The 63826-nt window shown below is 28.6% G+C and overlaps 1 protein-coding gene across 2 annotated transcripts; it reads left to right on the forward strand.

Annotated features, from left to right (window-relative positions):
* The first annotated feature begins 13393 nt into the window (after nt 1-13393).
* On the forward strand, nt 13394-56417 carry LOC107436706 (uncharacterized). 2 transcript variants are annotated; one of them, XM_016048505.4, is made up of 23 exons: nt 13394-16799; nt 16866-17801; nt 28676-28740; nt 32438-32552; nt 33520-33722; nt 34499-34574; nt 36628-36681; nt 36783-36861; nt 38831-38951; nt 40606-40652; nt 40740-40903; nt 42158-42223; nt 42336-42397; nt 42947-43020; nt 44301-44411; nt 45105-45219; nt 46700-46807; nt 47536-47656; nt 49327-49369; nt 51749-51836; nt 52214-52281; nt 54834-55005; nt 56216-56417. In XM_016048505.4, the coding sequence occupies exons 1-22, from the start codon at nt 14507-14509 to the stop codon at nt 55000-55002; spliced, it is 5178 nt and encodes a 1725-aa protein (XP_015903991.2). In that variant the 5' UTR covers nt 13394-14506; the 3' UTR covers nt 55003-55005; nt 56216-56417. The 2 variants fall into 2 exon arrangements, with proteins under 2 accessions (XP_015903991.2, XP_015903992.1); XM_016048506.4 differs by lacking the exon at nt 16866-17801.
* Nucleotides 56418-63826: the final 7409 nt, after the last annotated feature.

A 63826-nucleotide genomic window follows, 5' to 3' on the forward strand; every position in this document is an offset into this window, starting at 1 on the left:
GAAAATAATTAACACATATAATTAGACTTTTGTTTTTATCAAATGATCCATCAATTGAATGTCCTTTTTGTCCAATCGCACTCTATTTTAAAATATTCGTTCTTGTGTTACGTTTAGTTCACTGTCGCTTTTTGTGCAATTCTATATTTTTGCCTATATTTTATCTGTTTATTTATAATTTTGACGGCATGTCATTCAATTCGAACACTATGTAGTTTCGGTCGCATTTTTTAGCGTTAATAGTTTTTTTTTATTAATAAAATTTTAAATCCTGATTTTCAACACAGTTTTTCTTAAGTAAAAAAATTCCATATCCAAGAATGTACATTCAAAAATTTTAAGTTTCGAAAAAAAATTCTAAATCGAATATTAAAAAAAAAAGGATCCGGTGCTTTTATATGTCTCCGACCTGAAAACTTACTTTAATTAACGATGCGCTCATTTAATTTAATTCGGATTACATTAAGAGTTTAATTTGAGGGAAACATCACTGATAAAGCATTTAGATCCATGCTTATTTTCAGATTCAAATAAGACGAAACTAGTTAATAAATATAAATACAATAAAAAAAATAAAAATAAAAATTTGCTGTCGTTTTGTAACAATTAAATAGAATTACTTATGAAATAATAATTGTATGTAACTGCATATACAATAGTGATCCTGTTGTATAATCTTGTTCTTAAAAAGTCTAACACACTATGACTAACAGTTATTGATGTTTGTAGGTTAATCCCGGCAGTAAAGCCTTCCATCAGGGTCTAAAAGAAGGAGATTACTTGAGAATGATTAATGGCGTCTTTACTGACCACCTCTCACAAATGGATGTACAAAACATCATCAAAGAAACAGGAACTCACCTCACATTAGAAGTGGAACGGTATTTTCAGTCTTTTTTTTATTCTTTTCTCAATGAGATTTAGCGCGAATTGACGCGAATAAAACTATTTTTAGTGTTCTAACATCACTTGGAGAATTGGTAACTCATGTTATTGGGTTTTTAATTCGCTTCACTTCAAATTTCAGGTCACCCAACAATTTTACAAAAATAAATGTCAAACAAAAGGACTATATTATTTTTAAAAAATTCTAATGTTTTGATACATATAGAAGACTAAATTCAGCAAGAAATGCCGACAATATCCAAACAATCAATATTCTTTTTAAAGTAAAATACTGAGTAAATAGAATCGCTAAATAATTTATTCTTATTAATAAATCTTTTAAATTATAGCTTATGCGGGCCATACTCTAAACTCAAACCATACTCTAAAGAAACCAAAACTAGCATTCAGTTTAATTGCTGCTAAAAGTCAAACATCAAATTTCACTTCAAGTTCGATAAGGTAGATATTTTTACTATGCTTAAGTTCGAAATTGAATATTTTAATAAAATCTTATCAAAGGATGTAATAAATAGGTGTTCTTATCATTTTTTGGGGGGTTTCAAATTATGGATTACAACAATGAACAGTGCGCAAAAAAATAAACGGACCACCCTGAATAACTTTTGATCTTCACGTTCTAGGACTCAATCTTAAAAGTTCAAAGGGATGACCTCAAATATGTTAATTAATTAGTGCATACTATATTTCAAAATACGAGATCAGACACAAAAACGTACTTTCTCTGCATAAACATACCTTTTTTTTTCTCCATGGATTCGGATTTCTGACCCCCAAATTATGGGGGGTAGCCGCAATTTCGGAAATAGGGTCCCCTTAGTTTGATAAGAAAAGCGGTCCAAAGTTTGGACCCCTTTATGTTAATTTTATTTTTTGCTTATTTTGCCACACTCGGAAAATTTTTAATCGAATTTAAAAAAAATTTGCGTGCAATTATAAAACTAATTTAATCAAAGATAATTCCATGCAAAAACAACTTTTAGCGTTTACTATTTCATATTAGTTTATTTTATTATTAGTTTACTATTTAATATTAGTTTATTTCAAGTGTTTGCTATTTCATATTAGTTTATTTTATAGTCGAATAAAGTTTGAATTGCAAGGTATGCAGTTTTTTACATAATCTTAAAGAATGTATTTTAACATGGCAAATTACAAAATTTGTGTAAAATTAGACGAATCAAAAATTGAATTTTAAAAATACGACTTCTTCGAAATTCGATTTCTCAGAAACTATTCGACCGATTTCGCTCATTTTATGTATTTTGACATTTTTAATTGAATTCTTAAAAATGATGTGAAAAATTTTATACCTTACTATTAAAAATTTTTCGACCATTATTATTAAATAAAATAATAAAAAAATAATAATTTAGATTGAGTCCTAGAACGTGAAAATTCGATCATTAGGATCAAAAGTTATTAAGGGTGGTCCGTTTTTTATTTTGCACTTATTGTACATATTGTCAAAATATATAAAAATTTTTAAAAAAATCAATGTCTTAGAAATTCTACAATGCTGTCCCTATTTAAACCAATTTTATTTTCACTTTTGTTCGTATTCTAGCATAATCATAATTTATTTTCTATAAAAATTTTATTGTAATTTTATTTTCAGAAATCCGAAGCATATTGACTATAGAAACTTGAACGATGTTAAAAAGCGATTGGTGTTTAATGACTCTTCTGTCATAGGTGAGTTTTTATTTATTTACTAGTTGAATATTCGTTCTTCATACGGGATCTATAAATCAATACTAAACAACACGAAAAAGAAAGAATCTATAAATCAATACTAAACAACTCTACAAAATTATGAAGAAAACTGTAAAGCAAATACCGACAAAATAATAAAACTGAAATAATTTCAGTGTTTTTTTTTTATTTATTTATTATTATTTGTAACCTTTCTCAATGGCTTCACGTTATCATATGAAGCAAAACACGTATTTAGTCGTTCATCCAATTAAAATAAAGATTATTTGTATTCCGTATCATCTGTCATAATGCTGTTGCTCTAGGCAACTATTCATATTTAAAATTTACCACTATCAAACTACTTCCTCCTGTACTTATATCTTCGAGGGGCCGCAAAAACCTATTTCCTCAGCATTTGTCAAAAAAATTTACAGTTTGATGTAGCTGTATAAGAAGCACCAAATTTACTAATAAAATACTTTGTATCAATATAAAAGTATATTTGGTATATTTTAAAAACTAAGCATCATTAGAGTCAGTAATGGTAAGGCGACTTCTTACGGTTCCCCATAACAAATAAGTACATTTTCTCCATTAATTCCGCGTTTTAGTATAAGTTATTTTTTATTTCAATTAGTACCTATTTCGAAAGTTAATTAAACATCATCGACATCAATAATAGGTGCAGTTTTTTTACACGCCCTTCAACGAATAAGTATCATTTCTCCATTAAATTTCCTTTTTGTGCATAGCTTTTTCTTTTACTTCAATTACTAAGTATTACCAAAGTTAATTACCATTTGCGTTTTTTCTCAACGAATTAGTACCATTTCTTCATTAATTTTGATTTTCAGTTCAAATCTTTTTTTTAAATTCGTATTGCAATTGATTTGAAATTATTTATTTTTATAGTAACACATTTTAAAAGCAAAACTATAAGCAAAATAAACTCATGGTTTCAGGTAACCTTATCAATACTAATTTGATCACATAGTTCACCTATGCCACAACGTTCATATTGAACATTCAGATTACCTGTCATATCGAATAAAAGATCATAAAGTATGACACAAAGCGCAATAAACGACTTTTTTTATTAGAGCTATAAGCTAGCAAACGTCATGGATGTTATATTTTAAAATATATGACAAGACTGAATCGTTTATAATTTACTTTACAAACAATAGCTATCGCTAACCTAATGAGAAAATTCCGTCTTAAATGTCTCTGAATTAAAAATATAATTGAAATATCGAGCTTCGTAATTTGTTTACAATTGTATTTTTATAATATCGTATTTTTGGAGCCTACGATATAACTGCGATCCGATGTACCTACGAATTCTTTATATTATTATATGTATAGATTAATAAATGATTAAATGAATAATTAATTTTTGAATTGTTTTTCATCGAAAGGAGGAAAATATTTTCACACTTTAATATCAGCCTTTCTCTATTTATTTATATATTTTTTTATATATTTATTTAAATATAATTTTGATAAAACGGTCTATAGTTTGACATGAAACTGTTTGAAAACTGCATGTAATTAGCAAATTCTGAAGAAAATCAGACTTTAATTTGTCGATTATGTCACAAGCAACAGATTTAATCAATGATTGGATCTCATATACGTATGTCTCATAATAATATTTTTTTTAGTTCAGTTCAGAACACAAATTATTAAATAATTAATTGTACAGAAAGTTTCTATAAACAAGCAAAAACCCTAAATTAGAACACACATTTCAATGACTCTTATTTGTTTATTTAAGAAATGGACTGTATAAATACAAGTTTAGATTTTGTAACAATTATGTACATTCATAATTATAATATCAACTCACTATATACTCTCTATTATTATCAAAACAGTATCTATTAATAATTTCTGACAAGTAATACTAATATGTTAACCTTGGTTAAAGGAATTAAAACTATGAGAAAGATAGTTCCTATTTTTTTATAATTTGAATTCATTTTTAAAATAAAATTTTAAAAAAAGATGTGTGAAATTTTTTTAGCAATAGTGAAATACATAAATAAGATTCATGGAATATTTTTAAACTCTCATTCTGCTATGCATTCAAATCTTCCAATTTCTTTTATAGATAAATTTAAATTTGTAACTCATAAACAGGATCTTTTAACCGAATCAAATTGAAGCCATAAAAACATTTTAGCGATCAAACAGTTTAAGGATATTATTAGATGACTTAGTAATATTTTCTCCAAAACCGTCCATTAATGGTAATATTTTTTGCACCATTAATTTGTAATATTTTGTTTATACATTATAATTCAATACCAGTCCATTTTTTTAGTTATGTATTGTCAGAAAAAAATTACAATTGCTCAATATATACGCCCTGTTAGTATTTGTAATTAATAATTATGTTTTATCTGATTGTTTATTAAATGCATCATAATTGTCAGTTGTGTGATCAAGTGTAACGAATAAACAAAAATGAGCCCTCTTGTGGTTATATTTTGTGGGTGTTGAAACCGGTTTTTCTTTTATTATCCTTGAATATTATGTCAAAGATTTATGCTATGTTTTATCTTCCCACTTTAGAACGATAACAACAAAGACATTAAATTATAGACATTCTGAAAAACATATTTGACGTAAAATTTAATTAAATGTTTTTTATTAATATATGTCAAATTCTATCAGATTATTTAATTAAAGGATTTTTTTAAAAAATCAAAAAATTGATTTAAATTAAAATTTTTTTATTTAAATCAGATTTTTAAATTTATTTATTATTATTTTTCATTTGCGAATCAGAAAAAAATGTCTAAATAATGCTTAACATTATTTAAAAACAATATTATAACTAAAATAATTAAAATGGTGAAAATTATTTTATTTATAATTATTACTCAAACTAATGACTAAAAAACTAAAATCATAGTTATTTTTGTTCAAGCTCAGCACTGAATACTCATGTAAATTTGTAAAAAGCAGAGTTTTCAGGAAGGTATCAAATGAAAAATAAGTTAATTTAGATCAAAAAACATAAAATGTGAATTATTCTTTCCAGTAGTAATAAGCTTCAAAAGTACTAGTTTTTAAATTAAAACTGTATCGAGCTGAAATTTCAAGTAGTGAGCTGCGTTAAGAAAGTAGTGTAGTAAGTAGTACGATACAAAAAAAGGAGTAGTTTGTAGAGATAGGGTAAACTAACTAGTGAAGGAACACTTAAGCTTCGCTTGCCTTTTAAAAAATCATATTAATTTCAAAATTCGTAATTTTAGTTAAATGACAGTGTCAACATATTTGTTACTAATTGCAAATTAAGTAAAAAAAGTGTTGAGAACTTACATAATATTGTTTTAAAGTTTTGGAGGTTCAAATAACGAGTAGTAAGAAGACCTAGTGAAGGAACAGTTCTTACCAGTGAAGGAACACTCAGTAAAGGAACACTTAATTTTGGTTATTTTTTGATGCTCTTTATGAATTTATAAGCCATACAAATATTTAAAAAATAAGCCTATTCTTGAAATTACAACATATAAATACTCGGAAAATGTTAACTTTTTTTTGTAATCATGAATTGAAAATTAAAGTGTCAACATATTAACACATACTGTTCATTCACTAGGAAATCTATGCCCAGTAAAGGAACATGCCTGTTCCCTCACTGGCTAAAAGTTGTTTTTCATATTTTTAACATACTTTTGATGCGGAACATCACTAAAGGTACAAGAAAATTAAAGTTTATCCTTTATTTTCATTAACTTAGAAAAAAACCCAGGAAAGGAACGCTTGTTCTTTCACTGATTTTTCATCGTTTGTTTATCCAGTGAATAAACACCCCCTTATCTCAGTACTTTATTATGCTTTAAAAAAAATGCTTCAAAAAAATAAAACGTAACTTCAATAACTATATTTTGAATTCTCTTTTTCACAGTGTGAAAAATAAAACTATTACATGCAATTAATTCCACTTCAAACATATAAATACAAACACTCACCTTATAATTTTTTCAAAGAAACAAGGTGTTGCAGAGATAATAACAAATTCAAAAATTTTTTCAGAGAAGTCTATTTGACCAGGTAATCCAAAACATTGCTAGATGACTTCTATTAATGATGACTAAGCTACTGTTGCCAATCAATATAAAGAAAAACTTTCAAATTCTTATTTTTAATCAATATATATGAAAATATGAAATGTTCCTTCACTGGGTAATGTTCCTTCACTGGTTGGTTTACCCTACCTAGAAACTACTTTTAACGATAGTTTAGTAAAGAAACAAGGCTCTAACGAAACTAATGTTTCGAATTTGATGGGTACAAATTTTCGTTATTCTGTCAATGGATGCAATGAAAATGGCCCCGTAGCTGTAGCTGAGCTTTAACAGAAATTGCGTATTTAAAATCACGTATCATGTATTTAAATTAGCCATTACATATTAAACTAGCCATTACATATTTAAACTAACCATTACGAAAAATATGTAATTAATCACTTTGGTGACACTTTCGCATGCGAATGTGTATACTCGTGAAGCATACATGTTATTTCAAAGGAAAGGAGCGTATTTTCGAGGTGCTTAATTTCTTAGAGTAAATATAAAAGCATTAAACAATTTTAAGAAATGGCAAGTATTTAATAATTTCACATTTCTTAAATATTCTCTTTCGAGAAAAGCATAAGAAGTTGAAGGTTAAATGAATAAATTCAAAAATAAAATATATTTTGGAATAACTAACTTTCTCATGTGTAAACATAAATAAATATTTATTAATTATTCCCTTACATTTAATGTAAATTCGTCTTTTTAAAGTAGTGAAGTGGTTACAACAATTCTAAAGTAGTTTGTAGTCACTACATTTAAAAAAAAGTAGTTGTAGTTAACTACATTTGTAGCTGTAGTTGCAGTAAACTACAAAAATAATGTAGTTTCTCCTACCACTGGTCTAAACAATGGGATCCTTTCATCCAGATTTCTCCACCCACCCCCTTATATTGAGGGTCAAATATCCAAATCCTTGGAAAAAAATTTTATTTATTCAGAGAAAGTACACTTTTGTGTCTGCTTCCGTAACGTAAAATATCGTCATTACATCACATTTATAGTTAATGCCCTTAAACCATTCGGATTGAGATTCGGTTTGTGAAAATACGATCATTTGACAAAAAGTTATTTAGGTTGTTCACTTTTTTTCCGCTCTTAACATAAATTACATTAAAAGTCAGAAATTAAAGTTTTACTAACTATCTTAATAAAATAAAATTGGCACGTGTATACAATCCGGATATACGCGTGTATACAATAAAATGATATTGTACTACTAAACTATTGAGAGAGAAAAAATACGTTGTTCTACACTGGTGTCATTGCGCACCTTTAAGCATGTAAATGCCCTTATCTTGCCATCTGCATAATGAGTGGGATTAAAAAATTAATTATAATATTTCAATCCTACACAAATGTCTGTACCGCATGTTATAAAGTGAATTATTAGTCGGGGTCTATCAGTTCCGCCCTTCTGAAAAATCCTACTCAAGTCCCATAACAAAGATTTCCTTCTGTCACATACGTAAGGGGAAAAGAACAAGATCTCAATGAGACCTTCATATGCTGCTAGACAATGGATAGGCTAATAAAACAATTAATCAATAGTTAAGTTTGATAACTTCTTATTGACGGTACAAAATTAGTTACTTCTCTTCAAAATAAAGGACGAAAATAAGTGTTCTTAAATGCATTTTTTTTTATTTAAAAAAAAATCTTAATTCAATATGTATTTTGAGCACATAAATTTTCGAACTCAGAAGGAAAAAAATATAAGAAGAATTTTTACGGCCATCTAAATCTTTGTTATTTTGGGGAGAGGAAATCTAGAATTCAACCCCATGTCAAATAGTAAATAAAAAGCGTATGTGAATCATTTAATACTTACCGTTACTAAGGTGACTATTTATTTATTTATTTTTAACTTATGTATTTAATTCGATATTACGTTTTCAAACTTTTTCACTGTTTTGTTTTATTTGTTTAGGTAGCTCTTGGTTTTTTTTTTATTATTATTATTAACTTGTTTACTTTTATTTTTAAAAGCATATTATTGACCTTTTAAAAAAATAATAATATTTTCGTATCAAAATTTTTGTTCGTGCGTTTGTTACTCGCGTTGAAGTGATTTTGAAATATACGGTATATTTTATTCATTCAAATTAAAAAAGAAAATTCAAAATTATAATGTATATCAATTTATATTTTTCTACTTCATGATTGTCTCATAATGGGGTTTGATTAAATTAAGCGATGAAGTGCTTCATAGTAAGCAAATGCAATCATCATAAAAGTCCTTTACTTTCAAAAGATCATCATTGACAATAATTGAATATCTTACAGTTTTTTAACGTGAGCCCAGGAAAAATTTATTTTATTCCTTATTTTAAATAATACAAGTTTAAGCAATTTGAAAATTCCTTTCAAACTTAATATTTAATTTATCTTTCAATTAACTTGCCTTTACAAAATGTTTTTAAAATAAGGTTTAATAGTCAAACTATATTAAACAACCAATATTATTATCAAATCTTTAATTAAAATTTCGGTCCATCATTAAAATATAACTTTTGAATAACTAATTTCATTTTAAATGTTACAATATTATAAAAGTGTTTAATAAATACTAATTTAACAAATTAATATTACGTGAATTTTTAAACTTTCAATATTACTTTCATTATATGAGAAAATATACCAAAAAAAACATTTTGTTTTGTTAAATTTTTTTTCGCTTTCAGCACACTTTCGAATAAAATAAACACCAATTTCTTCTTATTACATCTTCGTAAGCGTTTGTAATCTGACATGTTAAGTAATAAAGACAGAACAAGATGTTTTCTCACTTGTTTAATTTTTCTTAGGCGCATTTTAAAAGAAAACTAATGTTTATCAGAAACCGTGTAATAACAAAAGCCCACTTAATATATATTGTCTCTAAACCTGCATTAAATTTGGTGGGTTGAAAAAAAATAAAGGCTGGGCTTGTGCCAGTCTACTTATGGAGGTTAAGACGAAAATTTATGACTGCTTCTCTGTACTTCTTCAGACAGTGTTTACGAACGGAAATAACTCGAAACGTCAGAAAAGTTATGCGTCAACGGAGTTTGGAAATTTTCAAAATACTTGCTTTTTTTTAAATTCAAATACTATTAGTTCCCCCCTCCCTTTATTTTTGTTTTTAAAGAGAACCCAGATTTTAGACGACTTAAACGTTTGATAAATTTTTTTTTCGAATCATTTTGCAAACAATAATAATTCCGCATCGACTGCTGCTGCCGACCTCCATAGACTTCAGAATGTTATCGAAAGTACATGATTTTCCACAAGCGATTTTAATTTTCCTCAGTGTCATTTTCTTGGTGCAGAAATGTCACTTGTGTTGGCTTCATGAAACCGGGTCGATGAATAAAATTCAGCGTCAATAAAAATGACCCCTACTGATATAATTATGTGAATGATAGAATTAATTTAAATAAATAAACAATTACGTTTTTTGTGTAAGTTTGCATTTAGTTTTATATCATAAAAATTAATTTACTTTAAAAAAATGAGAGGTTTGTTTGAAATGCTTAGTTTTTTCTTAAATAACATTTTTTTTCTAATTTAACTTTTAACTCTAAAACTAAATCATTGATGGAATCGTCTTTAATGCACTCTGACTGTAATATGAGGTTGTCAATCTCTTTCAGAGATCTTCAAAAAGAACTCTCTAAATTTGTTTTGTTAATATTTTTATTTTGATATTTTTTCGAGTCTCCTTATTTGATCTTTTCCGCATCTGATGCGGATATTGGCCCGGTTGCTAGGAAAGGTTTTGTTGATCTCTCCGAAAGGTTTTCTTCAACACAGAGTCTATGGAAAAAATTCCGTGACACCCAAAAATGGTCGTAAAAAGAGGTGTTCGCTATACAGAGGTGGTCGTTCCTGTAGGTTTCACTGTACTTCGTCGGAGAACAAAACATTATCGAACTACGATATGAGTTTTAAATTGCTATTCAGAATAATAATAATAAAGTGAAAATAATAAACAGCACTATAGCAGATACAAATTAGATATTTTGTTAACTCTCTGAAACATACTCCGAGAACTTATAGAATAACTTTGTACTTTTAAAAAAAATGACCGACGCATTGACAAATGCTGAACTTCTTATTTAATGAATGATGTTTTGACTATTTTTTTTTTTTAACTGTTTGTTCCATTGACGTTTGTTGATTTTTTTTAAATGAATGATGCATTAAATAATATTGTGAATGTTTTAAATTGCTAACTAATTTTTTACCTTTTTTTATTACAAAATTAATCACTTTTTACAGATGCATTAACTAATTTGAAATTTTCGTATAATTACTATTTGTAACTGAACTTGCCAAATTTAAAACTTAAAGAAAATTTCAAAAATTTTAAAATTGAGAAGAAAAAGTTTAAATTCATCTAAAAGTACTTACACAAATGAATAGTTTCTATATTTCAACTTTGTCGACATACAACTTATCATGATAATGGGTTTCAAGTTAAAATTTGTAACTATTTTATAATTCAATTAATCAGGAGACAAGGAAACGCCAGTCTCGCATCGGGGGAAATTTAGCTTCTTTCCTTTTTTAGTTAAAATCATTTTATTTTATTTTACAACTGGCGTTGAGCAGCCAACCCATTTTTGGGTTTACAACTACCAATGTTCAACTCCGTAGCCTCTTAATTTTGAATCCAACCCAAACGACAAAGTAATTCCTGGATCAAGCATTAGAAGCAGCCTTTGCGGAGGATTTTTCGATGGAGCTAAGACGCATTTACGTTTCACGAAGTGGAAAACCAAGAAAAACCTCCCATGGTTATTTCAATCGCAAAGGGATTCTAACCCATAAGCCGTTTATCTCTAAGGATATTTTACGTCGGCACTATGGTCGGAGCAACACGGGAGCAGAATTCGTATCGACCAGTTATCGTTGGGATTCGATTGGAAGGGGTCAATACAATAACCACAATGGCTCAGTTATACTAGTTAACAGTTATGTTAACTGGACTAAAAACCACAAAATTCTCACCTAGATACCCCATCAGATTCTATCCTATGATTTGTTGAGTATTATTTGGAAAATTATTTTCCGACCAAGGTTTTTTGGGGGAAATTTTTATAGATTTAATAAAGAATAATTTAAAATCGTAATTTTTACCATACATTATTAGAAACAGTTTTTACGCATATTTTTTAAGTTCTGAAAGACACATGGAAGAGTGAAATTCGAAGAATAAAAACTAGACTACTTTATACTAAACCATCAGTTTTGTAATGCTGATTTTTTGTTTTTTAATTACATTTAGGCAAGTCAATTCATCGTTTTTTCATCACTTTATGTTTTAAAAGTGGAGAAAATTTTTTTTGTTTCATTTTTGCATGTTTTTTTTAACTGTTTTAACTAAAGCAAAGCATATTAACTGAGTGTTTTCAATAGACTTTATTCTTTTATTGCCACTTATTTCTTGTACGGTAAGGCAGATAACAAGTAACCTAGAATACTGCGATTCTCTACGTTAAAGTTAAATTTAAGAACTAAGAACATTTTTTTTTCTGTTTCTCTTTTGATTTTTTTTAACTAACTCTTCTTTATCATCAATGTTTTTATTATGACAGCATTTTTTAAAGAGCGTTTCTAATGAACGTTATTCTTTTTTGGTAATTTTTTTTCTGAAAATACGGCTATGTGACAAAAGTTAAGTTTATATTTTTAGCGTTAAATCTTTCATTTAAAAATTAAGGACGATTTTTGTTTTGGTTTCTATCTAGCTTTACCTTTTTCAAAAGCTATTAGACGTTTTTATTATAACGCTGCAATTAAAATGGTTTCTATTTGATTTTAATCTTTGCTTTTTTCTTGAAAATACGGTAACTGAAAAACTGAAATGTTTAGCTTTAAGATTTTCTTTCAAAATTTAATATCAATTTTTATTTTTTCTGTTTTGCTCTTGTATATAACGTTTGTTTTTTATAGGCGTTTTTATGATAGCGTTACATTTTTAACAATGTTTTTGATAGACATATTCTCTTTTAATGTCTCTTTTTAATGTAATATTTTTTCCGGAAAATATTATTTTTAGCATTAAAGTTTTGTTCTAAGAATTAGAGGTTGTATTTTCGATACTCTTAAAAAAATTCAAAGATATGTAAAACTTAATTCAGATGAAAACCACACATAAAATTTTATTTCTATTTTCATGACTCTATCATTTTACGGCCGCTCACAATATCTTAAAATAGCTAAGCAGTGGTTTCTAAACGCATCCAACTAAACTTTTAATTATTACTTCAAAGAAAAAACGTTAATTTATAATTTTTATTATTTAACAGGAGTCAATATCGGAATTTTAAAAAAATTGCTCGATTCTGACATGGGTTGGTTAAATTTCGTTATTTCCTTAGGTTAAAAGAAGCGAATATGTTTTTGATCTTGTGATAATTATGTAAACAAAAATATTACACAAAAGACTTTTATGATGATTAGTTCTATTATAACTTATCCCTGACTTAATGAATTACATTTGAAAGTTTCTAAGCTTGTAGTTGATTTATTGAAATATTTATTTGATTGAGCTGTTGATTTGGTTGAATAATGATAAGTAATTAATCTTTTGATCCATAATTTCCAAAACCAAATTTTCGTTAAAATGAAAGTTTAATTAAATTGTTCTGCGTATCAATATTTGTCATAATTTCATGCTTAATCACTTAACAATCTTGTAATTTGATGATATCTGTTCGGCTTTTCTTATCGAATGGTTCTGCAACTGTGCAAACATATTTATTGAAAGTTCAGAGTTAAGCTACCGACTTTGAATCCCATTTCTTTTACTGACAATGCGTATAGAATATAGGAGACAAAGGTTTCTTCTAATTTTAGAAATTCTTAATTTACAACTGGAATTTGTTTAATATCACCCACCGCAGCGATGGCTATCATCATCCCCTGTGTCCCAAATTCAAAGATATGGCTGAAAAATTTGTCTGTGAAGTAAAATGGCTAGTGCGCAATGCTAATCACATTTGCTAAAATAATTCACGAAATTTTGAACGTCCTTGACCCCTTGGGTCGATAATCGACTTTTTCAAAAATGCTTCCCTTTATTATTTACATTAACTAAATTTGCATTTTAATCTAATTTTCAAATACGAATATCTCTAAAATAGTGCTATATGTATTTATAATAACAAAAATGCAAAACGCGCTTTAAAAATAAAAAATAAATGAAATAATAACATTTTTAAACGATCATTCACTTTTTGCTACCCTCGTCGATTAAACCTTTTTTGCAATGTCTACATCAGCAGAACGCCCGACCCAAAGCAGAAAATAAACTTGATAAATAAAAACCGAATCGGAAAATAACTACAGAAGAAGAGAAGAGCCGCATTGAAAATGTAGATTCCCATTTGGCTCTTTCTGCTGTCATTACCGCAAGAAATCACGTGGCCCGTGATCCCGAAATACCGCTCTTACACATCTCGAACAAAGATTTTGGAGGATGGGGAGCAAAGGGACAACCGAAAGGATCAGATCTTTGAGACGGGTAACATCCGAAGGATGTATATCAGACTTTCCTTCACCGAAACATGTTTTTTTCAAATTTCTCTGGAGCGCCCGCTTTAGAAAAAATATTTGCATTGAATACATTATTATATTAATTACATTCATTCATGAATGATTATTTCTTTTAACTTTAAAGCTTTTTCTACGAAAATTACTTTGCAATTTAATTGTTGGAACCTTTTAAATGGATTTCGTTGAATGTTTGTGCTCAGTGAAAAGTCTCTGTAGGAAAGTTCAAATGAATAGATATTATTGTCAAATGGAAATAAAATAATTGATTGATGAAAAAAGCGATGGCTTCCAGTCGATCTCGTTTTTATGTGGATACACCCTTTGATAATGAACTCCCGTCTCAAAGGCATAGCATGTATGTGAGTCATTCTGAAGTGGACGCATCCATCAAAAAACAAGATTTGTCATCAGCGTCATCTTCAGCCACGCTTCCAAGTGCCGCTGGGTCAGTAGACCGGCTCACCGGGTTGGGTAATGAAAAGAAAACACCTCGTTTCTTCACTTTGAAACCAAAGACCTCTTTTTCTCTGCGACCTTTCTTTTCTTCATCATCTATACCTTCGCTCTCGCCTTCCAAACGTCGAAAAAAAGAATCTAAAATCGCCCAAAGGCAAGATTCGTACGTGCAGACAGATGACAACCAGCGGTTTTATGACGAGGTCGGGGTTCAGACCCAAAACGCCTCCACGGTCGATGTACCGGTCCAGACCTGTTCTAATGAGTGGGATGATGCTTGCAATTACAAAAAACCGCTTGTTACGAGGCCCACGTTTTCTCTTTCACCTTATGGTAGTTATTCCTCCAGATGGTCTCCATCTTCTGTTGCTTCGAAACCTCCTGGACTTGTATCAGATGAAAACAAAAGTTCTAAAAATTCCTTCGTCGCTCCGTTGGATTCTTCTAAGCTCTTAAAATATGCCACGCCTTTTGCCACAGCTGATTCTTCTCCTAAACCGACGTCAGCAAAATTACTGAAGGAAGAAAAGAGTTTGACTGATGGAAGTTGTTTACAGCATTCAGCTTCTCAGTTGCCCTTATCTGTAAACGAAACTTCCGCTCTTGTGCATTCAGCTGATCCTAAAAGTGTTCCTTCAAATTCTGTTGATACAATTGATGAATCGCAAAAGTCCGGCTCAGATTTAAAAAATTCCATTGAATCAAATCCTAAAATATCGCACAACCGCGAAAAAGATGCCGTTAAGATATTAAAATCGAATAGTGAAACTAAAGATAATATAATTCGATCTTCTAATAGTCCAACCTCTGTTTTGAAGATTGACAGAACTGATTCGCCTAAACCAAGTAAAGCTAAGACTGTGCATTTTGACCTCAACGATTCAAAGTTTGATTCACCTGTTCCAAAAACTTATTCACCTATTCCCAAAACTTATTCATCTGCTACAACAACTGAATTATCCATACCTAGAAATATCGATAAAGAATTTGAAGCATTGCTCCGAAATTTGGATATTTTACCAGAAGAACCTGATAATGTTGATTTAAAAGTTTCGCCAGATAGTGTCCCTCAAACGCCTCCAAAAGTTAATTACGTTTCACCGGATCTTAAAACCGCTCTCGATGCTCTTAAACAAGACTTTCTTGCACCTATTCCAGAAAATGATGTAAACTCAGATGACAATCCAGAACGAATTACAGACGAATATTCTACGAACGTAAACGATGCACCTTCAAGCGTTAATAAAAACCTCAACGAAGAACATTTAAAGATAAATATTGAAGCTGAGACAGCAGATGGAGGATCTCAAAATAAACAAACACCTACACTCGTACAAGATGAAAGTGGAAATAAACTTTTGGATTTAGGGGAAAAGAGTTACATCCCAACGTCATCGGCCTCAGCAAAATTAGATGTCGAAATTACTGCTGAATCTGAAAACGTTTATGATAAAGAAAACACGGGCGAGCCAGTAAAAACTGTTCAACTGCCAACTTTACCTTCCTTTTTTGAAAACTCTTCTGAGACCACAGAAAGTGAAATCATTGATCCTAGGTTATCTGTTGTGTCTTCCAGTTTTGAAGATCCCAACGAAAGTATGTTGTCTAGATCCAGTTCGCGCAGCAGTATGAGGAGCAATCCTAGATCTGACTTTGAGTCTTGTCTCGAGAGAGCAAGTAAATTCGATTCTTGCGAAAACTTGGATCAATTGGAAGAAGAAATAATTCGAAGTTTATATAGTGAGGACGTCATGGATGATCTTGGAAATACGCAACCGCAGTTTGATAACTCTGGTGTTACTGCTGCACCGAATATACGGAGAGTAATTCTAGATAGATTACTTAGTGGTGAGAGCGTTGATGAAATTATGCCCTCCAGTCCTAACACAGTAGGGGGTTTAGAGGAACACTTTGATTTTAATGATGCTCGGAAAAAGGTAAAGCAAAGCAAAAAATATACTGCCACCCTATCGAAATTTGAAGAACCTGAAATTGAAAATTATACCGAACTGCCTACCCCTCGTCATCAAAATTATATTAATGCTACTCTTAACATGAATAATACTAACAACTATTCTTCTACAGATACTGTTCTGGATCCACGTGGTAAGTCACCTATCATACTCACTCCTATTAATAACAATTATCTTAAAGAATCTTTTCTTTTTCCAGATATTAAATCTCAAAGCTCTGATGCAACTCCAAAAGTTGCAAAGCCTTCTAATGAAATAACCAATACTAACAACGGAAGTAACTCTCCTCTTTCAACTAACACTCATAACTTAAGCTCTGATGATTCATCTAAAATTCAAAACTGTGACTTTACAAACTGTATACGTCCTTCAAAACTACTAAATAGTCCGTTTCTGGCTGAAATTAGCGCAAAATCATCAGCTCCCCGATATTCTCCGGATCCTGCATCCCAAGTCATTCCATCTCAAAAATCTCCAGATGTAACTTCGAAAGATAAACAAGTTGGAAATTGCGACTTTGCTCACTGTTTGAAGCCATCTCAAGTCCAAAATAGTGTCTTCACAGCAGAACTTTCAGAAATAACAGCCAATAAGTTTTGCTCTGATTCATCCCGTACTTCAATTGATGCCACCCCGAATGGAAACACCATTTTTATGAAGGAAGATCCTGCAGCAAATTCTAAGAATGAAGTTCAGCACCGTACGGAACTCACCATAGTCTTGCAGCCACCCTCACTGGACAAACTAGCAGATACTGCGGAAGCAACAGAAAATCTGTCTTCAGCTAGAGAAGACTTCCCAGCACATAACAAACAACCTGAAGATATATGTCCCCCACCTCCACCTCCCCCACCACCTTTTTCGCCATCATCAAAAGTAAATAAATCTGGATGGAAAATCAGTGATGGTTCATGTTCATTGGAATCTCAAATTCAAGATCGGCAAGCCCATCTATCAAAGCCCATTGCTCATTCAATAGAAATAAGACCGTCCCCTAAAACGCCCGTCGTGTTAGAACTTGAAAAAAAGTTTGAAAAGCAATCAACTTCAACGATGATTCCCAAAAGTTCTGGTGTTGCAATGCGTTCTATGAGTGAACCTGTTATCGAGTTACCTGATCTTAAATCAACGGAGGGTAAGTTTTTTTTAAAAAAAATACATATATATATATTTTTCAGAACAAATTCAAATACTTAAATAAAATTTCAGTCATAGATAACGTTAGAAGTGTTAAAAACTGAATGAATTTGGTAATTCAAGCTAAGTTATCATTTTTTAAATTCTTTCTTTGTTGTGATAAACCTTTCCTCAGAATAATTTTTATCGTTGTATGATTAAGATTTCCTTTCTTCAACATATGTTTCTAGTTTCACTAGAACTAGATATTTCTGCTAAAACTATCTTGTAAATTTTTAATTCTTAATTAAAAATTTACAAAAGCAATGTTTAATGGTCTATATATCACCAAAAATCCAATTTCAGCCTTTTAAAATTTGTTTCATTTTTAAGAAATGTGTAGTTGTTCTTTTCACAATTTTTATTCAGTAAGTTTTACAAATAGTAAAATATAAATCGTTGACAGAAATTGTTTCTTATAAATCCATTTTGTATCAAATCTTTGTAGCTTTAAACAGAAACTAGAGGGAGGAAATTATAATGATTATTTTTGAAGGACGACACTTAGAAAATATCTCTTGAATAAGAACTGTTTTACTCAAGAAATAAATGTAGATTATAGAAATCGTGATTATTAGAAAATCTGTTTCAATGTTAAATTATTAGTACCAACTAATTTTGTCACAATCAACCTCTATTATGAGTGTTACATTTTAGTGCGCTAAAATATTAGCTATGGAATTTAGAAATGATGAAAATGTGTATTAAAAAATGTACAGGGTATACGATAGAATAATATTTAACAATTAGCTCAAGTATTATTATTTGTAACTATTAACAGCTTGATTACTTCACCTTCGTTTTTTTTCCTTAAAAGTCAATATTTTCCCCAAAGGCAAAGAATATTTTGATTATAAAATACATAATAATAGTTTTATGTAAGAACATTTTGTTAATATGTTAATCGTAATGTAACGGATGTTTACCTGGATTTGAAATTTTAAAAAAAACTGCACTTGAAAAAAATTAGCCTGGATAACATGAAATGTAAAGTGTATGACTCAATTAGAAAAAATAAATGAGAATAAATTTCACTCGCTAACGTTATTTAATATCATAAATAATATTTAATATCATTATAACAATTCAAATAACAAACTATTTGTCTTGTATTTAGTTTTTTTCTAATTATTAAAAATTTCAATATTAATATTTTTATCTGTGTACATCTGATATTTTACTTTCTTTTTGTTACTTCCGACATCAACTCTTGCGCTAGCCTAAAAAATAAAAATGTCGTGAGAGATATAAATAAATTTTCCTAAAACAATGGCTAAATAAATAATCATTATTTAAAACAGAAACTGAGAGGGAGAGAAAAGCGAAAAAAGCACTTAAAATTGCTGTAACTTTCGAACTAACTGGGGTTTTTTTTTCTTCAAAAACTTGCGTAAAGCTCGCAAATAAAAATGGCCCTTTTAACATGTCTAATTTCATCTCTGCAGTTGTATTTCAGCCGCTGTAAGTGGCCCACGTCGTAATTGTTACGAACTTAACAATTATTGATTTTCGAACTAATTATGGAATATTAAATTTAATTATTCTGTCGTACTTACTCTAAATCTTTCAACATATTTAAGTCTTTTCAGATTTCTAAGTCTTATAATTTTTACTCAGCAATGTAATGTAACGTTAATAAACAATGTTATAACAATCAATGTCATAACTCAGCAATGTTATAACTAAATGTAACGTTAAGTTGAGCACCAAAACATCGGATACCGGCAACGGCTATTATGATTTTTCAATAAAGAGAGACAAATTATTTTCAAGTGTTATTTTCCTTTAAATTTTATCAATCTTTACATAATGTTATCAAATATTCGGTTCTTTTAAAATTTTAACTGGAAAACAGTATTTCATAATTTCCCGAAAATAAATTGTTTGTTTTAATATTTATTAAGCAATTCCGTATTCAACTTATATTTTAATAATTTCAAATGTGAAAGTAATTTTATTTATCCTTTAAAAATAAGCAAGGCTATCGAATTTTTTTTTTAAATTTTGTTTTAGAATGCTTATTAGAGATTTCCCTTATCATTGTCCCTTTTTTCCGTTAATCGTTTAATTATAAGTGCACTATTTTTCAGTGTCATATGAAAAAGTTTTTTTATGATTATAAATAACATTTACTAAGTGATGTCAAGTGTATTCCGTATTGTTTATACTTGTGATATTAAAACCCAAATTATAAAATAATAAATTTTTGTTTAAGTAATTGTAATTATTAATTATTTCCTAATTAACTTCAAGTGGCAGGAAAACGTCGAATTTCTTCCGAAATCTATTGACATTCTTAAGTGATAGTTGCAAGAAATTTGTTCCAAATAACAAATCCTGAATTCGAACGAACAAACTGCTTGTTATTATTTTTTTTCAATTTAATAAACATTTTTCACAATTTATGAAAAGTAATTAATCTTTAAATGATAAGCTAAAGAGAAAAAATTTAACTGGGATAGTATAACTCATCACATGCCTTAACTAGGGTTGGCATGGTTTAAGCCCGTATTTAAATCGCGTTTTAAATCACTCGACATTTTTTTTTAAAAATCATTGATTTAAATCACTTGGTTTAAAATAAATAAATCATAGAGTCAAAAATATTTTATAAGGTATTATTTATAAATACACACTAATGATTGTGGTTTTTTTAAAGTCTGATTTCATTAATATAAAACTTTTTTTTCGTGAAGTAATGAAATGGGATAAAATGTATGTAAATTATTGTTTAATGGTCAAAATAAGCTAAAAAAATTAAGACCTAATGTAAAAAAACAAAATGAGAAATTCATAAATCATAACTTTCCATTAGCTGTATTTAAAATAATTATCTGTTTAATGAACATATTTCAATTATACTCACATACCAAATACAAGTACAACTTTTTAAACTTATACCTTGTTTGTGTTTATAAATAACGAAGAAATACTTGTTCTTTCAAGAGAAATTTAGACTAATTGATTCCTTATGTTTCCTCAGCTTTCTTTATTTGATGTCTTACTGACAAATTGGGTATTTGTCTTTACAAATTCATACGGGATTGAGCTTGGAAAAAAATATATATGATTTCAGTGATTAATTTGTAATAATTTTAAACATTTTAAGTTAAAAATATTAATCACTATAATTGTAATTACATGTTTTTAAATAATATTAAGCCTTGTTAATATATCTTATCAGAGCTTTAATTGGCAAAAGTAACATAAACATAAAAATCTAATTTTTTTAAAAAAGAAATCGTGATATTTTGCTTGCCCTTACGTTTCCTTCGTCCAGAGGAAAAAAGTCCCTTAACATTTTTTTCAAAATATGTATCATTTGCATACTTTGCCAATTTATTAATTAGTATTGTATTACAGTTTATTTTTTTTACAAACAATATTGTATATATTATTTTCTTTAATACATATGAATCGTGGCTGAACTCTAAAAGGATTATCTCTTTTATTTCAGACGTATAACCTCGTTCCCTCTAATGTTTCTTTTTCTTTTTTTTTTCAGTAAAAACAAGTTTTAAGCGCAATGAAATGACTTTCCATCTAGATTCTATATTTTAAGCAACCATTTAACGCCATTATTTAGAACATTTTTGTCATTTGTGACTTGTGGAACAGTTAGTAACTCAAATTTAGTAAAATAGTGCCGCTCCACCCCGTATTCTTAACCTCTTCTTTGATGGATGTTAAACGCTTAGTGAAATAACCTTACTTTTTCTTTTATATAAAAAAGAAAAAGATTACGCAGCACCCTTAAATAGAATTCTCAGAGTTCCTAAACGTCTGTCAGCAGCGCACTTGATGCAGCCATTCCGTTCGTTCATTCACCAACCCCAAAAATAGCCCCTTTTCTAATATCCGTTTAAGATGACGTTTTCTATAGCAATTATTTTTGCTGACATAGTTTTTACTTGTTTCTTTGCTTGAGATGACTTTAATTCTATCTTCTTCTCCGCCACAGTTTAAATGTCCGAGTTCCTGAGACCATCACCAAATCACTGCAAAATGTGCTAATATAGTTAGTTATTCCAAATTAATATGTTTTTATTTATTTACGTGCGATTAAAATAAAAGGCACTTTGCTTAAAATTTCATTTTGTGCATGGGTGATTCTTTTTAAACATGACAATTCGGACCAAAAATTTTTTTCAAATTTAAAGTTTTCAAAATAATCTAAAAATTTTTTGTATACTTCTTTAGTTACATTTATTAATATCTTACAGGCAGCAGCGTAGTTTATAGACATTTGCTCGAGAAAAAAAATAAAATGGAAATTCACCAAATCTTGAATGCCAGGAAAATGACATATTAGCTTAGAAGTTTAAAAAACAGTCATTTTAAGTTAATAGTAAGTAACTCAACTTAAGCCTTTATGTTAAATGGACCATAAACTGCTTAAAATAATTATTTTTATCCACTGTAGAAAGAAAGAAAAAAAATTTGTTGCTGATATGTACAGAATAAAATTGCGTATAATAATCAATCATTAAATAAATAACTTTGTTACATCCAAGCATATTACAATCATACATAAACTTGGTATTAGGTTAAGATTTGCTTTCCCTCCTTACAGTAATAGCAGTTAAAAAAAAATTCTGGTAACACTTCAATGTCCTGGCATTCATAAGCCAAGTAAATGACAGCCAGGATAATGACAAATTCTCCATTTTATAGCATATAACTTTACTTTAATTTAATATTTTGGTTTAAGACGTTTATATTCTGCAGAAAACAACAGGATTTCTTAAAATAACTTAGATAAATCTATATAGTTTATGTTATTAATGATTTCAATAAGCCAGGAAAATGAAAAAACACAAAAACCTACTCACCTTGAAAAAAAATTTTTGAAATAGATTTTGAACCAGAAAATTGGTTCTTTATGCATTCAACAAGACATGTTCATAGAGGAGGGTATCTAATCAATCTATTAACATAAGATATTGATTGCTGGCTCTATCTATTTTGGTTATAAACCACTAAATAAAAGTAGTCAAGAAAACGACAGATTTTCTCGGGACAAACAAATTATTGACAGAAAAAATTATTTTAAACGAAGTTTTAGTAAACAATACCCTCTGAGTGTATTCTAGAAATGCTTACATGGGATAAGATAAAAAAAAATAGATTTTGAAAAATGTATGGGAAGTTTTGAAGCTAGTTATTATTGGAAACATTATTTGGGACATGCCAGAAAAATGACATTTTGAAGCTCAATTAAATTTTTTAACTATACAAAACAGTCAATGCTAGTGCAAAGTCATTTTAAAATGCTAACAGCAATGCAATTTATAAAAAAAATTTTTAAAAAAAAAACAGATCTTTTAGTATTATAATATTAGATCTTGGAGCAAGGGACTGTGTAATGTCATATTTCGTGAGAATCACCCGTATAACATAACAATCGATCGAAGAAATAGGGAGCCAAAGTGTTAATATATTTAATGCTTTGTTCTGTATATTTCTTACATTTTATTTTCAGTTTTTTACTTGTTATCTTTTGCTTCGTTTATTTTTTACTTAATATGTTCTATTTTCGTTTCAATTTTCTTTTACTGCTCCTCACACTATTATATTGATATCTTTTGTTTGACTATATTAATACAATATTAGAAAGCACTCCTTTTTGCGGATATAATTGTGTGAGCTGATGACGAGATTATATCGTCTCATTATTTTCTTTTCCAGCTTTTTAATATTTTTTTAATAAAACTTCTTTTTTTAAATATTTTTGAAAATATTTTATTTTAATAATTTTTTCTTATTCTGTTTTCATTTATCTTAATTATTTTCCATTTTTTCTCTATATTTTTAACTTATTTTATGAGTTCTATATGCTTGCAGCTTATGCGCAGTAAATGAAACTTATTAATATATATTGCTATGTAAATATTTAACAATATGTATTAATAAGTTTTATTTTTTATAGTCCTAATGATTTTCTTTGTTCTTTATTAGTTTGGATTAAACATAGGCTCAAAAATGTTCAAATGTGATTCGTTATGTTTGTGATCAGTAATTTCATTTCAATTATAATATTTATTCCAGTACTATTTATTTTACTTAATTGTAAATAACTATCTAAATAATTTCTTTCTTGTTTTACCTACAGGAACTAACTATTAACTAAAAAAATATCTTCAACTCCGACTATTTAAAGAATAAAAATTTAAAAACGAATTATTGCCCAGCTTTATTGACGTTTTAACATTTAATGAATTCTGTTGTCCTAATATTAAATAGAAAAAGCACTGGAGGAAAAAAAATAATTGCTAATCTTTTATAATATTATTTTATATAATATTATTTTATATAATATATCAATCAACAATAGCCTCTCATAGTGTTAATCTTATGTTAAAGTACTGATCTTAACACAAAAAATTATGAAGTGTATAATTTTAATACCTTTTATTTTTAAAAAAATCGTTAGTTGAAAAAGTATTATTTGTTTATGATTAATTTATCACAACACAATACGCAACAAATTGGACAAGTTCCTAGATTAAATTTGGAATCAATGGCTAGAATTGGTCGTTATAAATAAAGAATTTTATTTATTTATTTATTTTATTTTTTTTTTTAAACTTTTTTCTAGGCTGGTTTTTTCGTGTTCCCCCTCCCCTATACTCTGGTTACAATGAATAAACTGATATTATTTAGTCTATAAAAGGAAGAAAAAATATGCAGTAAAACAATTCAAAAGTACAATATCCTTCTTAAATTTTAGAATTTTATGAAAATCTTAAAAATATGCTGAATGAAAACGCGTGGTGTTTTCATACAGTACATTAAATTTCAACTCTCTTATAACATTTTTTGGAACTACAGAGCTGCACACGCAATATATTATTATTTGCCACAGGTTTAACAAATAATCAGTCTCGTATTCTCCAATATAAGTCTCGAATCGAAAACAAATTTTAAAATTTTTTATTCCAACGTACTTCTCTTAGATTTTTCTATACATCTTATCAATTGCTATTCTTTTCGTCAATAATTTAATAATTGTTATACTTATCGTGATTGCTATACGCTCGTAATTGTTATACTTTTCGGGCAGCAAAGCAAAATGCACTGTAATTCATTATTTAAAGTTTTAAAAAAAAAAATTTCATGAATGAAACCTATTAAAAGTGCAATATTTTTTAAACAAGTATGAATTTTCAAACTATTAAAAAAATTAATTTGATGTCATAAGAAACCTAAGAACGTCGTCCTTTTAGTACACCAAATTTTAACTCTGTAGCTGCATTTTTCTGAGCTGTGAAGCAGTCCTAAAAGCATTTATTTCTAAGGGATAAACGATTATAATTGTCTGACGAATTACCTAATGTTAAATTTTTTAATTCCATCCTCTTCCTCCAAATAATTTTAAAAAAACTTTACAAGCTTAAAAAAATAAAGAAAAAATAGGGATCATGTTATAAATACATTTACCTTAAAAATGTGCTACATTAAAAGTGAATTTTCATGTAGAAATACAATGAGTACTTTTGTATTTTTACATAGAAAATTCTAATTTATTGGCTGATTTACCTGTAATAAAATCGAAGACTACAAAGAAAAATTTATGTTTTTTCACGTAGTTAAAATAATATAAACAAATATTTATGCTAGTAAAGATGTACGTACTCATAGTAAGGAAATATTATTATTATGTTCTGTTTTATAACGTTGTGTTCGCTATTTAACTCTTGAGTTTACAAAGGCAAACGTTGTAGTAGCCAATTATATTGATTAACCATTTCCTTCAAAGCTTTTGTTAACTGTCTCCTCCGACTTTCTTTGCAATAACTACCTATCATCATTTGGAAAGGAAAGGTGTAAAGATAACCAGAGTGTTTCTTTTGGCTGATCACCAAAGTTTATGCGTCATTGCTCTTAATGGGAACAGAACAGTTGGTTTCCATTCATCCTTTTCCAAATTCGTGTTTAAAACGTTTATAAGAACCCAATTTTATGTCTTTCGCCACCAAATACTCCTTCACTGTTATCTTAACAATATGGATGTCTTTTTTGAAAAAGCACCAGAAATAAAATATTAATTCTTTCGGCCTCCGACTTCGAATTAAAGCAGTTAATGATTAAATTTATTAAATAGAAAAACAATTTAAAGTTGCCGAAACTGCCTCAAAAATCGACAACGTTTATGTAATTTTAATGCTTTGTTTGTTTATTTTTTTGCTTTGTTTTTGAAAATATAATATTTCTTAACCATATCGTTACGGAATATTAATATAATATCCTATATGATTGCCACATTTATTATTTAACTTCATTTTTTTAATGTTTGGCTTACGCATTCAATGTTTAATGTAAATCTGAACTGTTCTCAAGATGGAAATAAATGTAGAAAAAATTAAATATTTTAAGAAATTGAAAAAAATCAACTAAAAAAACTTCTTGACCAAAACACTGTTTTGAAGTAATTGTGTTTAAAAATATTTGCGTGGAGAAAGTATCATCGACAATGTCAGCCTTTATTTTTAAAAGGTACCCCAAGATAAAATTGAGTCAACTTGCCTTATATACTTGTGAATTAGAATTGTATTATTGTACTGGTAGTTACACTACATTACGCCCCCACCAGTTTATCTGGAATAAAATTCGATGGATGAATAATTTCCACTAATTGATTCATTGCTGTTTTCATGAGAGGCCGGGATATCTGTATTAAGGTCACCGGATTTTTTTTTATTGCTTATGGTGAGAACTATATTAAGATTACGATTATGTGCTTGGCCGCTCCTGTTATGCTATTAGCCGTCGACAGGCTTCGTTGTGTGTGATCGAAATGGAAAAGTAACAGCTCGATTCATCTATCAATGTCGCAAATAGCAAGTCAACTGTTCAATGTGGACCATCGATCGAAGTTCACTTATTATAGTCGAAGTGGATGTTACGTCGAGGTTGGCGTGTTCAAATCACGTTCGGGTCACCAATGTGGGGAAAGTGTTATTAGCAATGTCATCCTTCATCTATCAAAAAGTACCCTATGATGGAATCGAGTTAACTTGGCTTATATACTAGTGAATTGAAATCGTATTATCGTACTGATATTTACACTACAATTAGTATTTTCTGGCGTCATATATATTTTATTCTTACTTTTATAATAAAATAGAATAATAGTTTAATTGTTCTTTAAATAATAAAGAAAATTTAATAAAAATGATTTGACTGCTTATGACCTACAAATCCGCATATTAGAATAGTTTATATGGATGGTTGAAATTTTAAAAAAACTTCGGTGTATCCTTCCGCTTATGTTAATCTTACGAGCCGATGTGTGAACAGGCTTGATATTCTAAGATGTTGTTGTTGTTGTTGTTCATTTACGTCGCACTAGAGCTGCACAATGGGCTATTGGCGACGGTCTGGGAAACATCCCTGAGGATGATCCGAAGACATACCATCACAATTTTGATTCTCTGCAGAGGGGATGGCACCCCCGCTTCGGTAGCCCGACGACCTGCACGCGAATGATATTCTAAGAAGTTTTATTATTGTGATTTTTAATCATATTTACCCGAAATTTAACTATTCGTAAGTTTTCTCTAATTTAAAAATTCTAACAGGTCGTGAGCCGAAAACAAGTTTACGAAAATTAATATCACAATATAAAGTGTAAAGGTAGTTTTGAGTGTTATCCCTTATTTGGCTATAATTGTATGAAATATAGTCGCTTGTTATTTTTTGGGTAGCATCCATAGCATGCTTGGGTTGCGAGGTTTTCCGAATATATTTGTTATTTGTTTCATTGAAAGTTAAATTAAAAGAACGCGTAATTATTGTGAACACTACATGTGTAATTCCATGGCGTGTTTTTTCAAGCTTATACGAAAAAAATAGTCGGAAGTTGTAACCTGGAAATCTTACTGTGAATTTTAACCCCCTAACGCTACCAGTCCCGCAGTGGACTGATCGTTAAGACACGGTTCCCAACAGATCACCGAAGTCAAGCATCACTGGCTGCGGTCAGTGTGCGGGTGGGTGACCACTTGGATCAGCCTGCGTGGGAACCGAGGGTGTGCGCTGTGCGGTATTGGTCCTCGTTAAACTGTTCTACCGTAAAGCGCTCGACTTCGAGTGCAGGTCGTCGGGCTACCGAAGCGGGGGTGCCATCCCCTCTGCAGAGGATCAAAATTGTGATGGCATGTCTTCGGATCATTCTCAAGGATGTTTTCCAGACCGTCGCCAATAGCCCATTGCGCAGCTCTATTGCGACGTAAATGAACAGCAACAACAACAGCCTAGCGCTATTTGTGCTTAGCTTTATATTGTTAACGATCCCTACTTAACGCTGAAGTCCAGGACTAACTATATTACGTCACAAAATACAAGTCTATGATTGATTTTAAATTATTATGGTTCTAGGATCGTACAAAAATAGGTAGCCGGAAGCTTTTATACTTCCAATTGGTATAAATTTTTTGTAGTAAACACTTTTTTGGTTTTTTTTTTTTATGCGCAATAATGAATCTTATGTATTTAGCTCTATTTTATTCACAAAATATTGTAAAATCTTATTTGAATGTTTAGGCACACAATATGTGAATTCTTGAAAATCTCGTTTAATATATTTAGAGAGTTATAATGCCTTATTTTTATTTAATTCAGCAGGTTTAGTGTTTTTAGTTGTATATTTTTTTGCTAGAAATTTTTGAAGATAAATCTAAAGTGCAGGGTAACTATATATATAAATTAAAATATTGAGAAAATATGTATATATATTCTTGTGAATTTGTGTCTTGTTAAATTCTTAGACTAGCTTAGAAATTACTTTTAAAATGCTGTGTTTCTTTACTTTATATTTTGTTCGTTTTGTAGATAAAAGATACGAAAGTAATGATGGATTCAGAAGCCATTCACCTTTGAATAGTAAAATCTATAAGGTAACTATTTTATTATTATATGTAACTTTAAATACATATTTATTTAATAATCCTATCTAATTTATATTATATATTTATAAATATTCATTATATGTAACATTCCCATGTAATTCGTGTATACATTTATTTATTTTCACTTTGCATTTTTACAAAAAAGTAACTTTCAAGTTTAGTTGCTGTGAAATAAAAAGCTTTTGAAAGATAAAGAAAAGTAAATTTTTCAAATTCTTTTAATTATACTTTAATTTGCAGTAGTTCTTTTTTAAATTTGAACTTTTTGTTACTAAATTTGTTTCTTAAATTGAAAAGAACTCCTATTTCCGCCCTACTTGTTATGTAGTTAAATTTAAAATTTTTGATGCTTTAATATACTCTATTAGTCTCTGTAAAATATAATATGGTGAAAATGATTTTATTTTTTGAAAAAATATTCAATTAAATATTCTATTTTGTAAATACTATTTCTGCGCAGGTTAAGGCCCCTTGATTAATTTACCTTACAGCTGCAGAACATACTAAGTTTCTTTGCAGTATTTGCTGCTCTAAGTTTTCTGCATTAATTAACTTTTATATTGTGGGTATTTTTTATTTAAAACTTAGAAATTGTAAAATTATTGTTAAATATTAAAGAATTGAAAGGTTTACTTTTTCAAACTTTAAAAACAGCTTTAATTTGTATCCCAATAAATATTTGTTGGTTTTAGGAACTTAACATATAAGGTTGTATCATGTTTATTTTTAATTATTTCTTAAAGTTAAATGAACTTATGTTAAACTATTAAACTGAAAAAAGATAATGTTCTGTTACTTATTTATTGATAACCATCAGAAATATTGTGCAAGAGTTTTAAATTATCCTTATTTACTATTAATTTTTTTAACAACAACAAATTAGACTTCTTTTTTTATTCAAGCTAAAATTAATTTTTGCATGTTCAAATCTGATGTTAGTAATACTAAGGCTATTTGTTGCAAAATGCATTACATTGCCTAGACTAAGTCAATTCAAAAGTTTTACTGTTCCACAGTATAAATTTATTGATGTAAATCATCTTATTATTTAGCTTAGTTGAATTCTTGCTTAAGTCATTAATTTTAATTGAATATAAATATTTATTCTATATATATATTCATTTNTACACACACACATTTGGTTTAAAAATAAATAATAAATGATGTATTTTTATTAATTTGTACATAAGATATCCTTTTAAAATTATATAAATAATTTAATTGAGAAAAGGTGAAAATATTTTTTAAATGTTTGATTTTACGTAAATTTAATCATACAGTTTGGCAATCTCCTTTATGAAAACTGCATCAAACTCAGTAATTTTGACTGTTTTTGTATTAGTATTTTTGTGACAACTAGCTCTGATCTTTCTTCACATTTTTTGTTCCTGAACTAAAGCATCAATTTTGTACTTAATTCATTTAAATGTAATTTTTTTTAAACTAAATTACTCCTCCTTGCATATTTAATTATTATTTAATATTGAAAAGCTTTTCATTTGATCCTTTATTCATCCTACTCTTAAATCTCTAAGAGACCTCACCCTTTTGGATATTAATGTCAAATTTTGGATTTTCTATTGCTTCTTTTGTTCTGAACTACTTTCAAATTCTGATAATCATATTAGGCGTGACAGGCAAAGAATGTTCAAATGGCTAGCTTCCATAGGCGTAATGAAAACCGTTTTCTCGCAGGTTACTACTATCCTCTGAGTATAACAGAAAAAGCAACATATAGGTCACAGAAACAGAGACGCTTCTTAAAATGGATTTACACTCACCTCACCCCCAAGCACTGCTATGGTTGGGAGAATAAGAAATGTTTTCTCTTTTTATTTATGTTTGGTCTGTTGTTGCATTTTCGAACCACTTATTAATCGAACTGTATTATTAAGATATTTCTTTAAGAATTTATTTATATCAATGTCGTATCATCTCTATCTACCAGTCCGTTTTGATATAAAATGAAAGAATAAAATGTATGTTTGCATGAGGTAATGCACATGACCGATAAACTGTTCTGGTGACATAAATCATGACTCTCAATTTGCTTATTTTGCAACCGTCGTTGAACAGCTGACCCAATTTTGGGTTTACGACTACTAATGGTCAACTCTGTTGGCTTGTAGTTTTGAACTGACCCAGACAACAAACTCCTGTATCAGTTCCCCCAGAGGTCTGATTTGTTATAGGACATGGAGGACTTAACTCTTCGGCTGGCGGGGATCAAACCCATGACCTCTTACATGGGCCCAATGCCCTACCAACCAGGCTATCCCGGCTCCCTCAATTTGCATTTTTTTTTAACTGTCGTTGAACAGCCAACCCAATTTTATGGGTTTATGACTATTAATGTTCAACTCCGTAGCCTTGTAATTTTGAATCCAATCTAGAAGACTAGGGAACTCCTGGATCGAATATTAGCAGAAATTTGCCTTCCTGGAGGACTTTTTGATGGAGGTAACCCACATTTGCGCTACATGAAGAGGAAGACCGCAAGAACCTCCCATGGTTAGCCTGACGGCAAGGGGACTCTAACCCATGATCCGTCTACCACTGAGGATATTTCACATCAGCACTGTGGTTGGTGCCTGCCGGATGCGGAATTCGTATCGACTGGAATTCGAACCCGGTTCATCTCATTGGATGGCCAATGCTCTATCCCCTGAGCAATCGTGGCTCTCAATTTACTTATTAGTACCTACTGTTGATCTTATTACATATGATGCTCAGTTAAATCTGAGTTTGTTACTCTCCCTTAAGTAATTTTTCTGGTATAGCATACCATACCAAGGAATTCTTCCTGCTTGTTACATATTAATAACTGGACTTTTTCTCCTTTATATATTCATTGCTCAAGACCTTCTTCTGAAGATTCTTCCAGGATAACCTTTTTTCTTTTTTTTTCTTGACACGGACTACCAATCTCTTATCTCAAACACTCTAAAGTCTGATACCACAGCGTTGAGACATCATTGTTTTGGCCTTTTTCTTTTTTAACTAGTGTAAAGCTTTAATACAAAAAATTTCTTCACTGGAGTTTTTCGTCCATTCTGATGTTTATGAGCAGCCCAGTTTATTAACTTATTTTTAATTCGCTTGATGATATCAGACTCTTATAACAGCTCTGAACATTTCTGTGTTAAAATGTCTTTGCCATTTTCTTTCACACCGCTAAGAATGCTTCTGGAAACCTTTCTTTTTAAAAGTGTTATTTTATATTCTCCAGTTTTAATTGAATAACTTAATGCCATTGAAAAGTCAATGCCATTTAGATTTAAATAAATGAGTAATATCATCTCTTGATTTTTTTCAAAAATTTAGCAAAATAAAATTATTTAAATGATTCTTTATAAAGATAATTTAATAGTGTAAATATAGATTTTAAAATACATTTTTGTTTCTGTATCATTACCATTCAGACAAAAATTTTAGCATTAAAATCAATTTTCTCTGATTTAACAAATATTTTATATATATTTATAAATCTACAACCAGACAAATGTGTAATCCTTCTGATTATGCTGATTGTATAATTGTATTCTAATAATTATGTGAGAAAATAATTTTAAAAAATTTATAGTTTTCCATATCTTAGAATTTGATTAATGGACATTATAGAACAACATATTTTTTATTTTTCAATATTTATTGGGTGTCCTAAAATGTTTCTTGTTATTTTAAGGCTGATAGTAATGGTTTTAGTCCAGATGAAAGAATGAAGAGTCCTTCCTTAGTGAATGGAAAAAATGACAATTACCATAATGGTTCTGCAGAACCTTCAAATACCATTATTACCCGTAAGTGATCTTTATGGGATGATTTCTTTGATCTTTTTTTTATTAAGTAATTGCATGTATTCAAAAACATTATATGTAATAATTTTTCTGTATTTTTTAGAGAAAATAAAAATTTATTTTTAAATTTCTCAAATTTATTTGGCGATTTGACGAAAGGCAATGAATTCTAAGCTATTGAAATCTGTTTTTTTTTGCACTAAAAATGGTGGATACAAATGTAATATTATAATGTAATATAAAAACAACAAATATGATCTAGAATTAACACATTTAGTCAAAAAAAAAATAATGAATGTGTATCTAATATAAACAGTAGAAAAATTATTTCAATCTTACAAAAAAGAAATCTTTCAGATCATCAGATTTGTTCCTTTTTTTAAAAAAAGAAAAAAAAGTGCTAAGACTAATTTTATAACTTTTATTGTTTTTCATTATTTAAGTTAAGAATGCAAAAACTTTATTAAAGATGAGTCTCATACCCAAGTATTTTGGCATGTTGACTGCAATTTGATAGAAACATTATTGTTTTAGGCAATGATTACAAAAGTGTGCCCAGTTGTATTAGTTCTTTATCATACTTTCTTAGTATTATTCTCTACTATTATTATGATGTAATTAACATTATTCCTAATTAAGGGCTTAATACTATAAGTGGGAATCTTTTATTATGTAAAGTAATCCTGTGATTTTATATTATTATGTAGCATTTTATGAAAAATGTGTGTAACTTAATCATTTTGCAATTATTAAACTGTAAATTTACTTATCTTTGTCACAAAGACTAAAGTGAGAATAGTCGAACTTATAACCCTCATAACGCATCTAACTCTCATACAATTGCACACTTGGTTCAGTATTTAACATAAATAATTTTGCTGTAAGTAAAAATATCTAGTTTTAAACTTAGTGATAGTTATGTCTTTTTACATCAAAGCTTAGATATATTTTGTTGTTTCTTTTATCTTAGATGAACCACCTCCTCCTGGTGCTGTTTTAATCGATAAGAGAACAACTATAGATGGAGATAAAGTGCATACAGATAAGTACTATGCTCTTCCCGTAAAGGAAGTTTTGAAAGAAACAACATCGACAACTAGATTCATTCCAGCTCCACCCAAGTATGAAGGTATCGGTCCGACTGAAGACGGTATTCCAATTGCACCTAGAAATGTACGTTTTTTTGTTTGAAGGGAATATTTTGGATAAAATTACTTTTAAATTTTAAATATTTATTCTTTTTTTAAATATTAAATATGTGTAAAAAATTAGTTTGGATTCTTGATTTCAGCCAATTTACTTAGTTATTTAAAAAAAAAAAAAAAACAATCTTTAGCTTTGATGCTTGATGGCAGCCTATTTAATTAATTTTACATTCTAAATTATTTTTTTCTGTGAATTATCTATTTATTCCATATATTTCTTAAAAAATATCACTATTGTATGCATGATTAACCTTTTTAAGAATTTGGTATCTAACTAAGGTTTGGAACATCTTTTAATTTTTCAGCGGCATTTAAATTTGAATTAGTAACTCCTGAACATATTAAACTTTTGCGAACAATGAAAGTTATAGTTGTAAGAAAAGCAAGAGATTTTTAAAAAATATTGTTTGTGTAAATTTTTTTAACATTTCATATAATTGTGTGGAGTTATGTAGTTAATTAATTTTGTTTCCATTGTTATTACTTGAGTTATTTCTAAATGATTTTCTTTTTGTTGCTCATCTCATATTTATTTAAATTAAGCATTTGTGTTTTGTCTGGTGAAATGATGTAGACTAATGTATTTAGGAAGTACTTTCAGTTTTTTCTAAATGCATCCAGACATGTAAATAAATATTTTCTTAAATAATAATATATTTTGTAAAACTACTTTATTTTAAAGATTTAATTTAATAATAACTATTTAAAAATAAATGAAACTCAACTTGTTTACTACTTTTTTAGAGTGTAAAGAAAGAAAATATGCACAACTGGTACAAGACTATGTATAAATCTTTGCATAAAGCAGATAGTTCCAATGGTATGTTATACATTTGTACAGAACTTTACAGAATTTCTTCCACTATACACTTGTTTTCAATTATCTTGTTAAAATTGATGAAAATGTTTCTTACTATATATAAAAATCTAATGATGGTGTCACAGTTTTCCATTGTTGTCTGTGCATTTTTATTAGCTGGAAAATCATTTATTAGGATTCAGTTTTCCCTCATTCATTTCCATATTGTTCTGTTCATCATCAGCATAATATTGATAAAAGTTGTAAAGGTATTGTTTTCTATAAAAAAAAATTTAGATCCCTAATTAACTGTTATTTTCCTGTACTGCTATTATTATGATTTTAATTCAAGAGTTTAAAGCTAAGAGAATTGTTTTTTTTTATTATTATAATGTAATTCTGCTCTACATTTTAAGATAAAATAATTTAGTAAGGTGGTCTAATCTTATTAACAGTTCTACAATTATTACTTTTGTGCAAGCTCAGGGGATAGAGCATTTGCCATCCAATAAGGTGAACCGGGCTCGAATCTCAGCAATAGCTGTTCAGTACAATTCCCGCATCTGGGTTGTACTGACTGCAATGCTGACGTAAAATATAGGTACTCAGTGCTGGACGGATCATGGATTAGAGTACCCTTGCTGTCAGTCTATCCGTGAGAGGTTCCCGTTGTCTTCCTCTCCATGTAACGCAAATGCGGGTTAGTTCTATCAAAAAGTCCTTCACGGAGGCAAATTTCTCCAGGTACTTGACCCAGGAGATCCCTTATCTTCCTGGATTGGGTTCAGAATTACAAGGCTACAGAGTGGAACATTAGTAGCCGTAAATCCAAAAATTGGGTCAGCTGTTCAACAAGGGTTATTAAATATACTGTTATAAATTACAGTTAAAGATATCTGTTAAATGATTTAGAACTTAATGATCAGCTTCATGCACAATGTAAAGATATCTGTTAAATGATTTAGAACTTAATGATCAGCTTCATGCACAATGAGTTACAAACAAAAATAATATTTAATATATCCTTCAGTTTGGTAAGCGAAAATATTAAATAACGATTGTGAACTCGTCAAATTTACTTGAACAATACAATGTTACAAATGATATTTTAAAAATTAATTACTTAGAAAATTACTTCTGTTCACCAATAGATCTAAATAGGTAAGCGAACAGGTGACTTAGCCCACTAGTGATTGAAAAAAAAGATTTACACATGTGTTGTATCAAAAAGCAATTGAAATAAAAATAAATTGAACATTTGTGAGTTTTTATTATGGTATTTCAAATAAAAATGGAAAAAGCTTGAAATACTTATTTAAGAAAATGAACACAGCTCAAAAAGCCTTTTTTAAGAAAATAGTAAAAAGAATGGCTGCTGTAAGATAACAAATCAGTAAACAGTCGATTTCAATATATTTAATAACAATTATAATGTTTTACCTGTTTACTGCTTCACTCTAAGTCCATAAATGATGACACACAGTTTTATCAATATTTTTCCTTCCCTTTATCCCAAAATGTCCTTTTTCACCATACTCCACTGTTGTTAATCAATGTTACGTAAACATATACTAGCAACTCAGAAAGAGACCACTATGTTATCGATCATATTTCATATTACATTTTTGAACTATTTTTTAATAGCATTTGTGACAATTATGTCCTTATATTTGTTTTATTAAGCCTTGCAATCCTATAATGAAGAGAGATATGTATCCAAAATAGGATGGAGAGCCAAAAAGTGTCTTGTGAGGCAGGACAGTTCCAAACATTCACACAAAATGCAGTTTTAGTATAGATGTGTCGATAGAGTCAGTAGCCTAAAACATATTAGTCCAAGGGAAGCATGATGTAGAAATTGCCTTCATTAAAGAAGAAATAGATTTGTTATTACCTTGGGTCCACCAAAGGGAAACCTACTGTTCCCCATAATAAATTATGTGTGTATTTATTTTGACGAATTTTTTTTTTGGACTAAAGATTATAATTTAAAACACTGTTAATTCAATTTATTTGCATCATAACTATTTTTATTTATAATTATATTATGATAAAAGAATTCATTTTTTCATAGATCCACAGGAGTACATTATTGGATACAGTTCTGAACCTGAATCTAATAAAAAAGGTATAATACACCTTAGACTTAGTTTATTTTATATATTTAAACTTCCTAATTTTATATATTTAAACTTCCTAATTATATTAAAATATAAATTTTATTTTTAGATAAAATTATGAGAAAGAAATCATCCACTCTTGACAACCGTTCCAGTAACAATAATGATTCCAAGTTCAACAACAATAAGTAAGCATTATATCTTAAAAATTAAAACTTTTTAGATATATTGATAGTTGTAAGTATGTGTATGTTATTTAATAGGGACTTTAATATTTATTTCCAATGAAATTAAATTAATGATTTGTTAAAATGTTTTTCCGGTTGTGCATTTCTGAAATAGTTTTCTCATCATTAAACTTTGAAATATTTTGCAATAAAAAATCTTCCTGTCTTATACTGTATTGAAAGGAATATTTTGTGTATGATGAATTTTTAATTTTTGAATATAGATGAACTTAAAACATGTCATAATTGTAATCTTTAAAATTACAGCAAATGTTCGTGATTAATATACTTTTTTTAAGATCTTTGATATTATTAATTCTATTATTTTAATTTATATAAATAAATATTTGTGACATTTTAATATACTATAACTATAAGCTTATATTAATATTTCTTAATTTTTCTTTTTTGAAGAAACTCTCTTAATATGTATTTAACATGGTGTGTAGCATTTTTGAAAAGTGCTTATTTTCATTTTTTAAAAGCCTTTAAAGGTGCTTTTTTCATTGGGGTATTTTAAAAAGGCCTTAATTCCAAAATTAAGATTTTTTTCTTTACCATGTCGATTTTCACCACATATTGTGGCAAAAGCAAGGTTTTCATATTGTTCTATTCAACGCTTTCACGATTCCTTCAACCACAATCTATTTCGCAGACCGTTGATCCTAAGCACATGAAAGCAGTAATCATTTTAGATGTTTTATGAAATGTTTGTGAGTCTGCATGTGCGTTGGATGAGCTGGGTTCGTTGAGATTCTAGCACTCTCGTGTGCAACTCTGCTGTATTTTGTAAGATATTCTCAATTTCATACTTTATTTTCCACCCTCTGATACTGAACCGAAAAATCTTTCCATCGTTTTATGGTGGCTAATATAATCAATAAAAAAGTTCTTTGTCAGAAACTAGTTATTTTATCATAATCATGTAAAGTCTTTGAAAATTGTGTCGAATTTTGTTAGCATATATATAGCGCTTGAAAGTATTTTTTGAGTGCTTAAAAGGTGCTTATTTTTTGTTGAAATATTTGACTATGCACCCTGTTTAATCGTATCTAATATGAAGGACTACATTATGGGCAGTACCTGAACATAAAAATAAACAATTATATATGTTTTTGTTTTTTCGAAAATAAAAATAATTGAAAATTTTGAATTGCACATATAAGTTTTAGACACTCAAAATCTAAATCAATGTAGTTTTTACTGCCTTTTTTGTGATTATCCTTAGAAATTTCCAAAGTTTTAAAACTCAACATTTTTGTCAACTCTCAATATTCTATATATTTTCTCATAATTGCAATGAATTGAATTTCAAATTCTAGTAATCACTTTTAAAGCTCTTTATTTGTGTGCATTTTATTGTTAATCTAAGTGACTTTTAGTTTGTGTTTTTGGCAGTTATTGTCGAATTTCCATGTGTTTTTCAAAATCATGATGCTTTTATTTCAATATTATAAATTAATTCCCATTAATTAGCATTTATATTCCTTAATGAAATATTTATTTTTATTTTCATTCATAAACATACAGTTAATTTATTTCAATATTTACTTTTCTGTTACATGATGTGGTACGAAAACGGTAACTTTTTCCCAACCTTTATATTTTTTTTCCTGTAAATCTATTTTTTAATTAAAGAGATTGATTTTTTTTTTAGGAATATCAGTTTGGTATTCTTAAGGACTTGAATGAATATTTAAAAGAATTCAATGCAAATATATTACTAAGTTAACTGATAAAAGGAATTGTGCCTAAAATACCAATGTTTATATTGTATATATTCATTCAGAAAGGTTGTGCACCCCTAGACTACATTTTAAACAAAAAAATAATTGATTACTTTAAATTTACTGTTCACTAAATACATTTTGCATTGTAATGTGTTCCCTTATATATATTATAATATAGCAACACACTCATTTTATTTTAGTTTTGGGTATGGTTATCCACCCTCTGCTAAATCGTCTATAGAAACATACAATGTGCGTCCTAGATTAATAGAGGACTATGAACCAGGACATTCTTCTGTTACGGATGATGAAATTACTTATGTGAGTTATAAAATATCATTATTAACTTAGTACCCATGTTTGAGTAATCATTCATTTGTTAAAATTTTTTTACCAGTAAGGTAACTGTTATTTTATGTTTCATAAAATATTTTTTATTCTGAAAGGCATAAAGAGATTTTTATTTTGAAAAGTATATATAAATATTTTTATGTTATCGTTAAGTAGAACAACACATAATTTGATATAATATTTAATAGGCATTCAATAAACACCTTCCAATAAATCGACCTCTAGTTTTTAAAGGGAGAAATCACATTCATAGTTTTCATTTAACTAATATAATATAATAGCTAAAATCTTTATTTATTTATTTTGATCTTTACTGTGATATTACAGTAAACTACATGGAACGGAGTAGAGTGACACCCACAATTAAGAAATGCTAAGAAAATATCACCCATGACTTTTAAAGCAATTCTTAATTTGTAGGTTTGGTGCTGTTTTCTAACAATGTTTTGTCAGTACATGTCTTTAACAATAATTTAAAGAAACGAATTGTAGAGCAACAAATATTGCAAAACTGCTAAAGATGAAAAGATGATCATACTTAAGATACTTTTTATATTCCAAACTGACACATTTCATACGCTAATTTCAGAAGGATCATAATTGTTTGGTTAATACTTTTTATGATATTTTATGCACTATAATGTGCGCCAATTTCGGTAAATTCTGTGTATATAACTTTTTAAGTAAAGGTAATTTTTTCTATAATTTGTGATAACCAGTATAGTGGATCTTGTATTAACAAAATAGGATGGGTACAGAATCAAAATATTAAGAAACAGGATTTCACTCATATAAAATATTGTGAAACAAAATATCCTGTTAAGAAAATATTTGATGCGTCTTCCATTGCAATTTGCCAAAGTTCATCCTGATAACAGAGCATGGATGATCAGAAATTTATTGAAAAAATTAAGGATCAAATTTTATTGTAAGAAAGGAGCATAATTAAAATTTTAAAAAGTTTAGATACAATTTTGTTTCCTAAATTTAACCCAAAGAAAGGCATAAAGGAACCCTCTAAAAATTAAATGCTTAGTTTATTGCATTTTCTGAAGTTCAGTGCAATGAGCTTTGATTAAACGAGAACAAAGATTTAACAAAGAAAACGGAAATACTTGGTTTGTACCAATTTTTAAGTCTATTGGAGTATTGCTACCTTTTAACAAGCAAATCCCGCTTTTAGCGAGCATTGTTTTTGTGATTCAGATTTTTTTTTCTTTAAATTCCTCATCTCCAACTCAGCTAATCGCTTTTTTAAAAAATTCCTTTTTGATATTTTTTGAATTGAGGAATTTTTTTATTTTTAATATTGATGATGTTTCTTGGGCTTATCGAAAGAACAATTTCATAACTCATGACTTAAAGCAAATTAACTATCTTTTGCACTGAACGTGAATAAAAAATAAATTAAGTAAATCCTTTATTTCTTATTTTAATAGTATGTATGAAGTCATAATTATTTTTACTCATACTCAAACCAATTTTTTTACAAGCAATTGGTTGTAAGGAGCAAATATTGTGGTTCCTTTACTTGTTCGAAACGAGTCCAGTTATTTATTTATTGTTGAATTACAATCTGAAATATATTAATTATGAATACTTTTATTTGTGTATTTATGTTTAGGGTTCTAAAAGATACCTGCCACCCATGAATGTTCCTAAACCTTCCTAGTAAGTAGCAATAAATTAATATATTTAAAGGAAACACTACAACATTGCAGAATGTTTTGTAATCCTTTTAATTCAACTCTTTTTCAGTGAGTTCAAAAATGGTTATGAACAAGATAATCACTATACAAAAAAGTTAGTGCAACCAGATCCGCCTTCCGCCAATCAGCAAAAAAAGTGGTACAATGAAATCCAACATGGAGGGGAAGTTCCCCAGTGCGGCTTAGGGAAACCTGCTCCAGAAAAGATCCAAGGTATATAAACCTTCTTACTATACAGTGAAATTTGTCAAGTTGACCTCTTTTGTGTCTCTGATTCTACCCTATATTCTTTTTGTTAAGCTGCTCTTCACTGAAAAGCTTTCACATGACTGCATGCAGAGTATTCCCTGTTGAAGTCCTGTATTGTATTCATGTTTCTTTTGTTCCATTTTAGTTTTAATTCTCTAGTCTGTTTTATAAAGCATTGTGATACAACACACATCACCCAACCATAGCCAAGCACATATCCCCATTTTTTTAAGGCACTGGGCAGATTATCACGTAATTTTGACCCCGGTCGGATGACCTGAACTGGAATCCTTCTCTCCAAACTTCCACAAGCAACGAAAGGACTTTCAGCCACAACAAATTTAATGTGCATCTTGCTGCATATACACGAAGGTTGTTTGGTCGACTGCTAGGTTCAATCTCACTACCCCCAGCTCTCCAGCCAGTAGTGTGAGCGCTTCCTTAGCCAACTGTGCCATCAGAGCGTTACACAACACAGTATTGAAATAAATCTATATATCACCAATCATATCATTAATAATCATAGCATTCTATATGATTTACATGTTAAAAAAAATTTCAGGATATTTTTAATGTTGTGTATTAGAATTTCACTAAGTTCATGGAAAAGTATCAGAAATCAAGCTAAACCCCCGTTTTTAGTTGACCATGTGAGGAACTTTAATGGTTTTTTGTAGCCAAAAGTTTTGTAAAAGCATGTAACAAAAAATTAAATATTAAAATGAATACAGAATTGTTTTCTAATCACGTGTTCTATAATTGTATTTATTGCAGACATGATATTTTAAAAATAATATTATGATAAATTAGATATGCTTTACTAACAGCATGGGCATTGTTCTTTTTAACTAATGAGTTAAATTTATGTAATAAATTGTAATTCATTCTGGTAATTAGTCTCGTTTCTAATTTGTGATATTTGCCATTTGATTTTTTTAAGCAGTGTTAAAAAATTTAATATCATTCATCTATATTTTTATTGGTGATATATATAAGAATAATATAATACATAAAAGGATTTTAAAAAACCAAACCTCTTCTTCCTCTGTAAGAGTTGGCCTTCGAAGTAACAAGCTAGAAATTAACATTTTCTAGTTTCGTCTTGTTAAAAGCTTTTTTAGATTATATACATAATTAAAAAAAATTCTCAATTTATTGAAACTTGGATCAAAAGTTTTGTATTTTAGTTTTTTTACTTACTCATTATTTAATTTTTAGAACCATCCATTGGACCTTTACCACACCCACCTTTAAACTACAATGGCCCAACTGTACCAACTCAAGGTAAATATATTAAACTTATGTATTTGTCTGGGTTTATACTAGAAAGTTTTTTTTCCTTTTCTCTTTGCATAAATCTTAATTTTTTAATTTTTTTTTAAAAAAAACAATCTAGGTACAAGACCTTTGACCTTACCATCTGAATATGCTATTGTGAATGAAAATGGACTTTGCCAAGTAGGATATTTTTTGAGTGACTGCATGAATTTGTTATAGTTTGATAAATTTATAAATTATATTATTGGTAGTAGTAGAAACTTAAATTTTGCTTATTTTTAAATCATAGGTTTTAAGTTCAATTACTTACATAACTTATTACTTACTTACATTGAACTTACATAACTTATTTATAATATTTTACAATTTAATGTTGGTATTTTATAATTCATATATTTAAAACATTATTTTTAATCACATTTTTAATCTTTGATGTCTTTTTAGAATTAGCAAGTTGAAAAATAACCTCAAGTTCTCTGTTTTTAAAACAACTTTCTTGTAATTTGCCTCTAACAGTTAACGGTTTAAATGCCTTTCCGAATACTACATTCATATTTATACAAATTATTCATTTATTTCTATTATTATAAATGCATTTTATTTCTTATACAAATTATATTTATATGTTGCATTTATTTAGAAATTAATAAAATACAATAAATGTCTTTATGATATATATGTTTTATGATATATATATCATAAAACATAGTTAATTTTATACTTTTTTAGCAACAGAATGGTGCATACGAAATCCAAATGAGACAAGTAATTCACTCGGAACTGCATCAAAGATTATCCCCATCGTAAGTTTACCTTTCATTTGTACTATTGCTTTACTTCTCTTAAAACAAATAGATCTTATTCGTATTTTTAAAGATGAAAATTTTAATTATTATTTTGTATTTTACTGCGCTTTGTAAATGTTATCTTTGCTTGAAAATTAATTTTGTTATCTTTGTATTGGAATAAATAGCACAGAAAAGTTTTGTTATTAGCTCAAATAATAGAGGCTAAAGATGTAGAGCAACTAATTTTAAGGAAAGACCATATTCGCCATACCATATACCATAACCAGACACAAAATTAAGAAAAATTTTACCCCATCAATCAAGTTACAGTTGAATATTATCCTCTTACTTAATATTTTTGGTCTTTAACTATCAAAAAATATTTTCTTAGATTTCCATGATGCTTTCTTTTAGAACTGTGTTCAACATAGTTTTTGGTTTCTAAACTTAAAATTCCTTAATCTATTTGAAAATAAAGACTTAAACAAACGTACTTCCTTCTCCTGTGACTTTCCACATGCTAATGGTGTAAGCATGTGAAGTGTTGCCATAGGTAGAGAGTTCAGCTCTACACCACCTGTAGTCCATTTCAATCTCCAATTTTTAATAGGAAATTTTGAAAATGTAGATTTTTTTATTGAAATTAAAATATTAATTTGTAATCTTTTTTTTTTAAGGTTATTATAAATTTCCTCTTTTTGAAAATTACCTTAAGTTGATCAAACTATTGAACTTGATTGTATATGTCTGTATACAGCTTTGCTTATTATTTAATTTAAACTGTAACATCTTCAACTTTTATTGTTGTAACATCTTCAACTTTTGTTGTTGTAACATCACAACTTATGCTAAGCTGGTAGCGTTTCCAGCAATCCAGGAAGTGCTACCAGCTTAACAAAATAAACAACTTCAAACAGGGTTTATATAGAGGTAGTTGTTCAACCTTGTTCAAATGAATTGTAAAACCTTATAAATCTTCCTTTTTAGCTTTTAGTTCTTATAAAATAATACTAGTTTTAAATTTAATTTTAAAACTAATTTTTTTACATTTTTTTTATGCTGTGCAAAAATGCAAATTGGTGAATCTCACTTTTAAATTTATCTTCATATTTGCAATCCTTCAAATAAAAGAGGTTTTTGATGAATTTTAAAAAAGTATTTCAAATTATAAAATTTCTACCTAAGGTTACTGTTTAAAAAATATTTCTCAGATTCTGAGTACTTTAGTTTGATTTTATCAATACTGCCTATTAAACTGTTTTGTATTGTTACCATGTTTTTTTTTCTTTCCATAGATCCAGTCAATTGTCGTCTCCTACACGTTCAATTTTAAAATCACCTTGTAGATCACCTGATTTGAAAATACCTGCTCGAGCTCTCTTTGATTTCAGGCCAGAATCACCCAAGTATGTATTTTTTCAATGATATATTTATTTTGACTTCGTAAGAGAAGAAACCTTTCATGTCAAATTCTCTTTCGTCTATATCAGTAATATTTAGAGAAAGATAAGTGAACCATGAAGTTTCAAATAGTAAAAAAAAAACTAAAAATAAATTATGGCAAGATTACCTCTAGAGAAAGTTTTTGTACAATAATTTTTTTGCATTTTGATATTTTGGAAACATTTTTTTTCAGCATTTGAACAGCTCTGACAAGTTTCATTAAAGATTTCAAGCAGTTGTTACATTCCAGTTATTAAAATTATATCCCTTTTTATGTCACATTTCAACTTTTTCTTTTTTTATACAGAGCAAAATATTTAAACTTTTTTAATAAAATAAAGCATGAGAAAGAATAAACTAATAAATCCTTTTTTATTATCAAAAATTGCAGTGGCTCAAGTGGTAAAGACATTCCTAATGAAAATTTAAGTACCCACTAGAGAATGTAGCACTACAGAAATAGAAAGGTAAAAAAATTCAGTAAAAACTGCTAAGAAAGATTAAAGTAATTTTATATTGTAATTTAAATCAACCTGTGAGTTTTCTTAGTAGGACTTAGTTCAATAAAAAATTTTGCTAAATTCATATGGCGTTTTTTTTTTTTTTTTTAATGTGTTGCTATAAATAATCAATTAGATATCACTTTTTTTTTACAGAGAAGTTTCCCTGAAAAAAGGGGATAATGTTCTAATATTACGACAGTTGGATAAAAATTGGTATGAAGGGGAAAAGCAAGGAATTGTTGGAATATTTCCTATCAGCTATATTGAGGTAATGATTAATCAAAACATTTCTGTAAATAGTTGCATACCTGCCAACTTTTACGCAGTTGGCGTAAAATTTTATTTCTATATTTAAAGTGGTAGTAAAATGTATGCTTTCTATATATTCTTTGCATTTATAAACTAAATTTATTATCTTTTTGACAACCACTAATTTTTAAAAATTTAAGCATATATATTGATATGCAATATTGTCATGATACTCGACATTAGCATTTTCAAATTTCAACATATATACTTCCTAAACTTGTAATTCAAATCCTGTTTTACTACCACTGCGAAAAATCTTTCTCGAAAGGATTATTAGTTGGCAGGTATGTAGTTGGAAATTATTTTTTTAATGTTCACATATTTATAGTTGACTAGTATAAATTTATTTAGTCTATATTTAAAATTATAATAAAATGTGAACAGCTGCATACTGAACTGCAAAGAAATCTCCTAGTGTGGTCCACTTGAAAGTATTTTTTTAAGAATTATAGCACTGAAATAGTGTTTTTGAATGCATAAAATTTTATTTGAATTGTTACATAGTTATTTTCCTAGAATGCTTGCACTGATTTGTTTCTCATCAATTTTTTTACTCCAAGAACAAAAGAACAAGAAGTTTATCCTTATTATATAATTTGGATGCAATATATATATATATATANTAAGTAGCACTATATATATTTTTACATATTTCACACATTCAGATAATTGCTTATTGTACATGTCTATCAATGATGTTCTAATATTGCTGCTGTGCTTTACTAAATTTTAGCTCTTGCATTTATTTATTTTTCATTTTTGCTCTTTATTATTATTTGCTGTTGTTTATTTGAACAAATAAAAACTTTTACTGCACAAAAGATACAATTAAAAAATTTTTTTTAATTAAATGTTCTTAAACTGATTGACTAACTGAAATTGTCTTAAACTCTTAACTGATTCTACATTGCGTTCACATTTAGAAAAAAAAACAAAAAATGTTTCCTCTTCTAAAGAAGCACCTTCATTCATGTTAATGGGTGGGAAAAATATCTTGCACTAGGCTATGTAACAAAGCATATTCTGTATGTAACCAATTTTGAGCTTGCAGCAAAATGATGCAGTGATACAAATCAATTTATTAAAATATAATTCTAGGAATTTAAATCTCACAACTATTAAAGCTTCAGATATCTAAAAAAAATTTAACTTACCTATTTTTAAAACACCAACTGTAAAGACTTAGAACTGAAGTTGTGTAATGAAAAGTTTTACAACAAATAGGAATAGATCGTGACTGGTCTAAACTGAAGTATAATTGGGGGAAGGGGAAACTGCACTCTAAATGTTCAAAACATTGAACAATGTAACTTTTAATAGCATTTGCTTATAGTTTTCCTATTAATAATGATCCCCTAACTTTTAATAGCATTTGCTTATAGTTTTCCTATTAATAATGATCCCCTAATTTCATTGTGTAATGTTCTTTTTATTTTAAGGTTGTACCACCAGAACATGCATCTCTTCCTCAATCTTCATTTGAGGGAATGGGTAAAGTTCTCTATGATTTTACTGCCCACACTTCTATTGAACTTTCTGTGAAAAAGGTAAGGCTTTAATAGTCTTAATCTCAGAAAAAAAAATTTGAATTTTTTTTCTTCCCGGTGACAATGTTAAGAACAAAATTAAAATTACGCATGAAATGAAAATAGTATGTTATATCACAATGGATGAACGAATTAAGTTTAAAGATCAGATCACGAAGTGACTGTAAAATTCAGTTAGGTCGTTTTTATTTCCTGTTGACAAATGGTAGAAACTGAAGAAATGTTTTTTTTAGAATCGTAATCTGTTTCATTCATTCAAACAAAGCCAATAAAAGTACATGAATTTAAAATTTATGTAATTAACAAAATAAATAAATGTGACATTTGAAACATTTATTTTGAAACTTCTATGATGTTTAAGACTTTTTTTTATTTTGAATTTAACTATAAAAATCAACTTGATATAGCCTCAATTAATTTTTCTTACATTATGTTCATTTTAAATAAAGTTTCTCTTAAAAATGTGTATGAAAAATTTATTACAATTTTTTTAAATATAGCCTATATTAGCTTGTTTGATATTAATATAATTCGAAATTGCTAATTTTTCATCTACTTTTGTTTTAATTTATAATGGAAAGGTCATTGTAATTGAGGAGCATACTAAAGAACTTAGACTGTATAATGAATTTGCCTTTAAACCTGATGCAATACATTTCTGTTTGAACATGAATGGTGTTCATACTAATTTGCCCTCTAAAAACAGCTTTTTTATTTAAATTTATTAGCATGACATGATAACTTTGTTGAGAAGAGTAGACTCCAACTGGTATGAAGCCAAATTGCAAAACAGAAAAGGAATTGTACCTGCTTCTTATTTACAAGTCCTGCAAGAGCCACTTGAAAAAAGTAATTTATGTCTTAATAACCTGTGTATGTGATATGCAACTAATTTTATGATATTTGTTAAAACTTATGAATTCTTTGCCCAACAACTAACAGGGCTGAAATTGGATTAAGTAGCACTTTTTTTTTTACAAATATTTTTTCACAATTTTCCTAGGTTAAAAAGGCTCATATATTTTCAAAATGGTCCTGAAATTGGGAAATCGTTGAAAAATTGTAACATCAGGGTTGCCACAGACTACTAAAATGCAACTATTTGCTATTATTTTCGGCCTTAGGAGACTATGGCGACTTTTTTTGCCTGAAAAGGCAAAAAAAAGCAACTATTTTCAGGAATAGGCGACTATTGGGAGACTTTTTTACTCTTAGCGAAGTTTTTTCGCAAAAATGAACATTACTTTTCAGTCCCCTCCCTAACACGTACTTATAGCCGCCTACCATGTGCGTAGTGCAGTTAAAACAAATCATTTTTTTAAAAATTAAATAAAGAGTTTAGTAATGTTTTGACGCTCTTTAATAATTTAACATTAGTACTTAAAGTATTTATTTTTTTTAATTTGTATTAAAATTCTTTCAATACTTGTTTGTTTTATAATTTTTTAGATAGTCAGTATCATTTTTAAACAAACAAATCTTTAGTCGATTTTATTTTCAAAAAAGAAAATAATAAAGAAAAAATATTTTTACATTTATTAAGTACAGAATTGGACCATTAGTCATTACTACTTTTTATTATTTTAAATATAACAGAGGATCCAATGATGTTTCAAAAGCATGATTTTTTTTCAACAAATAATTTTAAAAAAAAATTTTTTTTCTAAAGTGAACATTTCTTTGGTTTGTTTTCTACTTTTGTTTTTTTTTTCTTTTAATTTTTAATGCAAGCATGTAAAATATTTTGTTATAGTGCTATTTTTAAACTAATAAATCATTTTCAATTTAAGAATGAAATAAAATTTGGGTTTGCTTTTACTTTGACTTCTTTATTATTTTAATTGAAAATATTAAGCATTGATATTGATGTCATAGTGGAATATGTTTAGAATTAGTATTTTCTTTTGTAATAGATTTATTTCGTTTTATTTATTTTTGATTGAGTTAAAGATTTGTCATAGGTAATTTTTGAACATATGCTAAATTGCGATACATCGCTATATTGCGATGTATCACGTTTTAAAATTTCTGACGTCACAAAATCCTAATCATAGTATATGACAAAAAAGCTATAATTTTAGTTATTTGGCTACTATTTTTGTTAAATTTTTGACCCTGTTCAAGCAACTATTTTAGTAGTTTTAGGCAACTATTTTCCTTCTTGAGGTTACTAAAAGCAACTATTTTTGTTCCTTTTTTGCTGTGGCAACCCTGTAACATGCCTAAAAGTTGTATTTTAAAACTAATTATACAAAGCCTATACTGCTGAAAAATCAATGTAAGTGCTTCACGATAGATTTCGAGAAAAGTGACTTGACAGTTTTTTTCTTCTAACACTGTCAACGTTAAAATATAATTTCGGATCCAATCTTGCATTATTAGATTTATGATGTACAAAGTCATAAAAAGAAACAGAATTTAATTTTATTATTTCTATCTCACTGAAATTATGTCTCAATTTTTTTATGGTTCATACTGTTATTTGATTTTTAAAATTAATTATCCTTATTGTTTTTTAGGAACACCTTTGTCTTCTCCCAATTCGCTAATTAGTTCATCAGGGTAAGTTTTCTGACTACTTTTTCAATCTTTATTCTGATTTTAGTGATCACTTTTGTCGTTATTTTTAGATTCTTCATTGTGTCTAATATCCAGTGCTTTTTTTTTTAAATTAAGATTAATAATCTTAATATTGACAATACTTGAATTGTACTATCTTAATATTGAAAATGGTTGAATTGTACAACTAGGGCATGCACCATAGTCAAATAACAACCCGAATTCTCCAGCTTAGTTTTATTATGCTTATGAAATAAAACTATTAGCATATGATGCTATTAATTAGAAAATTTTGTGGAACATAATATTCTTTATCTCTTTCGTTATTTTTTTGTAAATGTTTTTTTTTTTCTAGTGCCAAATTTAATTTATCTATTTTATTAAACTAATATTCATTCCTTATCATAAGCAGGATTGACATGATTTTGAAAATGTTTTAAATTTGCCGCTAAAGTCACAATAATGTCGATGTTTTATGCTGCTAATAAAATTTTCAATAAAAAGGAAATATATGGGTGAAAAAAATATATCGGGAATAATTTTGTAATTCTCAAATTGAAACTACATTTACAAATTTCACTAAATGTTCTTGATTTTCTTATAGAATCCATTACCTTTGCCTACTAAATTATATGATTTGAATTAAACATATGTAAAATAATAAAAGCTTATAATGAGAATAATGATTAAAAAAAATGATCACATAAATTCTAATTTTGTTGATGTTAGAGAATTCTCTCTTTACAACATAGAATGCACTTATAAGTATAATTTCTAATCATTTTTAGACCATAAAATTTTTTCTACTTTCTAATATATTGATTTATTTCTGTTTTTAAATATTTATTAAATCAATGTAACAGGTTAAACTTAAAAGAGTTGCAAAGATTTAATGTGTGGTTTTAAATATTATTTTAATTCTTTAGTGTTTAATATCTAGTATTTTTCTCCTCATAAAAACTCATGTGCTGACACTATTTAACATTTTGCCACCTTTTAAAACAATGATTAATAAAGGTCATACAGTGCACACAAAAAGGCGAGCATCTTAATAACTTTTTATCTAATGATCAAGTTTTCACATAATAAAACATAACACTTGAATGATCAAAAATCGCCATTTTCATAGACAGTCTAAAGAGGCATTTTTAGTTTAGACCAGTTATGTGTCTAAACTCAAATAAACATGCTACACTATCATTTAGTAAAGATATAGTAAAGACTCCATGAATAAAATTTTTTATCTTTTTTATTTGGTTAACAACTTATGTGGTCTGATTAAACAAAACATTATATCCTTTTCATCAAATGTGTTAATTGTTTGGTATTCCTGTTCCTATATTTTCATTGTTTGGATAATTGAGTTTCCAGTTTATGCAGAAAATAATTTTAAACAAAATAAAATAAAATAAAACACTCTTTTTCAATTGATGAAACTTGAAATTTATGACAGTGATGCAATGTAATTAATCTTTTTATACAATTTCTGTATCATTCAATAACCACATTTACTGTAAACCATTTTTTTTTCAATCTGGACATGTATTCCATGTATGAATTCTTTCCCTAACAATAAATTTTCTTTTTAAGAGTGTTCTCACACCTGCATCAGTTGGTTTCATTGTTTAGCTGATTTTTCTTAATGAAACATACCGAGCGCAGAACATAGTTGCAGGATAAATTCAAAAAACACGAACAATCTGCAATCAAGCTCCTTCTTCCCGCTTTCTTCTTTCTATAAAATTAATGTAGTATCTAAAACTATATTTTAATACTAGAAAAATGTGTCACAGTAAATCCGTGAAACAAATTAATTTTTCCATAATATTTCAAAATTCCTTAGAGGCTGTCATCATAGGTATAAGTTTCAATATTTATGCTCCTATGAGATAACAACTTGTATAGTTATATTTATGAAAAGTTCAAAAATTAAACTGCTTTTAATTTTTTTTCTTTGTGAATTACTGAACCTTTAATTCTGAAAAGCAAACACACAAGCCCTGTCTTTCTAGTGTTAATCTTAAAGGTTTGGGAGTCTAGCCTTAAAAAAGCTAATTAATAAGGGTAGACGCTGTTCTTATCAAGATAAAAAATTATTAAGGTGTTCTCTTTTTTTTTGCACTTTACACTATGTTTTAATTAGTTGAAATTGAATCTGAGCAGTAAACAATTCTGCAATTTTGCTACAAATACTTTTCTTTTCTTATCTTTTTTTGTTATATAATTCTTTCGATCTTTCATATGCTCAGATTGGAGGACATTCCAAGTGCATTCTCCTTGTACTTAGAAGGCCAGACTCCATTTTGAGAAAGATTTCTTTGAAGTGTACCTATTGTATTTCTAGAAAAGTAGTTTAAATTTGTATTCATTCCATTGTTTCAGAAGCAGACCTACTTCAAGAGAAGGAATCTTAAAAACAGTCACTCCATCTTCATCACAAATTTCTCCCATCCATTCAACTTCTGCTGTTGTAAGTTTCTCTCTTAATCTTTTTGTTGTGAAACTATAAAGATATTTTGTTGCTTAAGATTTTACCAATTTGGATTTCATGTGTAAAACATAAAATAATTTATGAATTTCAATTTAAATTCATAAAAAAAATTTATAAATTATTTTTTTTTAGTATCTTAAATCTAAACTTTTCATTTTTAAAAAGGAAATATTAAAATACATTTTAATAAAAACTGATATAATTAAATGAACTATATTAAAAAACTAGCTATATATGATATAAAAGGTACTGGCTAATCTTTATATGAACCTAATTTACTATAGTTTGTGTCAAAACATTTCTTATGCAATATTTAAAAAAAAATAAGCAAATGAAATTTTATAAAAATTTCATAGGTAACTAATGGAAGAAGCAACATGCAAAGTAGAGGGAAGAAAAGCAGCAATCTGATTGAACCTGTTATGTAAGTAACTAAATAATTTTGTTAGCAAATAGTGCCTCTTAAATGTACAAAACATAAAGTAGATACAGATTGTGCTTGCTCAAAACTTTATTTTTGAATAGAACAGTTTTATTACAATTTGTTTTCCTTAGGAATAATATTTTACCTTTCTTTTATATCAAGTTTGTTGAGCATATCGACCTGTGTCAATTGTTGAAAAAAGTTCTCAGAATGGTAGGTTCCTTTTTTTGGGTTACAAAATCAGACATAAAAACATACTTTCTCTGAATTGACACACTTTTTTTACGATGGATTCACAATTCTGATTGATATGGGGTTGCCGCAATCTGGGAGAATGGTCTCCATAGTTTGGGCCGGAGAGTGGTCCAAAGTTTGGACCACTTAATGATAAATTTATTCTTTGCCTATTTTGTCCCACCTTAAGATCTTTTTAAGTGAATTGAAAAGTGCTTGCACGTAACTATAAAACTCGTTTATCCACCATGAAAAATATAACTTTAAATAAATATTTATCATTATTTTATTTAATAATGGTCGAAACAATTGTGAATTATATGGTATAAATTTTTTTACCTCATTTTAAAGAATGTAATTTTACATGGCAAAATACAAAATTTGAGCAAAATCGATTGAATAGTTTCTGAGAAATCGAATTTTAAAGAAACCTTATTTTAGAAATTAAATTTCTCATGAACTACCCATTTTGCTCAAATTTTGTATTTTCAGATAGAAAATTACGTTCTTTAAATTGATGCAAAATTTTTTTAATTCGCTTGAATAGTTCTTGAGATATAGCGAAATACACGAGAAAGAAAATTAACATTAAGGGGTCCAAGCTATGAGAACTATATTTTACAGATTGCGGCTACCCCCTATATTTTGGGGGTCAGAAAACCAAATTCTTTGTTCAAGGCATGTTTATTCAGAAAAAAATACGTTTTTTTTTTTATCTGATTTTGTAACTTAAATAGCGTCTCTACTAGTTAATTAGCATATTTGAGGTCACCCCCTCAAACTTTTAAGATTGAGTCTTAAAACCTGGAAATCCAATAATTTTAGATCAAAAGTTATTCTGAGTGGTCGGTTTTTTTATTTATTTTGTGAACTGTACAATGGACCTAATGCACGTTACATAAATCATCCTCTTGAACTTTCCAGTTTCATCTGGGCTTATAAAGGCTGTTTTTAGCTTTGCTTTTTCAGTTAGGGGTGTTTGTAGATAATTGTGGACCAAGTCTTAAGTTGTAAAATAACTGCAGTCATGTAATTGCGCCGATGAATCATCAATTGTAGATAATGGAAACTTATCTTTTATAGTTTGACTGTTTAGATGTCTGTTCTCATTAGTTTTCTTCTTCACTAGTATGACAGGACTTGCATAAGATGATCTTGTTTTGGACACAATTTCTTTAATAGCTGTTGCATCAGGAGCATTCTTTTTTTTTATGATTTCATACTAATGAGCTTTGACCTTTCAACTTCTCTAATATCCATTTCCATTAAGTTAGTGCAACTTAGCTCTGAAATGTTCATTGCGAAACAATATCTATACTCATTCAATAGTTGAAACAATTCTTGCTTCTGTTCAGCTCCAGTATTTAAGTCAATCTTCATGTCGCACAATTTAATGAGAGCTTTTTCTTTAAAATTATTACAGCTAAATGAACTTGAGATCTTTTCTTTAACTTCTACAACTGAGCACAATTCAACCACTTCCGCTCTTCCAACACATTATACCTCTTTAAAGTCTGAAATTTTTGGGTCCGATATTTGCCAAAGGAATGAATGTTTTTCCATTTTTTTCTTGCAGTAACCAACCAATTAGCCCATTTTCAATATCCTCTGCTTGATTGAATTCAATTGCTTCAAGAACTTTAAGGCAGATTCAATCTACTTTTTCTTCAATTAATAAATTCTTAAAGGGTTCTTCCTTCTGATATTCGATATGAAATCTTTTCCCAATTCTGGCAAAAGTAATGTATGGTTGATCAAGCTAGTTCATCCCATAAGAAGATCAGAACACTTACTCCTTTTACTCATTGTTTTTTACACTATTGACTTCAATTTTTCTGATAGTGGTCATTGAAGGTCCCTTTTGATTTCCAAAACCATATAATTCATTGACAGCAGGTTGAAGCTTCTGAGCAACTGACATCTTAAGAAAATAACAAGAACTGCCAGTATCTATTAAAGCCTGTACTTCGTAAGTTTTGCCGGACTGTGTCATGGTCAGGGAGCTGACCTCTTCTCAGAAAAGTCCTGGGTTCAAATCCCAGTCAAGGCATGAATGTTCTTTCATTCTCCGTACTAAATCAAGGTTTGCCCACCTAATATGGTGTGTAATTGGGTGGGCATTGAAATAATATTTTTGTCAATTATTTTATCCGTTTCATAGTTGTTTTTTTTTGGTATTGCATGTTAAGTCCTGAATTATTTTAAATAACTTTCTTCAGTAGTTTTGTGTACTCATAATATAACGACCTTGAGTCATTATACTGAGTGTCTACTGTATATAATTTATGAATTAGAAATAAGAATATTCCACCTTATAGGTATAGAGCCATCTATAGTTACTCACCGCAAAACACAGATGAGCTGGAACTTGCAGAAGGTGACACTGTTTATGTAGTTGAAATGTGTGATGACGGATGGTATGTGGGGACATCCGTACGCACAGGAATATTTGGAATATTTCCAGGAAATTATGTCGAAAAAGTGTAGCAAGTTAGTTCATTTTTATTACAATTACTTGTTTCCTTTAGTATTCATAATTATATGCTGGAAGATTTCTTTGGCATTCTATCTTTTAATGAAAAAATAAATGTAGATGCAATTTTTTTTATTGAACAGATTTCTATCCTATAAAGTTTCAGAATTCTCCAACATTTAATGTGTCTAACTCAAAAATGTTTTAAAAAACCTAACAATTATTGGTTATTTTTTTTAATGGGGTTACCCTCACTGAAAAGATCATTGCTAACCTAGATGTTTTTAGAGCTTGAGTCTGTTTGTGTAATAAGGAAAGAATCTCCACAAACAACTTTACAATCTGCAATTTACTATAGTAGATCATTTCCCATGAGACAATTGATTGGGAACACTAGACAAGCAAACAAAAAAATTTTAATATTTGTAACAAATTGCTGTTAACTAGTGTGAAGAAGACTAGTGTGGAATTCCAAAGACCTTATGCAAAGGTTTTTACTGGTTATGATTCCGTTTTACCAGCTATGGTATCATTTGCACTTCTTTAGTTTTTGCAGACATTTTTATTCAGTCAACAACACACCATATAAAAAGCTTCACAATTTTCATCAAATGTGATATCCGTTCAACTTTTTACATAATTTTAAAGAAGGCACTTTTTATACGGCCAAATACAAAATGTGAGCAAAATTGGTGGAATAGTTACTAAGAAATCAAATTTTAAAAAAGTTGTATATTTATAAATACAATTTCTCAGAAACTATTAGACCGATTTTGCTCAAATTTAGCATTTTGCAATTAAAAATTGCATTCTTTAAAATGGTATAAAAAGTTGCATAACTTACCTTGGAATTATCTTTGTATAAACGGATTATAACCGTATGCAAAAATAAATTTCAATTCGCTTAAACAGTTCTTGAGATATTGCGAAATACGCAAAAAGTAAAGACAGAGTCTACAATTAAAATATGTCAATATGACGCTAGATATGAATATATTTGAGCAAAACTAAAGTCCAGATCAGTTAAACCACATTTCTCTGAAAAATCATACTTTAAGCGTGTATATAGTATGTGTAGGAGGCTTAACACAGTAAACCAAAGAATCTTCTCATTGAAACAAAAGTTATTAAGCTGTGCACTCCTGAATTTGAATAGCCACCACTTATATGTTGTTGTTTTTTTAACCTAATTTTATACCTGCTAATATGATTTTCTTTCTATTTCAGATGTTTACCTCAGATGCCTGTACTTTTTAATGCTTTGCAGTGCCTTAATGACTAGTATTTATACTACCTGTATGTTACTAATTACTGATATGTATATAGTGTATAATGACTTTGTTGGTTACCAAAATGTTGTGTTTGTAGTTTTTATATTGATGCACACTTATAGAATTTTAATTTATAAATAAACTATTCACTACTATAATTTCTTTTTAGAACAATGTAGAGCAGGTAATCTTGCAAAAATAGCTTCCTTAAATCAGATCTGAATTATCAAAGCTTCAATAAACTCAATCTTCATGTTTGAAACCAGTACACCAAATACTAAATTTAAAATAACACTTTTTTGTCAGTCATACAAGTTCTTCATACTTTTGAAAAATATAGTTATTGGCAGAAGCTTATCTAGGGGAAACAATGCCTGTGACAAATCTTGAATCTGCATAATCAAAAATTTGCACAAAAACCATAACAATTATAATTTTAATAATCTTGCATTTATGAGTAGATTAGAAATACAAAGTAATTACAAAATACTTATGTTATTCGCAGTTAAATGAGATGAAACAAAAGTAAAGACAACTTAACTAATTTAATGAAACGCAGTTTCAGTAAATTAGTTAGCTGTTCAGTTTTAAAGTTTTCAAACATGATATAGTTAGAAAAATGTTGCTCTGAAAAGGATAACAACACAATTTAGAAATAAATATCACTCATTATTAGAAATTAAACTAAAGGAAGCTGTTATTTGAAAAGATAATAACTTTTTTTTTGCTAACATAACAGCAAAATTAAAAAAGCTTCTGACAACGCGTGCTGATCACGTAAAATAATATTCTCGCAATATTATAAATTAATTAAAGAGCTCAATACAAATAATTACAACTGATTATGACAAAAAATAAAAATATAACAATTAAATTCCCTATTTCTGTTAATTTGTTGTTCATTAAAAAAAAAAAAAAACATCTGATAAGAGAAAAAAAACATTAATTGCCATATTTATATTGTACACTCCTTCCATTAAAAAAAAAAACCTTCGCTTATGGTTCCATGGCTTAACCTTAAATATGCTAGTTAATCAGTGAAATTAGACAAAAATGTTATGATTAGAAAATGTGAAGTCTTAAAATAACATTGTTTTACATTTTCATATAAATAATTTATTATTTACTAGCCGCCTAAGGCGTCCAGCTGTCCTCCACGCTAAAGGTTTTCACAAATAAGGTTTTTTAAAACATAGCAGGAAATCTAGATTAGTGGACAATTAAAGTGTTCCTGTCCTGCAAGTTTGTCTTCATATCCTTGGGCCCTAGCACTGCTAATTGAGACACGAACCTCTTCTAATCTTCTTTGACGTTCCTCAGGTGTTTCTCGGGTTCTAGCACTGCTAGTGGAGACACGATCCTCTTCAAATCTTCTTTGACGTTCCTCAGGTGTTTCTCGAGCCCTAGCTATGCTAGTTGAGACACGATCCTCTTCTAATCTTCTTGGGCTCTAGAATTGCTTGTCGAAATTCGGTCATGTTCCATCCTTCTTTGACGTTCCACAGCCGTTTCTTGGGTAAACTATATTTGAGGGTGCCCCTTGATTCTCGCCAAGTTGTGATCGCGGTCGATCGCCAAGCTGGGCGATGTTGAAACCCAATCGTGATTCTGATGGTATAGATTTTAGCGTTATTTTTAAATGTTCAACGGTATATGTAATTTCAGAGATCCGTCAGTTCTACGTTGGATACCGGCTGGTTAGTTTACTTTTGAATCTGGTCAATAAGATCGAAGGTATGTGAGCAGTCATAAAAAGGGATTTAAGAAAAAAATTTCACCGCTAGTCCGGTATTGCAGACGCTATTTTTGATTCGTATTTCGTCGTATTTATGTGACGATGGTGAAGGTCCTACGAACCATATTTGGCCCTATACTCGATAACGACAACTGGAGGAGAAGATATAATTTTGAAATATATAGAATCTTTGATGGCGATGATATCATTAAATCTATTAAATTAAGTAGAATGAGATGGGCCGGGCATGTAGTGAGAATGAGCCCAGAACGAACAGCATTGAGAGTCTCTAATGCAACCCCCTCCAATAAAAGGCCAAGAGGAAGGCCCAAAAAGAGCTGGAAGGACTGTGTGGATGAGGATTTTGCCATCCTAAAAGTAAAGAACTGGAAAACAATTGCTGGGAGAAGGGCAGAATGGGAAAAGCTTCTGAGGAAGGCCCAGGCTCACAAAGGGCTGTCGTGCCAATGCTGATGATATGTGACGATGGAGGTACACAGATTCTATTCATGATAAATTTAAACAGTATCTAACTGTTATTAGATTTCCATTAACTGAATTAAAGATGCATAAAACGGTCAACAATTGGATAACTGATTGTTGATTTTGTCATCTAGCTGCAAAAAATTTCATATCCTTGCTGACATTAGGGCTGAATTCAGCTAAATTTTCGCAATTACGATAGCTCAATTAAGCCAATCAGAAGCCCGTATTTTTGTAAACATATCGCATTTTGCGATATGTAAAAATACAGGCTTTTGATTGACCAAATTTTTCCAACGTATTGCACAAATTTAGCTGAATTCCGTCCTAGAAAGCCATGGGTTTACGAATTATAAATTGTTGGTGTTCATACGATAGATTAATGACAAAACTAACATAACACTGTACTGATATTTTGTTTAAAAAAAGTTCATTAAAGAAGGAAACGAAAATAAACTTACTATTTGAGTTGGGGCCCCTGCCTTAGTCAGACTCTGTGTGCAATGCAGTCTATAAACACGGCGTCAACTTCTGAAGATCTTCAGACATGCAATTTTATTCTGAAGGGTAAACGATTCCCTTGGATACAGAGAAGCTTTATTAAACCCCATTTGTAATGCATTTTAATCAGCACTGTCCATCTCTGTCGAAATCAAAATCAGAGCTTCCAAATAAAGAATAATCTAAAATGTCAATTTCTATTTTTCAACACTTCTATGTTTTAAAAATGGAGAACTATTTTGTTTTTTTTTGTTCTAACTAAAGCGAAGTATGTTAACAGAGCGCGGTTTTAATAGGCTTCATTGTAACTTGTAAGGTAAAACTGATAACTAACTAGTAAACTGATTCTCAAGGTTAAAATTATATTTCATAACTAAGAACAATTTTTTTTTTCTATTTGTCTTTTGATATTTTTTTAATTAATTTTTATTACAGCAGCATTTTTTAAAGAGCGTTTCTAATGAAAGTTATTCTTTTTCCTAAAACTACTGCAATGTGGAAAAGTTAATTTAAGATATTTAGCGTTAAATCTTTCGTTTAAAAATTAAGAACGATTATTGTTTCGGTTTCTATGTAGCTTTTTCGAAAACTTTAATGTTTTTTTAGTAGTTTTTATTACTTTATTTTGAAAATGCGCTACTTAAAAAACTGTATATGCGAAAAAGTGTTAAGCTTTAAATTTTTCTTTCAAAAATTAAGAGAATTTTTATTTTTTTTTGTTTAACTTTTGTGCATAAGCTTCAGTTTTTATGACAACACTGTATTTTTGAAAGCGTTTTTGATAGATGTTGTTATAATGTTTTATAGATATTTTTTTTTTCCGAAAAATATTAATGTTAGCATTAAAGTTTTGTTTTAAGAATTAAGAGGATATTTTTTTTTTTTTTAACTTCACAACTTTATTTGTTACATCCCTAGTCAAACCTACACTTAGCAATTAGTTCTTACGCGATTTTTTTTTTTTTTTTTTTTTTTTAAATTAAGATATCGCAATTTTTATTTACGCGTTTTAATATATNTTTTTGTTTTAAATTAAGATATCGCAATTTTTATTTACGCGTTTTAATATATAAAATAAAAAATCGCAATTTTAATATAAACATTGATTTTCGTATTTACTTGATTTAAAAGTTATACATCGCAATTCGTATTCACATGATTTAAATATCACGATTCAAATTCACGTGATTTAAAAATCAAACGGATTGATTTGTATTCGCGCGATTTAAAAACCATACATCGCTATTCATATTCCGCCGATTTAAAAATTTAATATTATGATTCGTATATCAGGATTCGTAGTTGTCCTAATATTATTGTTAAAAATATATTGTCCTGATTTTAGCTTGTTATCCTATCATCCACGATTTTTTTTTTGGTGATAACTAGCCTATTTTCGAGCTCAACAGTTCGACTTAAAAATTGTCAGATTTAATCAAGATATTTATTGTGTACAATAAATATCTTGATATATTCCTGAAAAGTCAGATGTGCTACTTTTTTTAAGAATATTTTTTTTTTTCAAGATTAAGTCAAATCGCCCATTAAGACTGGTTACACTTGTCAATTCAATTAAAATACTAGAATTTCAGCAAAAAGTAGCAAATATTTCTAATTAATATAACAATTTAAGAAAAATATGCAAGTAGTTTGCATATGATGCAATTATATTCTTCCTCCACTGCACTGCAATTTTCGTGGGCTCAGCATATTAGACACGTGTCAAGGAAGGGCCTCCTTTAGAGGTGGCCCTGGTAGCCAATCCGTATTGTTTGTATGAATCTTCAATAAAAGTTTAATAAACTGAACAAATAAATGTTAAAAACAGAAGAACATAAGAGAGTTGTTGGACACCGTGAATTAATCAATAACAACATGCTAATCTGATATAGTCATCTTAAAATGTAATTCATACTTTGCCCAGTAGAAAACAACTAATTTCGACGGAATTGAGGTACTCTGTCTCACCTCACTCTCTCCTATGTATATTTCTTATAAAGATACAAGGCTGAAAGTCCAAAATATAAAAATTACAGGCAAAATTGCATCTAAAATTAAGGACAATCTGAGGATGCGGATTTTCTAATGAGAGCAATTTGTAATACCAACATGGATTCGTAGATATACAATTGGTAATAGTTTTAAGTAGTTCCTCCACTCAAGTAAAAAAATAAAAATTTCAAAAAAAAAATAAATAAACTTTTTTTTTTAAATAAGTTATGGAACTTTTTTTATACAAAAAAAAAGGGAAAATATTCTAAATATGGAAAAACGCTCAGTAGCAAATTACAAGGATTCTCTATTGAAAAACAATAGAGTATGATATAGTGATGAGTAGAGATAAAAACTTTTTATATATTTCTCCCACACCGAATACTTTTATGCCATCAAATCAAGGGTAATTGTCTCTAATATTGCTAGATAAATATCGTATTTGACGGCTCTATAAAGATTTTATTTACTTTGTTTCATGGCATGTAACATAATTTTTGAATTTAAAATTTCTTCAATTCTCTTTTCGATAAATATTTTTTTCTTCCTGTTAACTTCTACAAAAATTTGGAAGTATCACAAAAATTTCAGGACATTTATTGAAATGTTTAGTAGTTAAATGACATTTAAGAACAACTTTGAGCTTTCCAGATACTTTTGAATTGTATGTGCAGATAAAATTTATAGGACCAGCCCTGTAAAAACAACTTTTAAAGTCGTTTTTTTTTAATTAAAAAAAAAAACTAGTTTAATAAAATGCGACTTAGTGGCTAGTGCTTTATGCAAATAGGCATCATATTACTAATTTATTTGGATTCATTAGTTTATTATTAGCAGAAAAAACAACACCCATAACAAAAAAAAGTTTGAAAAATGCAATCAAATGCTATGTCCATTTTTTTAAACATGCCAGAAAACAAAAAAAAGCTCACCGACTTTAAATTTCGTATCATAAACTTTCGTTTTAGTAACAATAAGTTGAAATTATTTGAAAACATTTTTAATGCGCACACACAGAAAAAAAATTTTCCAAAAAAAAAATAATAATAAATAAACAATTTTGAATAGTTTTAAAGAATATTTTTAAAAGTTATCCCTTCTGGAGTAAATTTTGTGTACACATTTGGTATGGTTGACAAAAATATTACCTGTCAAACTTTAAATACATTTAGTAAATATTTTATAACTTTTTTAAAAATAAATAAGTTCTCTTTTTAATTATTATTTGAGTAATAATAAGTAAAAAGAGATTTATTAATTTGAGCAAAGAATAGTTTATTCTTTTTATAAAATAATTTCAGAGTAATTGCATTGATTATAATTTGTAAATTAAAATTGTCATCCAGTCACAGAAGTTTAGTAGAATTATTTAAACAGTAAAAAATTAGGTTTTATAATGTTACTTACCTTAAAAAAATATTAAAAAACACTAATTGTGAATTTTTTTCTTCAAAGCCTTTTGATATGAACAATTCTCTTCACTGACACACTTAAGGTAACACAGCAGGTGTTGACAATACACAGAATATCACACCTGAATCCTTGAAAATAGATATTGCTTATTTGGATACAAACGATAGTGCATATACCGCCTTAATAGTCAATAACTTCTTCAGTAGTCAAATATTCAAGAACCGCCATGCTTTTTTTTTTCTCAGTTTCAAACAATTGCAATCTTCAAAAAGCTTCAGGAAAAAGAAGTTTGATGTGAAATATCGTACATTAAATTTATAAAATTTAAAAAAAAAAACTTCTAAAACAATAAAGATTTCTTTCCAAATTTTTGTTAAAAATACTTTTCAATTGAGATGAACAATTTAAAAATGATTTTTCAATAGAATATATTCGTAATCACTTAACAACTGCCTTAAATAAAATGAAATTAACTAATAACGACATTCAGTTAATTTTCTGATGGAATATGAAAACGATCATAACACATTCTAAGTTTGTTATATATATATGTATCACGTACGCGGTGCTGAATCAGAATCAGTAAATGAAAATTGTTTAACCGGAAAAATATTATCAAAAATGTTGATGGCTTTTAAGGGGAAGTGGTTGTAGTTCGTTTTGTCGAATTATATCTGCAAAATAGGCTATTGACGAAAGTCTGAGAAACATCACTGAAGATGATCCGAAAATATGCCATCACAATTTTGATCCTCTGCAGAGGGAAGTCTCGCACTTTACTTTAGAACAGTTTAACGAGGACCGATACCGTGCACCCTCGGTACCTTAGCAGGCAGATCAAAGTGGTCACCGACTGTTACCAATGATGCTTGACTTTGGCGATCTACTGAAAATAGTGTCTTACAATCAGTCCACTGAGGGGATGAAGTTTGATCTCAATACCGTTCATTGATATTCTTTGAAGCACACAGATTCAAACCAACACTTAAAATGAAGTTCTGGCTACACAAACCTACATTTGAAGAATAAGGATCTGTTTTCAACCATAGACATTACGGGCTTCCGATTCATGAGGGGGAAGAAATTAAAATCCACTCGCAATAGCCCTTTTAATTTCAAACTTTAAGAAAGAAATCTTTTAACTAAATATTTACAAAAAAAAATTTTTATCTCTTTCTCGTTTTTAACTTTCATAACTTTAAATCCATGATGATTCATAAAAAATTTTCTTCATTAGTCAGAAATATTGAGGGGATTTTTAGAGATTTCTAATTACTGAGGAGAAGTACACCCACCGTCCCCTTGCTAACGACCCTCATGTACCTATATTAACTTAACTAATAGTATTTCAAAGTAAGCTTGCAGATTAACAGAATAAAAATAATGTAAAAAAAACCTATCATACGAATGTATCAACATTATTTATATATATATACATATTAA

The sequence above is a fragment of the Parasteatoda tepidariorum genome, chromosome 4, assembly GCF_043381705.1.
Source record: "Parasteatoda tepidariorum isolate YZ-2023 chromosome 4, CAS_Ptep_4.0, whole genome shotgun sequence".
In the NCBI taxonomy this organism is placed as follows: Eukaryota; Metazoa; Arthropoda; class Arachnida; order Araneae; family Theridiidae; genus Parasteatoda; species Parasteatoda tepidariorum.

Excerpts from the sequence above, each read along its gene's own strand:
- LOC107436706 (XM_016048505.4), top strand. The coding sequence starts at position 14,507 with ATGAAAAAAGCGATGGCTTCCAGTCGATCTCGTTTTTATGTGGATACA. Across the intron at positions 16,800-16,865 it reads TACTGTTCTGGATCCACGTG|ATATTAAATCTCAAAGCTCT; the intron begins GTAAGTCACCTA and ends TTCTTTTTCCAG. Across the intron at positions 34,575-36,627 it reads TAAAGCAGATAGTTCCAATG|ATCCACAGGAGTACATTATT; the intron begins GTATGTTATACA and ends ATTTTTTCATAG.